Here is a 71,044-nt window from a genome sequence, read left to right as displayed (position 1 = left end):
GCTCACCTCCTGGATCAAGGAGGGAAAGGAACTAGTTTAATCAGGTGGTGTAGTGCACGGTTGCAACAAATACCTGCAGACACTGCGGCCCTCGAGGCCTGGAGTTTGACACCCCTGGGCCTTAGACTCAAGAGAGCTTTGTCTTGAGTTCAAAACAGTCAGATGTTATAAAGGTTTCATAAGCGGTTACTAATAATTCTATCAATGGTTAATAAGAAATGTATTGATTTGTTATACGCCAGTAGTAAGATGTTGCAATGCATCAGTAAAAAGAGTTTTGGGGTTGCCAGGTTGGGTGCCCACAGTCTATCAGTTTGATGCAGGCTCCATAGACATTTTCTTTGAAACCACAGAGGTTGGCAGCCTTTTGCAATGGTTTACACGGACTGCCAAGCCAAATTCTCGGTACAAAACTCTCAAATCGAAAATGTCGCGCAACAGATGCGTAAAACTTGACTTTTGCATTGTAGAAATGGCAACTACAGTTCCAGTGGTTAAGTTTAAAGTTAAGGTTAGGTAGTTTGTAAGTTTTTAGGTTAAGGTTAGCTAGGATTAGCGAGGCAGCCATACAACAGGTCAGCCATCTTTTAATCACATTTTTTCTGAGAGAATGTCTGTGTGGACTGTCCACATGGACTCCCAACCTGGCAACCCAAAAGTAATTTAATATCTCAATGATTTAGAACAATTGATAATTCATCAATGAAAAAAAAAATTTTTTTTAGGGAGTTGTTCCTTATCCGATGAGAGCGTCTAAGGACAGGATGTTGTGTTGCTGTTAAGCCCACTGAGGCAAATTTGTAATTTGTGATATTGGGCTATACAAATAAAATTGAATTGAATAAATTAGCTAGCAACCCTTGGTTAAGTAATTAGTAACCACTTATAAGCCCTTTATAAAATATGCCTTACTGTAAAGTGCCATCATTAAATATTTGAAATATATAGTTATGACGAGTCAGTTTTTAATTTTGCTGTGAGTTTGATTCCTCTGTAAATCTCTGAATATCTTATGGAAAGTATGACATAATGAGGTTGGGGAGACGAAGTTAATTAGCAGATTTATCAAATAGCAGTGATGTAACAACATTCTCCGAGGGTTGCAAGATTAACATTTCAGCAGTTTCTAAAACTGGCCTAAGTCCAGCTCTCTCCTCTCTCCCTCTCTGAGTGGGGCCTGCGTTTGTTCTGTTACATCACCTCCATCAATAACAGCGTGTCTGCTGGTGAGCCGAACACAGCTGGGTCAGAACTGCTCGGAATGAGAAACGACAGAGAAACTAGTTTGAATCCATGACAGAGGCAAGACAGACGACTTCACAAAATAACCAACAAGTTTTACATCTCTGTGGGCGTGTTAGATATAGTTGGAGATTGATTTTTTTCTAGCGTGCATAAAAGTGACAGCCACAGAGCCAGAGGAACAAGAGGCACAGATGACCCCGGTGATGATAATGATGATGATGATGATGATGAAGAGTGTTGCTGTTATTGTGCTGCTTGGTCTTCTCTCAGTGGGACTTCCTGCCCCCCTGAGCGACTGTGAGGATTTGATAAAACCAATACAAATAGGCAATGAAGGGGTAAGTGGAAAATGACTTTTGTCCTCCGGCTCCAGTGAAACTGAATATTTTTTTAAAAATTGGTTTTCAGGAATAAACAACATTAAGCAAAATAACATGACATAAGAATAAAATGAACTAAAAATAACATACAAATAAAACAAAGAAGGGCAAGGATAATTGTGGTGATGTGAAGCATAACAGATGTAACAAAGGCAATAAGGGTAAAATGAACATCCATGTGAGACAGAAGAGCCTATTAAAAAAACAATCATTAATATAGGGCTCTATTTACATCATGTAATTGGAAGAACTGATATTTACGATGCAGTTGTCTCCTGTTTTCAAGTGCATCGAGAAGAAAAACGTTACTAAGTAGTAACGTTCCCCTGCTCCTCCACAGCAGCTTCGAGTGACAGCAGCCTCCCAAGAAACGTGAGCTGTCTAAGGTGCATGGAGTTTGTCACGTCGGATTGCTTGAGCTCATTTCCCCTCATTTTGTGGGAGAGGACTGCTTACACGTGTCTCCGGGGAGAAAACGTTTTTTTTTTGTTTTTGTCGAACGAGTCCTCAACTGAAGTTGTTTTAGCATAGTTGTGTGCTCCGTTTACCTTATCCGGAGATTTAGCCAGCGCCATATCTCAGCAGCAGAGGACTGATGCACGTCAGCCTTCACTCGTGTAACCGGTTATTTTTTCGCCCGACGCGGGATTCGATACGGAGTGTACTGCACCACAAGGCGACATCACTAACCGCTCGCCTAAAGGGTCAGACCCGTTAGCTAGGGGCTAACGTGTCTTATTAGTAGTTTACACTAGCAAGCGCGTGTTAGCAAAGCGTGGTAGCAAACGTAAAAGTATTTAAAATGAAGACGAAACGTGTCTATACTTTTCAAAACTCAAAACACAGCTGACGGTGTGTCCCCCCCCCCCCCAGGCAGTTAGAAACAACCCATAACTTTGTGTAAGGGGTAAATAAAACTATACTTTGCACAAATTGAAGCCCCGGCTCTTAAAAAAAAGAAGAAGCATATTACAAGATGGCGACCGCCACGTAGCCCGCTAGTTAGCTTAGCTTAGCTAGCCACGGGTGCAGCCGTCGTCTTTTTTTCCCCCCAGTCGCCAACAAGTGAACCCGGCTCCGTGTCTCTCCCACTTTCGTCCGCAGTTGCCCAATAGTGATCTGATGCGAACCGACGTCTTTCAGTGCAAAAGCAGTCTTTCTTGGTGTCAGGAAAGAAAATAAATCAGGTCTGGCAGCTTGCAAAAAGGATAGACAAGTCACTCCGCCATTCGGAAACGAGATATTCCTGTTGATAAAATGTAGTGTTTTGCTGTGCTGTGCTCACAGTCCATATCCGCATTGTGGTTCAGATGCTGGGGAGGTGGCTATACGTTGGAGGGAGCTCCGACCTGCCGGGGAGCCGCTCCCTGGGCCACCTGCTGACGAGCGCCTGGCTGGACGTCACATCGACCCCCGAGAGCAACGTCCTCAACCTCATCCAGACCCAGAGAGTGTAAGACAACACGCCTTATGAGGACGGCGGTGGCTCGGAGGTAGAGCAGGTCATCTGCTAACTGGAGGGTTGCTGGTTCCATCCTCGGCTCCTCCTTGCAAAGCCGTTGAGGTGTCCCTGAGCAAGACACCTAACCCTTTACTGCCCCCGATGAGCTGGTTGTTATCTTGCATGGTTGACACCGCCATCGGTGTGTGTGTGTGTGTGTGTGTGTGTGTGTGTGTGTGTGTGTGTGTGTGTGTGTGTGTGTGTGTGATGCGTTAACTAATTGTAAAATACTGTAACGTGCATGGATAAGAAGACACGCTGGCCGCTGGCTGGCGGGTCTGACCCTTTAATCTAGCGGTTAGCGATGTCTCCTGCGGTGCGGGCGATACAGGTTCGCTTCCCGGCCGCGGCAGTTCCTGTGGTTGCGTTGTCCCCCGAATTCGCTACAATACAAAAGTCTCACTGGCCGATCGGCTGTGTGGTGGGGGTGGGTCGGGTCGGCGGCCCCGTTAGTCGAGCGGTCAGCGTTGTCGCCTTGTAGTGGGATTTCAGCCGGATCGAATCCTGCAGCGAGCGGAAGTTTGCTCGGGTACGTAACTGTTGCAGCTAGAAAAGTGCTACATAAAATGTAGTCCATTTAATATGACGACAGATTATAGAGCAGAAACGGATGACCAGTCGTATTGGCCTATATCAGTAGGCAATGGATTTAACCATGAACAAGTCCGGGGGGGGGGGTCTATTCCGTTGCCTCCCAACGTGTTACCTCCGGGACGGACGTCCCTACAAACAGCCATATTGCGGGTGGGAAGCCGAATGTGGATGTGTCCTGATCGGTTAGTGATGTCGCCTTGTGGTGCAGTACACTTCGTATCGAATCCCGCACCGGGCAAAAAAAATAACCGGTTACATTGGTGGCAGCGGTGGGATCCGGAAGTGTGCAGATCCTCAGAAGTCTCTTCGGAGCGCGGGAAGAACAAGCGCGAGGGCGCGCTTCCGGGGAGGGTGACGACTGTAAACTACTAATAAGCCACATTAGTCCCTAGCTAACGGGTCTGACCCTTTAGCCGAGCGGTTAGTGACGCCGCCTAGTGGTGCAGTACACCCCGTATCGAATCCCGCACCGGGCAAGAAAATAACCGATTACAGTAACCCACCAGGAACCGTTAATGAGTTTTAAGTTTATTTGAATCCGCCGCCGTCAAGTCCGGAACGATCTTATGCAGGGGTTGAATTTGTGGGGGATGCGTGTCGCCTCCCCCGTTAAACAAATTGACAAAGATCATCCCCTTTAGTTTAATGATGCTATGAGATATGTCGTTATCGAGGAACGTCGGTACGTATAAATCTAGTGTAACGTGCATGGATAAGTAAACACGTTGGTCCTTGACTAAAGGGTCGGACCCTCTAGTCAAGTGGTTAACGTTGACGCTTGCGTAGCGGGAAACACGGGTTCGCGTCCCGGCTGTGGCGGTTCCCGGGCTGCGCCCCTAATCCGCTATCCTATTATTAAAATCTAGCCATATTAGACATTTGCCTGCTAGCTCACGAATAGTTTTTAAATACAGTTGATGCAAGAAGATCTGTCATTGTTAAATATGTAGGCCTGTGGCTACAGACTTAGATGGCGATTGTGGGGTTTCGTTTAACCCTTCGCCCACCAACCCAGCAGACCCCGTACCATCCTCCTCTGAGTTTTTTTTTTTTTAACAAATTAACCACTATTGGAGCCAACACCGTAGATGGCTTTTTTCAGAATTTGGAGCCCCCTTGCTGTGCTCTCTAAACGCATCACGCCATTTCAAATGTTTGCAACTATTGCTTTTTGCCCTCTTTGTCACAGATACGGCCAGTGTTCGAGTTTGACTTACAATTTGACTTTTGAAGACAGCGTTCTGATAATTGGTGAGTGGGGAGAAGCTATGACTTATCAATGAGATGACACCTGGGGAAAATCCACCTCGAAATATTTACTAAATCGCCCCGTCTATATATTTTACAGAACAGCCGTTCTTTCTGAAGGATGTCTTCTTGAGAAGTGACTGCCTTGACTGTGTGGTGGTCCATGAAGAGATCAAGACTAACCAAACCACCGTCACCAGTCTTCTGCTTTTCAGTAAGAACAACTTTTATCTTCTAATGTGCAGTTTGCGTCCCTTTGGTGTCATGGTGAGAAAACAATGTTTTAATTTTCCGTTGTCAGAAACCTCAATTTAAACCTCATTATACTGACATGAATAGTGTCTGGGTAGTGTAGGTCTACTCCGTGGCCTACCAACATGGGCATCGCCGGTTCGAATCCCCGTGTTACTTCCGGCTTGGTTGGGCGTCCCAACAGACACAATTGGCCATGTCTGTGGGTGGGAAGCCGGATGTGGGTATGTGTCCTGGTCACTGCACTAGCACCTCCTCTGGTCAGTCAGGGCGCCTGTTCGTGGTGGAGAGGGAACTGGGGGGGGGGGGAATAGTGTGATCCCCCCACGCGCTACATCCCCCTGGTGAAACTCCTCACTGTCAGGTGAAAAGAAGCGACTGGCGACACCACATGTATCGGAGGAGGCATGTGGTAGTCTGCAGCCCTCGGTAGAGTGGGGTAATTGGCCGGATACTATTGGAGAGAAAAGAGGAAAAAAATAGCGTATAGGTTTTTTTTAAACAGATTTTACAGTGCATAGCATTTGCATAGGATTTCAGTAAGAAGTCTGACGGTGAAAACATCATTTAGAAAAACCTCACTGTAATGATAACAAGACTGCATAGGATTTTAATAGGGTGTTCAGCTCTTACACATACACTCACTGAGGGCGTGGAGCCGGACCCTTCATCTAGAGATACATGAGCGAAAAGGTATTTAGATTTCATTTCCAAAAGAATGCACTGTATGTAAACATGAAAAAAAAATTCTGCCCTGGACTTTTGTGATTTGTCATAAACTTCTTGAACTACAAGCAGTAATTTTGTACGCGTAGACGTTGGACGTCTCCTTTTCAAACGTGTTATAATGCGCATGACTGACTGTGTCATTTCAACTTTCAGGTAAGAGAAGAAATGTCTCGTCCCCTAATCTGGAGATGTTTAAAAGGCAGGCCGAGTGTCTCAAAATGCCACCGCCAATGATGATAAACACAGACTATGGTGAGAATGTCACTTCACTTTCCCTTTCCCTCCTCAGCGTGCCTCCAGATATTAAAGAAAGGTGCAGCATCTAAGTGGATGTACTCCTTATCTGCCCGTTCAGTTTGCATCCACCCAAACTGAACGGGCAGATAAGGCATACATTCCCATGTGGGACATTGGTTGGATTCAGACCACAAACCAATGGATTTTGTAGGGTCGTCAAATTTTTTAAAACAATGATGGCTAATTTTTATTTTCAGGTTAGTTTATTGATTATTTGACAGGGACAACGCACAATTTTACAATTGCACCAGAGTTAGCCAGCAGCTAAGTTGCATCTGCAGTCCCTGGGCAGGCAAACAAACAATACAGAAGTAAAACATAACAATACATAAGAAAACTATTGGACAGGCAGACAAAGAACAATCAAGACAAAATAAAAACATGACATCAGAAAATCAGTCTCGAAAGTTATAAATACAATCTCATCTATTTAAAACAGTGGAGATAAATAGCAATCTGGCCTATATGACAACATAATATGGATTTCATCTATTCAGCAACAATAAACATAATTAGTAAACTGACCTGAAACACCAATAAATAATCTGACCTAAACTATGACAACAGCTATAAAAATCAATCTGACCTATTCAATGGCAGGAAATATAAATTACACACAAGTCTACGGTCAGGTTGCACCTGGGCTGGTTCCAGCCAGAACCCTAGGCTGCTCCTGACTAAGAAAAGTATAGTAACTAATCTGAATAAAAACTACAACAAAAACCCTGAGTGAAATCTAAAATATGTGTGTTACGACCCTCGGTCTGGAGAGGGTGCAACAATTAGTGTACTGGGTAACAGTGAGGTGAGGGTGCAACACAGACATAAACGCTTAAATATAACAAAAATATTTATTGACACCATGAGAGGACAAGGGAACCGAGCGGTTGCCAAAACAAACTACTAACACAAGTAACCCACACCTGACAGTGCTGAAAAGCACCAAACCTAAAGACAGAAGGTGGCAACCACTCCTAACCTAGTGTGTCTAACAGAGGTAAGCTACGTGATGGGGTGTTTGCCCATGGGCATCTTACCTTAAAGAACTTAACATAACTCAAAATGGTCAAAATGCAAACTTAACCAAAAACAGGCCAGACATTACAAACACAAAGTAGCTACAACACACTAACTAAACTAGCTGGCCGGGGAAGTGAAGACATGTGGGGGTTTAAATGGGAGACTGCACAGCTGATGAAAATTGGATGATTCGTTGACCGGTTGATTAGGTGATGAGGAGCACCTGGTGGATACCTGAATGTAGAGTCAGAGTGAGGGTTAGATACAGGAGGCAACAAAAAACTATACGGACACACCCGTGGCCGTAACACCCCCACCCATAAAAACAAGCTCGTTAACAACCCCCACACACACAAGAACCCAAAACCTGACAATGTGCTACATAACAGTAACATGTGACATGGAGCACCTCAGCCTCAACACAAAGGGTCACCACAAGTAGCTCCGCTACATCCAAAAATTGGCCAGCACCTTCCCACCAACACATGGTCACCTACCACCAAGTGGCCCTCAACCACAACAAGTTACTGACACAGCACAAGGTAGCACACACACACACCACGGTCACGACCCACGCCAAATGACGTAGCTGCGTTCGACCCGCAGGTGAACCAGCTACAACTCGTGACCAAACAGTTAACACCAGGTGTGCCAGCACGGACCAGCTGGTGGTGGAGGTTGAGAGCGCAGCGCGCCCCGCACTCACAGCTCTAAAGGTCTACCGTCCGCAACTCCCCTCCCGTCTCTCTCTGCCACAAATCCCGCCCCCCAAATCTCCCACCGGAGACTTGACTCAGCCTGCCTCTCAGGCGGGCGTCAGCACCCACGACGAGTGCAACACAGGGGACCAGGGATCGAACCACAACAGCCTGGCCGGCAGCTCCGCCCTAGCATCGGACCTCGTCCACTTCGGCACGAAGCTCCGCCACCAGGACCACTAAGTCCAACACCACGGCAGAGGATGAAAGGAAGTGGACCAGCAGCCACAGCCGTACCCACCACCAAACCAAGAACACACCAACACCACCTGTTAACACCAAACACAATAATGAACACTGTGCTTAACACCACCCAACACCAAACGTTAACACAGCGCATGGAAAATGACAACTAACCAGACCCAAGCCGTTAAGATCCCGGACGAGCCCCCATTTGTTACGACCCTCGGTCTGGAGAGGGTGCAACAATTAGTGTACTGGGTAACAGTGAAGTGAGGGTGCAACTCGGTGAGACATAAACGCTTAAATATAACAAAAATATTTATTAACACAATGACAGGACAAGGGAACCGAACGGTTGCCAAAACAAACGACTAACAAAAGTGTAAACTACTAATAAGACACGTTAGTCCCTAGCTAACGGGTCTGACCCTTTAGCCGAGCGGTTAGTGATGTCGCCTTGTGGTGCAGTACACTCCGTATCGAATCCCGCACCGGGCAAAAAAATAACCGGTTGCAGAAGTAACCCACCCCTGACAGTGCTGAAAAGCACCAAACCTAAAAACAAAAAAAGTGGCAACCGCTCCTAACCTGTGTGTCTAACAGAGGTAAGCTACGTGATGGGGTGTTTGCCCATGGGCATCTTACCTTGATCCCCTTACCTAAAAGAACTAAACATAACTCTCAAAATAGTCAAAATGCAAACTTTTCCAAAAATGGGGCAGACATTACAAACACATAGTAGCTACAACACACAAACTAAACTAGCTGGCCTCTGAATTGAAGGCACGTGGGGGTTTAAATGGGCGACTGCACAGCTGATGAAGACCGGATTCGTTGACCGGTTGATTAGGTGATCAGGAGCACCTGGCGGATGCCTGGATGTAGAGTCAGAGTGAGGGTTCGATACAGGAGGCAACAAAAAACTATACGGACACACTCGTGGCCGTATCAATATGCAAAATATTAAAGCAAGGACATTTATTTGCGATTACACGTTTGTGCTGATTTTAACCAAAGCTTAAGACGCGTTGTAAACCCCACAAAGCTGGCTGACTCTCTGACATTAGGGGGAAGGGAATTCCACCTTCCCACCACTTTTACCGGAAACGCTGACTGACCAAAAGTAGTCTCCCTAAACCGTGGTACCCAAACTCCCCTTGAAGATGCTCTGGTCCTGACCCTTACAGCTCTGTCGCTGTCGGGAGAGGCCAGGCCTGCTCCCTCGGGGGGCACGTGCATGAATAATCTTGAACATCAGGCATACATCTGAATAAAACAAAAAATTATCAAAATTAAGAAAGTTATATTTTTTCAGGATATGGCAGTGGTGAAATTCCCTTGGGTTTTTTTTTTAATCCAATATTTAAAAAATCTGTTTATATAGAGAATATACTGGCTTGAGGGTGGTCACTCCTGCTTGGGGCCAAGGGGTTATACAATATGACAAATGAGGGGAAACTCATGGCGTGTAGAAAAAGATTTGCGGCAGATGAAGACATTTGATGCCCCATGCTCTTAAAATTATTCAAATTGAACTTAACGTTCCTGGTTACCTTACTGACATGTAAGGTAAAGCAATGCTTTGATTTTCACATTCATAAGCTTCCCGTTATGTGTTATTTTCTATTTAATTGTTCGCCCAAGTAGATAAACTTCAATATTTGGCCTTTAATGCTCAGCATAAATGGCCTGTTGTCTGATTTGCTGGCTAATAGTCTCTCTTTTCTCTGTGCAGAAATCTGCCCTGACCCCACGTCGCCCACACCAGGGTTAGATGGCCTGAAATCCCTCCTAGAAGCTCTGCAGGTTGGGCAACGAGTTGCCAGGCTATTGGATGCTTTATTCGATACGTTTGTGAACTGACAAGAGGAAATAAACCAGCCTACTAGTCGACACCCGGCCCTGACCGTTTACGCTTTACTTTTGTGTCACTGTTCATATTTTGATGGCGGATATCTAAGTTAAAAAAAAAAGAAAAAGTGGATAAATTCAATATGATTGTAATACAAGTTAAAATAGGTGTACAGTTCTGTATGTAAACAAAATCGTCAGATGCTTCGTTAAAACACACCGTCTTCTCTCTCTTTCTCTGTGTTCTCACTGCAGCCCAGCTATTCTGGTGACCTTCTGTGTACTTCTGTGTCACTGCAAAATAAAGTTTATCTACCGAAAGGGTGTCATTCAAATGGCTGGTTGTGTCTTTAATCTGCAACTTCTGCACTTACATGACTATGGCGTAACACATGTAAACAGCATAGTCAACTTGTGTTTCTCTCTCTCCCCCCTCTCCCCCCCCCTCTCCCCCCCCCCCCTCTCCCTCCCTCCCTCTCTCTCTCTGCAGTCTTTCACTCTGAACTGAAAGAGCTGGATAAAGCTGAGGTAGAAGCAGTCAGTGCACCACAGGCGAGGTGTGCGGTGGATGTAAAAAGAACATTCGGGCTTCTTTTATCCAGTCTTGTCTTGTCACAGGCGTGTGTGTTGAGCCATGGCGGCGGTCGCTTGTGTCGTTGTCGGCATCGTGCTCAGTCTTCTCTCTGTTGGACAGTCAGTTCCTCTCCCCACCTGCGAAAGACTGATCCAACCTCTGGAAAACCCAAGCAGGGACATGGTAAGACATCCTTTTCCTTCACACCCCCCCCCCCCAGCTCTGAACTTCTCACTGCAAGTTATCATTCCCATCAGGAAGCTTCAAGAAGTATTCTGACACATACTTTTACAACAAAAGCCACCACTGGCAAATCCAACAATATTTCTACCGTTCAGTCAAAGACAGAGGCGGATGATAGAAAGAAAGAAATGTCCTTTAAGTGGTGGGCATCCGGCGTTTACATATGAAACACTTCCCGTTGGACTGGGACCTCTTGTAATACCGGGTCTGTAATGTCTAATCCATGAGGATGTGAGGTTTCGGAGGACAGCCGATATCTGCTGTATGTTTCAGGTTCTTGGTAAATGGAGATCCGTGGCAGAGAGTTATGGGATTGCCGTGGACAGAGAGCTGTTGCAGAGTTTAGCTGAAAGTGCTCGGATAGACGTCACTCCTGGCTCCCAGAGCAATACCCTCACTGTTGTCCAGGTTCAGAAAATGTACTAATCTAAATCTTTCTTCAACACGGTTTTATTTCCTGTGCGCTCATTTTTTTTGAGGGGGGGGGGGTATTGTTAACGTGACACCTGCACCAACATTTTTACACAACAGTGTCAGCTTATATATCCCTCAGTAGGAAGCAACATGTGACAAAGACCAATAGTTGCACTAATAGTTCATTGCAAAATGTACTTTTAAACCAGCATTCACTATGTAGGGATAGCTATTCTATTTTCCAGTGACAGGATATTTTATTCTGAAATGAAGCTACATTTGCTGATTAATGGATGTATTTTTTATTTTTGCCAAATCTTCACTGCCGAGGAATATAACTTTAGCTTTCATTTGTGAAAGGTTTGGCGTTTGCACTACTTTAACATCGGGCATGACTTTTGATAACAACTCTTACCATGCGGGTGAGTAGGTACAAGTGTACTTATTGACTTTAAGCAACAGATTTGGACTCTGTCGCAATAATAACAGACTTTGTGTGTGTGTGTGTGTGTGTGTGTGTGTGTGTGTGTACTCCACAGTCCATCCTATCCCTACTACTGACGTCCTATTGAACACCAGCTGTTCCGACTGTCTCCTGTTCCACCAAAAAAGCGCCGCTGGAACAGCTCAATTTACTACGCTTCAACTTCTAAGTATGAGGAGGCATTTTGAATCAAATAACACTTGGTGATGTTCAGTCTAACAGCCTAACAAGAACTTGCACACAGTACAAGTGTCTACTATTACTTTCGGCTGCTCCCGTTAGGGGTCGCCACAGCGGATCATCCGTTTCCATTTCTTCCTGTCTTCTGCATCTTCCTCGGTCACACCAGCCACCTGCATGTCTTCCCTCACCACATCCATAAACCTCCTCTTTGGCCTTCCTCTTCTTCTCTTCCCTGGCAGCTCCATATTCAGCATCCTTCTCCCAATATACTCAGCATCTCTCCTCCACACATGTCCAAGCCATCTCAATCTTGCCTCTCTTGCTTTGTCTCCAAACCGTCCAACCTGAGCAGTCCCTCTAATATAATCGTTCCTAATCCTGTCCTTCTTCGTTACTCCCAGTGAAAATCTTATCATCTTCAACTCTGCCACCTCCAGCTCCGCCTCCTGTCTTTACGTCAGTGCCACTGTCTCCAAACCATATAACATAGCTGGTCTCACAACCATCTTGTAAACTTTCCCTTTAACTCTTGCTGGTACCCTTCTGTCGCAAATCACTCCTGACACACTTCTCCACCCACTCCACCCTGCCTGCACTCTCTTTTTCACCTCTCTACTGCACTCCCCGTTACTTTGGACGGTTGACCCCAAGTATTTAAACTCAAATGCCTTTGTCACCTCCACTCCTTGCATCCTGACCATTCCACTGTCCTCCCTCTCATTCACGCATAGATATTCCGTCTTGCTCCTACTGACTTTCATTCCTCTTCTCTCCAGTGCATACCTCCACCTCTCCAGGCTCTCCTCAACCTGCACCCTACTCTCACTACAGATCACAATGTCATCCGCGAACATCATCGTCCATGGACACTCCTGCCTGATCTCGTCCATCAACCTGTCCATCACCATTGCAAACAAGAAAGGGCTAAGAGCCGATCCTTGATGTAATCCCACCTCCACCTTTGAACCCATCTGTCATTCTGACCGCACACCTCACCATTGTCACACTTCCCTCATACATATCCTGCACCACTCCTACATACTTCTCTACAACTCCTGACTTCCTCATACAATACCACACCTCCTCTCTCGGCACTCTGTCATAAGCTTTCTCTAAATCTACAAAGACACAATGCTACTCTTTCTGGCCTTCTCTATACTTCTCAATCAACATTCTCAAAGCAAACATCGCATCTGTGGTGCTCTTTCGTAGCATGAAACCATACTGCTGCTCGCTGATCGTCACCTCTCCTCTTAACCTAGCTTCTATTACTCTTTCCCAAATTTTCATGCTGTGGCTGATCAGCTTTATACCTCTGTAGTTGTTACAGTTCAGCACATCGCCCTTGTTCTTGAAAATCAGTACCAGTATGCTTCTTCTCCACTCCTCAGGCATCCTCTCACTTTCCAGGATGTGTTAAACAATCTAGTTAAAAACTCCACTGCCATCTCTCTTAAACATCTCCATGCCTCCACATGTATGTCATCAGGACCAACTGCCTTTCCACTCTTCATTCTCTTCGTAGCTGCCCTCACTTCCTCCTTGTTAATCCACTGAACTTCCTGATTCACTATCCCTACATCATCCAACCTTCTCTCTCTCTCATTTTCTTCATTCATCAGCCCCTCAAAGTACTCCTTCCACCTTCTTAGCACACTCTCCTCGCTTGTCAGCACATTTCCATCTCTATCCTCGATCACCCTAACTTGCTGCACATCCTTTGCAACTTGGTCTCTCTGTCTAGCCAATCGGTACAAGTCCTTTTCTCCTTCCTTAGTGTCTAACCTGTCATACAACTCACCATACGCCTTTTCCTTTGCCTTTACCACCACTCTCTTTGCTTTACGCTGCATCTCCTTGTACTCCTGTCTACTTTCTTCATCTCTCTTACTATCCCACTTCTTCTTTGCCAACGTCTTCCTCTGTGTAATTTGCTGTACTTCCTCATTCCACCACCAAGTCTCCTTGTCTTCCTTCCTCTGTCCTGATGACACACCAAGTACCTTCCTAGCTGTCTCCCTCACTATTTCTGCAGTGGTTGTCCAGCCATCTGGCAACTCTTCACTACCACCCAGTGCCTGTCTTAACTCCTGCCTGAACTCCACACAACAGTCTTCCTTCTTCAACTTCCACCATTTGATCTTCGGCTGTGTCTTCACTCGCTTCCTCTTCTTGGTCTCCAAAGTCATCCTACAGACCACCATCCGATGCTGCCTAGCTACCTTCTCCCCTGTCACCACCTTGCAGTCTCCAATCCCTTTTAGATGGCGCCTTCTGCATAAGATATAGTCCACCTGTGTGCACTTTCCTCCACTCTTGTATGTCACCCTGTGTTCCTCCCTCTTCTTGAAATATGTATTCACCACAGCCATTTCCATCCTTTTCGCAAAATCGACCACCATCTGTCCTTCCACATTTCTCTTCTTGACTCCATACCTTCCCATCACCTCCTCATCACCTCTGTTCCCTTCACCAACATGTCCATTGAAGTCCGCTCCAATCACCACTCTCTCCTCCTTGGGTACCCTCTCCACCATGTCATCCAACTCACTCCAGAATTCTTCTTTTTCATCCATCTCACACCCAACTTGCGGGGTATATGCGCTGATAACATTCAGCAATACATCTTCAATTTCCAGCTTCATACTCATCACTCTGTCTGACACTCTCTTCACCTCCAGCACGCTCTTGACATACTCTTCCTTCAGAATTACCCCTACCCCATTTCTCCTCCCATTCACACCATGGTAAAAGAGTTTGAACCCACCTCCGATACTCCTGGCCTTACTCCCCTTCCACCTGGTCTCTTGCATACACATACTTTCTTCTTTCCATCATGTCAGCCAGCTCTCTCCCTTTACCAGTCATAGTGCCAACATTCAAAGTTCCAACTCTCACCTCCACATGTCTACCCTTCCTCCTCTCTAGCTGCCTCTGGACATGCTTTCCCCCTCTCCTTCTCCTTCGCCCAACAGTAGCATAGTTTCCACCGACACCCTGCTGGTTAACAGTACCGGTGGCGGTCGTTGGTAACCCGGGCCTCGACCGATCCGGTATGTAAGTCTTATTTATGATCCACGTATTTGATTTGGCAAAGATTTTACGCCGGATGCCCTTGCTGACGCAACCCTCCCCATTTGTCCGGGTTTGGGACCGGCGCTAAGGATGCACTGGCTTGTGCATCCTCAGTGGCTGGGTTGCACACAGTACAAGTGTATTAATAATAAAAGTAATAATAATAAATCAATCTTATATAGCGCTTTTCTAATACTCAAAGTGGCTTTACAATAAACGGGGTGAAACAAGACTACAGATAAACTTAACACAGACCTACAGGGGTGGATGGGAAGGGGAGCTATGAGAGGGAGAAGCGGCAGCCACACACAACGCTAGCAGTACTCTCCAACTTGGACAGATACAAAAGGGCAAGAAAAACAAACATCACAAATCACAGATGAAGTCTGAAGAGGTGAGTCCCGACCAATGACCTGAATGTGGGCAGCCCGTGGCAGTGTCCGATGCGCTTGGGGAGGGAGTTGGGAGGGAGTTGAGGAAGAGGGCAGGTCGAGCGCTCAGTCCCCAGCCTGCCCCAGACCAGGGGTGGATGAGCGGACGAGGGGCACGAGAAGGCAATGGAGAAAAGGAGTAGCTTGAGACGGGACTGGAAGAGTGGGAGGGATTCCGAGTCTCTAATGATTTGGGGAAGTGAGTTTCAGAGCCTGGGAGCTGCCCTGGAGAAGGCTCGGTCACCAAAGCCGTGGCGGTTGGACCTGGGGGTAGAGAGATGGGAGGCTGAGGTGGATCTGAGGGACCGAGAGGGTTGGTTGGGGGAGAGGAATTCGGTGAGGTATGGGGGAGCCAGTTTGTGAAGGGCTTTATAAGTAAGAACCAGGATTTTGTAATTGATCCGGTGGGAGATGGGTAGCCAGTGGAGGTCTTTTAGGACTGGGGTGATGTGGTGCCAGGATTTGGTGAAAGTCAAAAGTCGGGCAGATGCGTTCTGGACCAGTTGGAGTCTCTTGAAAGAGCTAGCACTGATGCCATAGAGGAGTGAGTTGCAGTAATCAAGGCAGGAGAAGATGAAGGCACGGATCAGTATCTCAGCAGCAGGGCATGTGAGAGAGGATCTTATTAGCTTTATATTTTAGATAAATTGTTTGCAACTGAATTCAAAATTGGACTTTGTGCAGCCAATGCTACTTACTATATCAAAAATCTATATTTCAGTCAACATCTTTATGGGATAAACCGACCAAGAAAGCACATTTAGTATAGGAGATGTATACCAAATCCTTATATATCTGGTAATAGATGATTTGTGGTTTGGTTTCAAATTGTAACTACTTTACAAAATGCCTGAACTACAGTGCAAATGCGAATGCAATAAGATTGATTGATTGAATTAGGTGGGGATGTTTCAATGAATTCATTAAAATAACTGTGACCTGGGCGGCACGGTGACGCAGTGGTTAGCGTGGTCGCCCTCACAGCAAGAAGGTCCTGGGTTCGAGCCCCAGGGTAGTCAAACCTTCGGGAGTCATCCTGGGTCATCTTCTGTGTGGAGTTTGCATGTTCTCCTGAAGTCTGCGTGGGTTTCCTCCCACAGTCCCAAGACATGTAGGTCAGGTGAATCGGCCGTACTAAATTGCCCCTAGGTATGAATGTGTGTATATGTCGACCCTCTGTGAAGACCTGGAGGCCTGTCCAGGCTGTCTTCCTGCCTGCCGCCCAATGACTGCTGGGATAGGCTCTAGCATCCCGCGACCCGACTTTGGATAAGCGGCTTGGATAATGAATAGATGGATGGAAAATCTTTTCTGTTGATTGTATATACCATGCAGTATGAATGCTTGTTCCTCCTCCCCCAGGTAGGAGCGGGAGGGTGACTGCTTCTGAGTTAGAAGAGTTCGAGGAACAGGTTAAATGTCTCAAGCTGCCACCTCCTATAGTCATGGACCCAGAGAAAGGTATGACCTTTGAACCCAGTTGTCAGTCTTGTAGCCAAACCCTATACCCCCGTGTGTAATCATGTTAATGTGCTTTGCACCATGAGGCAGCAAAGGGTTTGCTCAGTTTTGTAATGTCGGCCACGGTACTGACACAGAATTTGATTTTGAGTTTTTAAACAATGAAAGAAATTCCGTCCACAGTGAATTCTCAAGGAAATATGAGCATATGCTACAAAACCAGTCAAGCTTATCAAGGGATTATCTTGTTTTGAGTTTCATGATGTATACTTCAACATAATGCTTGTATATAAAAAAATACCCCATTGGCAGATATTGCTTGTTTCAATTTAGTGCACTTGTCTCATGAGAACAGGACTTGCTTCCAGACATTTACTCTAAAAAAGAAAGATTACCTCAAATCAGATTTCTTGTTTTAAGATTAATTTGAATGTATAGTGAAAATTCCTTATGGCAAGTCTTACCATCATGAAACAAAACCACATCCGGCTTCCCACTCGCAGACATGGCCGCCTGACCAAGCCGGAGGTAACGTGGGGATTCCACCCCCGTGTTGGTAGGCAACGGAACCACTACGCTACCCGGACGCCCCTATACTTGCAATATCTTGAAATAGGCATTATGAGAATTAATACCCGATAAGCTTGCCTTTTTTGCAGTTTACTTTTTTACAATTAAGTGATATGCGGATCTGACAACCTGAATTTTAAGACCAGAATTTTAGCAACCTGAATTTGTGCAACAACCGAATATTTTAGAACTTTATTTTTGGAAGGTGAATATTTATGTTTTGAATTTCTAATGCTGGAATTCTGTTCTCAATCAAAATATAAGTTGCAACAATTATGAATGTAGCACAGAAAAAAAAATCAAGCATTATTATTGCTGCCCCCCCCCCCCCCCCCCAAGAAGTGTCAAAATGCAGTGCAAAAAAAAAAAAAAAAAAAAATCAGGCATCGTAAATGCTGTGGGATTTATGTCGAATTGTGTCAAATTGCAATGCAAAATAATTCAAGCATTGTTATCGCCACATGTTTTCATTCAGCTCATGCGATTCAATATGCCATTTTGCTTTGAGGACTTCTGGCACTGTTTTACTTCCACACTGTAGCTGCATGTTCATAACTAGGGTGTAAAAGAGTAAATTACACACGATATGTGCTCAGTTAAATCGCCAGTGGGCTTTCTTTTGTCAGTGTCCAACTAATCAAATATGGCCACAGAATAATGAGTAGAGAGCACTCGAATAATAGGTGATCTCGAGTATAGAAAAAGTGGGAGATGGACACAGCGGGGTTGATTATTGATGAGTTCAAGAAATCGAGTTAAATCAGGTTGCCAGACCCATCTCAGATTGAACGGTGCAGGGGTCACACGGTTATGAAAAAAAATTAACGAATCTCCAAGAGGTAAATTCATAAATGCTTTTTGCTTGTTTAGCGGCGAAGTGTCGAATCTGTTTGTACAGGAATCTGCATACACAGGATATACTACTCTCTATACAGTGATAACAATCTAACACACTTGAATGTATTTCTTTTGCACAGAGCCTTGCCCAGACCCTGAGTCTTCATCCTCAAACACACACTTCCTGGACTTGACCAATAAATGGCATAGGATTTTCAGTGTGTTGGTCACAGCAAATTTGCTCCAAGTATTAAATGAAACCTGGACCGAAATAAGAGAGAAGGTCTGTGGTACTTGGGCGGACTGTGTCGGACCATCTAGTGTAGACATTGCCTTTCTGTGAATAAAGCATCACGATGTGCCAAATGGGCCTGACTGATATAAATGGAGATGCATGAGTCTGCATTGCAAAATTTCTACATCTTTTTTTTTTTTTACTTGGTTTTTTTATGCAATGTGGGAAGCGATACATAATCAAAAGTACATTTAGTTCTACTTCACAGCACGGACTTTGCCATGGTTGTCTTTCAAAGTTTCTTTTTTTTAAACATGATCGACAGCTGATAAAATTTTCTGTAGTAGAGGGGAATATTTTTATGATCATAGTTCAGATGAAAATTTGCCAAAAAAAGAAGCACGCATGCCCAGTGGTGAATCAATCGGTCGCAATAGATGTGTACTGCATTGATTCATACAGACTAAAATATTACACTGACCTACCGTGAATAAACGAGTTAGACCAGTGAGCAGTTTATCGTGCACAATACACATTTTGAATTAAAAATGGACGTTAAGGTCAGCTTTCTGTGTAGTTGGGTGTCACGATGAGAAGACCCAGGTGCAGACGGTGGATGCAAACCGGTTCAGACAACTCTTTTATTACACGAAATTAACAAACAGCAGGTACAGACAGCGGGGAGAGCTCACAACAGACGAGGCCCTCTGGCGACTAAGAGGCTCTGTGTGTCTCAAGTGAGAGCGTGAGTCCAGAGCCCTAGAAAGAGAGAGTTACGTCAACTCCGTAGACGTCAATGGGCCAATTATTCAACAGCAATGGCGGATGATGGGAGCCCCGGATAGTTCCAAACAGTGCGACCCAGGGCAATAGGATTTGTATGGCGAAGGTGTTTCTCGCATTAATCAAAGGTTAATTTACAGGTAAGAAGCTACAGTTGACATTTTAATGATGACCATTTCACAAGCACGTTTGAATCAAAATAACGATATAATTTAAAGCGTGACAGCTCGTCAATTCCTACACATGCGCATAGAATGTGTGTCACGTTGGAATATATCTATATCTATATATAAATGTAAAAATCTGAAAATATTGGTTGGTAGTTACCAGAAATCGCGGCTAAGCAGTTCATTTAAATGACCCGCCAAGCTTCGTTTGGAACTGTTCGGTGGCTACGTGAACCACGTGACCCTCTCGCGTTCTGACCCCTCATACGCCCATTTCACGTCGCGGCCATCTTGGATTAAAAAAAAACAAGTGGTGGGAATTTAGCCACGCCCCCTTCTTACTCAATCGGAAATCAATGCAGCCGGGGCCAGCGGCAAACATGGTTTGGACTACCAACCTCGAGCACCTACCGTCATTTACCACAAATGACATCGAAAATGGGCAGAGAAGGGGCGTCGGATCCCAAGGGATGGGAGAATATGAAAACTAAGCTGGATCTTTTCTTTTTCGAGTACTTTCTGCCTCTCCTGTGCCAGTGAGGAGAGACACATACACACAGGGCTGTATTCAAAGAAGCTGTTTAATCACAATAAAATAAAAAATAAGATACATTTAATTTTTATACTGTACATTCAATATTTATACATTAGATTGTCCCATCTAAAATATTTTCATTCTTTGTCCTTTAACTTTAACAAAACTTGGTTCATTTTAAACTAAAATATGTTGGGTCAACTGTCATTCTGTTGTAGCAATAAACTGGAACTCGCTACCAACTCAAATCATCAATTGTTTACTAAACTAAGATAGTGATTGCTCATCTCAAGGTGTGGGCTAAAAAAATGGGACTGTACTGAAATGAAGTTAAATATGTTTCAATCTATCTAAGGTTTGTGTGCACTATTTTCTTGTCAGCTGAATTTAACAAAGGTTTAAAACAGTGGTCCCTGAAAATGTGTTAAGACAGCACACACAGTCCACAGTTGGTTGACTGTTCCACTTAGTGAAAGGAGTATGACTCCATCAAAAATGTGGTACTCCTTTATGCGTCTTATTGACCATTCGACATGTATTCTCAAGCCAGCAATACTCTGTGTCTGTGAGCTCATCACAGCTAAACTGTCCACTTGGGCCTAAAAATGCAGGGATGACAAGTTTTACATCTATTTCATCGAGCAGATCTTTGATAAGGAAGCCCTTATCGGCCATGACCTCATCACCTGACTAAGAGGTCCAGAACACCTGACCTCTTAGTTATCTCCTTATCAGAAATACATCCTGTGTATAGATTACTTACCAGGCTAACTGACCCTGAGGGAGTGATCCCAATTAGGGATTTCAGTGTAGTGTTACTTTTATAATGGGAGTATGTCATGGTGCTCAAAACCTTCGAACTAGCTGTCTCGATGCGGATCTCTGTGCAGTCTAGTATCACTCTTGTGTTTGGGTAGAATTCCCTGAATACTGGTGGCATTAGCTCGTCTACTGCTGCTCTACTAGGCCATATTGGGAGGGTCCCTAACATAAAGAGCAAATAGTTGGCCCACGTCGTACAGTTCCTGCTGACTGTGGCCGGCGACACATTGAATCGTACAGATAAATCCAGAGCAAAAAAGCCCTGCCTCACACGGCACAAGAACAGGAAAAACTGATCAATCAGCGATAAATGCTCTGCATGGAAGCCAGACACAGAAATGTGTTCTAGGTTATGGCTGTTCCTTTGCATTTGAGTCCATCGCACCATGGACTCTGCAGTAGGCTGTAAAGCTAGGAAGAGTGCTTTGAGGGCGTGGTAATCTTTAAAACCAGTGTAAAACCTGATCAGATTGGGCGCACACTGGAGGCGTTCTAGACCAAAACGCTCACCTTTCAGCTTTTTATCTTCGTCCTCCAGGAAAGCGATGCATTTCTTTACTGCGTCAAGCTGGTCTTCCACAGAAAGGGGCTTCACGTCGTCGTCATGATCAGGTAGAGTCGCCCAAACCTCACTGGACACATGAGGATATGTCATACACGTGGGACGCAATATAAAGCCACACATTTTCCTGTTATCAAGATGATGTGTTTGTAAATCCCCCCAAGGCGCGGCGAACACGAGTAGCTTTCTTGAACAGGTTTAATGAAGTCTCCAAATCTCCACCAACACCGTGAAAACTGTATACATGAAACAATACAATTAGCACAATTAACATAAAATCATACCGCACATAACGTGGGCTACACATAGCATACATAACGTACCTCGTTGGCTGCATGCCAGAATGAGGGAATTGTCCGTGAAACTTGCAATGATTGTCTTTGATGTCCTTATGGCTTCCGTGACAAACATTAACCCATGATGCTCGCGAACAACGAGAAAAGACCGCGGGCCACCCGCAAGGCCATGCATCATCCCGCTAGGAAGCAGGCGGAAGCGCGCGACCGGAAAAGTAGGCGAAAGCGCGTCTCCCAAACAACGCGAGACCACACCCAAATGCACACATGGAAACAATCACAAACAAATCAAACCATGCGTCACCCAACAACCAACGAACAAACAACGTACTAACCAACCATGGAATCAACCATTAATACGACTTGTAAATAACTATATATAAACTGTATATCAACCAAGCATCAATGAAACGTATGCACCATTATGGCTACATTTACAGTGTCAGAACAGAGCTATCCACTGTTGAAAGATTAGTGAATATATATATATATATATATATATATATATATGTTTGAAAAATTATATTGTACTGACAGTAACAACTCACCTATCTCCCTCATGGTCCTCTTCATGTTCCTCTTCATCTTCTTCTGCTATTAAGTCACCAATGCGACTACAAACAGGAGCAAACGTTTTTGAAACGTCGAGGATTTATCTCTTTCCCTTCTTTGATAGGAGTTGCAGGATGGTGGTACACAGCAGCACGACATGTTGCTTCCAGCAGTGTTTTCAATGAAGTAATAAGGGGGCGTGGCTAAGTTCCCACCGCTTGGTTTTTTTCTAAATCCAAAATGGCCGCGGCGTGAAATGGGCGTATTGACGTAACTCTGTCTTTCTAGGGCTCTGTGTGAGACGAACCAACAAGGAGCCAGAGCAACCGAGGGGTATATATACCCAGGGAGGCCAATCAGGGAGGTTGGGCGCAGGACCCGTACAGCCAATCGGAGAAAGGGGAGGGAGATTGGCCGCAGGTTCGCTGGAACCGGACAGCCAATCGGAGAAAGGGGAGGTGCGTGGAATCCGGGAAATCAGGGTAACTCAGGTACACGCGGGCGCAGGTGAACTAAAACACCAATCGGGGGATGGGAGAGTCCCGATGACCCAGATCACACACACCCATGAGTGTTTAATTAAACCTGCGGATTAAATGTGTCTTATTTGAGAGTAAAATGACATATTAAATAATGTATTTTAGGTATTTCAAATACAAGCTCTTAACGTATTTTGCTACAAATTACATCTTTTTTGTTGTTGTTTTGTTTGTTTGTCTAGCAAAATACAAATTACAAAATACTCAAAAGTAGGCATTTTAAATACATTTAATTGAATTAGAACCCATCTCTGGTTGGAGGTTATTGATCTTGGCGCTGACGATGGCAGACCCCATCGATATATGTACAGTGACTTGTTGCCACACCCTAATTTTACATACTGAGCTGGAATGTTTGATACTCTTGTGGCTTTAATTCTGTCTTCTGTGCAATGCAACAGTAAGCCCAAAGTACACCTTAACTCTCCAGCTAACAGATTTACAGGGCAATATTTAGAAAAGAGGAAAGAAAGAGTGTTTTGTTCTGTCACCGTCGTCTGCGACAACTGACAATGGTGTGGCATATAATTCTCTCACTACAGCGCCTGATGATCACCAACTGTTAATGTCTACGACCCAATTTTGGGGAGTATTTTGGAACTTATTTGTTTTATTACTGAAACCTCAAAATATCAACATTTTTGTCATGTGGAATGCGTCTTGTCTGTCATGTGTTGGAGTGTGTATGTGTGTGTGTGTGTTTAATGTCAGGGGTGCATTCACTAGACTCCAGAATCTCCCCCCTCCCCCCTCCCCACTGCCAGTCACGCTTCATCCACCCTTTACACCCCGCGTGTGCGCCTAATGGGTCCACGTCTTTCTTGGTTTGGTACAATCTTTTGCCCAACGGCCAGGGGCTCCCCAGCACCCCTTATTTCGGGGGGCCTGCATTGCGGGGTCCTCTACCTGAAGCTCGAACTCGGCTTTGAGGGGTGCCACCACGCCCTCTGCTTCTTTTTCACCCCGCTCTGCTGAGTCTGGAGCTGTGCCTGCTGCGCCATTTGAAGATTGTCTGTCAACCAAGCTTTGACCGCGTCATATTCTTTTCAACATGGATGACATACTCTTGAACAGCTGGCAAACGTCCTCTGTCCCAGCCCACACAGTGTTTGCATACCTGGAGGCCGATTTCTTGAGTTCTTGAGCTGCTGGTCATGCGAACAGCCATTTTGTTCGTTTGGTGGTGCCGGTGGTGCGAGACCGCTGTTTTCTCCGAAAACGTTGGTCATTCTGACTAAAAGGTCAGCCACAGTCTCTCCAGGCTGCTGTTCGCAGTCCTTTATTGTCGCCTATCTCATGGTGGCTGTGAAATTGTCTCTCATTCTGCCACAGAGTTCTCCAGACGGCACCGATAATAGGCATTGTTTGCCTAGTTATAAGGGCCACCTTCTTCTGGCTAGCCTCCTTGCACTCTGTCCCATTTCAGTTTCATCCTTGGCTGTACCTGGTATGGATGTGGGCTCCACATGACGGGCTCTGCTGCTGCAACCAGCTGTTCTTGGGCCTCTTGAGATAGACGGGCAGTCTGCTGTCAGTCTGCAGCAGGTTGCTGCTGGTCTGTGGGTCCCCGATGAATGGCTGCGATGGGACAGTAATTAATTGTCCCCCGTATCTATTCTCGCTGTTCTTTTGCCTATTTGTTTTCTCTGCCTCCTATTTCCACATCATAAATGCTTTCCCATCTACTTTACCTTTCTCTTTTTCTCTTTCATGTTTTTCCATTTTATCCTGCAGTTTTGCATGCTGACTTACACTAAAACTACCATTTTTAGACGATCCAAATTTATTTTCCACATTCGAAGCTGTTCACAGGAGTCATCTCCATGTTTTTTTCACGAGTAATTTTTGCACATCCTGTCAGACTTCTCATTTAAAAGTTTGCCTTGTTTTTCCCCCCATTCTGATGTCATGCAGTCACTCGCCCCCTGATGACATAATAGAAAACTATTTATGCCGATTCACTTTGAAAGAGTTACTGAAATCTTACTGTGGATAACACTTATTCTATATATTCTGAACTGCAGCCCAAAAACCAGAACAAGTGGTGGCCCGGTACAAAAAACGTTCTTAGGCGGTTCAGTCGAGGAGGGACCTGCTGCTTTCAAGCACGTCGGGGTGGACCGGAACACGGTGGTGGTCGGTGCTCTAATCGCGGAGCTGTTCATTGCTGCGCCTGGCAAATATAAGGAACTCTTTGAAAACCACAGCAGTCAGGTGAAAGTCGATGTGTTTGCCACATAGTGTACCACTGCAGCTCAGCAGGACCCAGCGATAGAGGACAGAATCAACGCCTGTAAGGCTTCCGGAAAGCTGCTGCCCCTAAAAAAAAATGTAAAAAAAAATGTGATGCTGGGGTAGGAGAGCAGAAAAGCTGACCTAGGATCTCAGAAAGTTTTCACACCTACTGTTATGTTGTAGAACTAGGGGAAAACTAAATCCTGGCCTAGATCAGCGTTGACACCATAGGCGTTTCTAGCCCATTTTTGGGGGTGCTGCAGCACCCCTAAATTGAACCCCAGCACCCCTAAAATTGAAGATTTTTTATTTTTTACCGTATGTCCATTTTTAATAAGCTGAAGAAATGTCAAAACCATATCTAGTATATGGTTTAAACGTAATATTTTAACAACAAAAATACAGCACCCCCCCATGCTTCGAAAATGGTTTGATCCACCCCCCCAAATTTATCTTGCCCGGCCGGCCAGCACTCTGGGTGCTCAGCACCCCTAAAGCTCTGATCCTAGAATCGCCCCTGGTTGACACTCTCAAAATGTTTGTTGAATGTTTGTTGAATTTTGACACTGCGAAAAATGTTATGATATTATATATTTAAAAAAAATTATTTCTAGTTTTTCCCCTTATCCCACCCGATTAACCCAATGGCATATGGCTCACGTTTCCACAGGAAGGAGATAGTCGTAACACCAGCTTCCTTCAAACTCGTGTCGGCTGCTCTCGCTATTTCACACGCTGAAGCCTCGCGTGGATTGCATCAGCTTCAGGCCGCGAAGGAGGCGTAGGGAGGGAGAACGCTTTCGGTTGTTTGGCTGCATGCGCCCGGGTGGGCCAGAGGGGTCGCTGGAGAACGACGAGTCCCCGAACACTACACCGATCTACCCCCGCTATCCCTCGGGTAAGGGTGGCCTAATGAATGCCTTACCCCGTGGACGATCTAGCCGTGAGCGGTTACGGCGAGTCCGGGATACGAACCTCCCAGCCACATGACGAGCGGGTGGCAGGAACGGCGGTTTATTCCGCTCGGCCACCAGAGCGGCACGATATTATACTCGTTGTATTTAGACACTTATCTGTGATCCATTGTTGGCGTTGGGGAGTTTTTGTTTAGCCATGTTTTTTTACACCTGACGGAAATGTATTTTGATATGAGATTGCAGAGGTTTATTTTCATTTTACAGTGCAGTTGTACAGCTGAATGTTTTCTGAAGGCTTACAGGGAATTGCAGCGAGAGTTTGCTTGCAATAAATATTTATGTGTTCTGTATCACTTTATGTTGTGTCTGTTTCCTTTTCTGTTGAGAGAATAACAGACTTGTGAGTGTCAAGGTACTGCTGACCTTTCAATGTCATTTGTAAATGCTTTGTAAGACATAGATAGTCCTCATTTTAGATGAGGTCATACAAAATACTTAACTAGTAACTACCGGAATTAATCATGAATTGTAGTACTAATAAGTTTATAAAACATATATTAACATAACATCTAACAAAACATCTATTACCATATTAATAACTGGTTTGTAATTGATATACTTAGTTTTGAAATGGTGAGTCCATCATTTACAAAGTATGAAAATACAAGTATTAAACACATTATAGATGCTTCTTCGTCAAGAATAAAACGTTTATAACTCTATTTATGAATCGTGTATTAATGTGGGAACAATGCTTTATAGATGAATTCAGTAGTTACTAATACTTAATTAATACTTATCTAATGCTTTATAGTGTGTAGTTATTATAAAGTGTTACCGGCTGAGTCTAGCATGACAACCGAGTTATCTGAGCGAGCAGTTTATCGTGCACAATACACATTTTCAAGCAAAAATGGCCATTAAGGCCAGCTTTCTATGCAGCTGGGTTACTAAACGGAAACTTTGTGGAAGAAAAGGCTACAGTCTTGTTTATAGGTAGTTTATTACTGTACATACACCTGCTCATGAATCATACACACATATATTACATCTCTCTCTCTCTCTCGCTCTCTCTTGCACACACACGCACACAAATTCCAGAATAATCTACAGATTCTATCAAAAAGGGACAGATTTGTTTGTTGGGCAGGGTTAAATGACAGACCGATATATACGGAGAACACTGCATCCCTGTACACAGAAGTGAACACGTGTGCGTACATATACACAAATATCTGCATATGGTCTTACACCTTTATTTTACAGAGAACCGACAACCGATCAGAGATATAGAAAAATGACGTGAACCAAAAGGCAACCTAGTGATAAAAAGATCAATATAGGCCTAGGTGTTGAACAAATAAACCTAATTAATGTCTCGAGCATCAAGGGGATTGTGGAATAGGGACTTCCTTTAACAACCGGGCGTATTTTAGGTCTAGCTTCAAAACAAGGTAAAAAATAACTCCTTCAAATAATCCTGTTTACAATTATTCAAGTAATGCTGCGTCTTTATATTTTACCTCCATGTAAATTTGAACATACCTGAAAGTGAAATTTTCTAATGCTACATGTGTTGTTGTTTTTAATCATCAACCCTGAGTGTGACTCGTACAATCACCAGAGCTGAGTGGCCCGAACCGCGCTGGCTCTCTTATTCTTATGACTAATATAATGTCATGTGTCTTTATTATCGATCAAACCTACGTTGCTGCAGTTGAAAAACATTACAACCAAAAGTGTACAGAGATACCCAAATTCACATAACATCGAAACATCACTCCTTCCGTGTTCCCCTTCCCCATTGCAAAAAGCCGGCTAGGGTCTTATGCTGTGCGTCTCTCGAGCAAAAGCGGTGCCCTTCAGTGTGCACTTTACAACACCTTTCTACTTCCTGGAGCAGATCTGGTAGAGCCTGATGAAACCAACCTCTTAAGACTGAGTTATTACACATCTCACGAGTACTTTCTGCAGTGGGACACACCCTTGCCCAAACACAAGCAGAAGCCAAGATCAGCAGACACGTGAGTGGGGGACATACAAGAATGGAAGGACACAACCAAGTTTGTGTGCTTTTGTGTTGACACGGGACCCGCGACACATCGGAGGCCAAAGAAAACAGCAATAACATATTTTGTGCAAAAATGTAGGCTGAGTCTCATGAACGAAGATGTTACATGTGCACATACAACTTGTAAATCATAACAAGGGTAACAAAGTTGTTCATGGTAAAGCAATACTCAACGATAGCACCCTGCTTTAGATTCAGAGTATCGTATCATGTCTGATTTGTCTCTTTTTGCAACAGTTTTTCTCAAACATACATTCTCAGACACATGCCAACACAGTGAACGTTTTATGCACACACCCATCGCCCCACTTTCACACGAACAGGTAAACAAAACTAAAGATACTAAAAAAAAAAAGGAAAACGAAACTTTTGCTCTGCATCATCAATAGGTTAGTCTTTTGCTTCAATAGTCCACTGGCACCTGGCAAACATTGTTAGGCAGCCAGAAAAGACAGCTCATCACCTGGATAATGATACTGAAAATACACTGTTCCAGATACAGGTGTAACACAGAGGTCCATTCAGCTTATGGGGAATACGGTCAGAGTTTGATTGTCTCTGGGTGTGGGTGATGCACAGTCAAAAACTTGCAGATATATGGAGAGGGGAGAGAGAAATGAGTCCAGTAGTTCATAAGAAGAGTGACAATATTGACTTTAGCTATTTTGGCCGGTAGCCTAAGCTGTTCCCTAAAGGCTACTCAACTTGCTATGAAGCTGATATTAATCAAGTTTCCTCAGATTTTCTGATTAAGTTCCTTGTGAGTTCCACAGAGTGATGCCTCTACGTTTTTATGAGGATCCACAACACCTTATCAATTTTTTCAAGTCACTGGTGCAGGTGACTTGATAGAAAATAGTATATGAAAGTATTTCAAAAGATTTATCACGTTCTTATTGAGCCTTACGGTTGTACAACAGAAGTGTGAAAAGATTCCAGTTGTAGCACATAGAACCAAATTCAGTTGTCCAATCTCCAGTTCCAAGTTCCTTCACGCTGCCCAGGCCTGGAAATTGCCTGAAAGCTAACAAGCCAGTGTGAATCAACATGGCTTGAGATTATCTGAGGGTCACAACTCCTCCAGAAGGTCAAGGATCAAAGGTCAGTTCACTCCAAATAATAAAATAAAAGCTATGGGTATGCTAGGTTTGTAAACAATTACAGGGACTGGTAGATCGGGAACTGGATTAGTGAGGAAGGCAAGAGGACAGATGATACCCTGTAAACATGACTTGGTATTGTACTTGGGGAAGGATGGTTTGGGGAGCAGGACAACCATTAGGGGTCACTGACAGACCCTGGCAGCAGACAAGATCTCAGCTCAGTTGCAGTATGGCTAGTCTGGTCTGAAGATGGGGATCTTGGGTAGGAACTCTATTAGGATAACCTGAAGTGGAAAGAGAGATGCTCATTAGAAGTGATTAAGTAAGTAGGGGTGGGCAAGGATGGGTAAGTTTGCTTGTGCTACCGAGTCTAGAAGCCCTGATTCGACACAAATACTTACGTATTCCATCATGTTGTTGGTTTCACACTTCCTTTTGCTCAGTCTCCAATGCAAACACAGCTAAGTGACAGAAATAGAGGGAAATCAGCAAGGCATTCTTTCATTTCCTTTAGATTTCTCTGATACATAAATGTAAATTTGCATGTCTCTCCTACTCACCTTGTGGTAGAGTCTGCTGTTCTCCCACTCCAGTAGCTTTTCAATGGATCTTCTTGTCTGTAGAGTAAAATAGTGCAACAAGGCCATCGATCAGTATTCCACATTAATCATTAATATTGTCCCAAAAACTGTTGTGGTGGAATTGCAAATACACCTTAGTGGCATGTATGATACTGAATGCACGAGACAGAAGGAGTAGAGAAAAAGAAAGACCCTCTTACCCTCTTGCTGAGGCAGATGACAGGCCACAGGCTAAAGCCCAATGTGCAGCAGCAGCATAGGCAACCACACAGCAGCCAGCGCACGTTCACCGGCAATGTCTTTTTCAGGCAGCTGTTAACACGGTTGATACTGGCCTTGAACTCCTCTGGCGCCACCTAACGACATAGACAGCAGTGCAATCAAAATACACATTTATGCAAACAGAAACAACACTAGATTTTTAACTATTTATTACTTTCAGTTGATGTGATGTTTTATTCCATTATGAAATGCACAAAGCTTTATTTACTGCATCCTTTATGCAAACAGAGGACTGAATAGATACATTTTGCTATTTTAAAAGAACAATTGAAAACCCCCAAATTTGTTTGAAAGAATAGACAAGATTGTCTGCTTAATGGCCTTTAATATACCTGTCACTGAAAGTCAATAATATTTCAAATACCACCTCTAATCCAAAGCTGTCAACTCTGAAGTTATTGCCAAGCCTGTCCTACCAAACCTCAGTTGATTTAAGGTTTAATTACAGCTTTTAACATGTACAAAGGCTACAGAGCTACAGGGCTGAGACACAAGTTGAGCTAATTTAAGATAGAGCAACCAAATCACTCTAGAGCTAAGGATCCACGATTGACCATAATGGAACTATGCAGGGTAAAATGCATTTTACTGGTGAATATGTGAGCGTCTTGTTTTCCTTTTAGCATAGGATAATCACCTTTCCTGTGAGTGCTGAAGGAAATTCAGACTCAAATCTGTTGCTGAGTCCAAACCTAGGAGGTGGGGGTGGGGTGGGGGGACAAGATGATTATACAAATTACCAAATGTACCCTAAATGTGAGAAATCGTCAAAATAACTTTTTTTTTTTTTTACAAGACAACAGATTCTGATTAAAAGCTGCTTAAATAAGTGATTAAATGAAGTTAGCCATCCAGTATCACGTATGGCATTACACAACACCATCTCTAGATTTGATCATGTGCTGAGAATAGGAAAAAGTTTTTCAAGAGTGTCAGAACTGCTTTAACATGACATGACTATTTCACATACCATGAGGTAAACAGACACACACGCACGCACAAGCAAACAATCAATCAAACAAACAAACAAACAAACAGAGACATGCACACATTAACATGGCCTTGTATGTCGGCTTTGCTAAAATGGGGCGCTAGTATTGGCTACAGTGTTAGCCAGAGAAGCAGTTGGCTAGCAGCCATTCGCCAGCTAGTGTAAGTTAGCAGATAACGTTAGCCAAAGCTAACAGCTAACTAGCCAAGTCTCAATCTAACAAGTCAACCCCGTTAGCCGACCTAGCTACAAGGAAGGTAAACGCTAAACATAAAACGCAGACGGCAAATCGTTTTCACGTTGACGGTAATCATCGACCCCCCCCCCCTCTCCATTGAGCCCACCGACTGCCGCTTACACAGTGACGTGGCCGGACCCTCGCACCACCACCGGGTCCGGAGCGTACTTGAGGAGCTGCTCCTCCGCGGCCCTGTCCTCGTCCTCCTCCTCCTCCTCCTCTTCCTCCTCGTAGATCTCGTCAAAGTCCTCCATCATCGCACGGCTCGGCGTCGCGCCCCCCGGGACAGAGGCCGGGACAGACACGATGTCGGACGAATGGTTGAGACTTTATCGAGAAACGATGACCGGGGGAAGGAGGGGGGGAGGGAGACAAGTACAGCAAAGACGAACAGAAAGTGATCCGTCCCAGCCACGACGGCTCACATCCTCCAGCACTGTGGGCTCCGGAGCAAAAACATCAACATCCGCCGCAATCCACGGACGACACCGGAAAGGGGACGGGCGTGCTTGCGTCAGGAAACAGGAAACGGGAATGAACCCCGGACCGGAGAGGCGGGCGTCCGCGCGTCAAAACCACCGTAGCGGTAGAGCTGAAATGCTGCTGTCACACACGTTTAGTGAGTATTTGTAAACGATTAACTAACCACTGTAACCACTAAAGCTCAAAAACACGAGTCCGGAGTAGAAACATTTCTGCGCATGACTGGCACGCGGAAGTGTTTTCCCCCAGTGCCGGAAGTGGCTGCGTTTGAAAGACTGGGTGGTAAACCGCCGCCGCCTCCTGTCAGCTGCGGGATCGGAACTACGCAGAACTTCTCCGCCGCGCTGACGCGAAGTCCGAGGATGCTTGCGCCAACTGCCTTCAGAGATTTAGCTCCTGGTTTCACAAGTGGAACTCTTGCGGCGATCTCGCTGTCATGTATCTCATTTGCTATCAAGGTGCATTTCGACGTGACCCAGGCCGCCTTTAGTGTCGGTGCCGGCGTTTTTCAACGCGGACATGTACACACGCTCATCATTTACCCGTATTTCCACAACACCTCTATCCAGCTCTTTCTCAACGTCGCTGCTCTGCTGCTCCTCTGTGGCCGTTTTGAAAAGAGCGTCGGCACTGTCCGTTTCCTTTTTTTGTTTCTGCTGCTTTCGACCTGCACGGGATTGTGCTATGCCTTTTTGGACCTTCTGCTGAGCGATACACAAATCCACGTTGAAGGGTTGGTCCCCACAGCCCTCGCCCTTTTGGCTGTGACTACTGTGCACACTCAAATGACCAAAGCATACCTTTTGGGAGTCAATGTGCCTGCACTGGCCCTCCCATGGATATTTCTCATAATAATAACTGTCTTCATCCCACAAACCGTGCTTCCCTGCAATATCATTGCGATTCTGGTTGGATGGCTGTATGGTAAAGGATGGTTCTCCTTTGTGGATATGTCTGAGAACAGGGCCACATTTCTGGAGAAGATGGTGCTTTTCAGGTTGTTGAGGAGCATCTGTGGTTCTTGCTTTATCCCTGCTTCCACCGAGGAGCGAAGGAAGGCCCTCCTCCCCCAAATCAGCCCAGCCCCTGGGTCCTACCCAGTCCAGGCCTATGCTCCATTATCCAGCATCAATACCTCTGAGACCACACCCACGATGACTGAAGGCTGGCCAAATTCTGCAAGTGGCTCGTCTAGACCCATGCCACCTTTCCCTCCCCATGGACATGATCCAGCACATAGCTTTTGGCCAAGTCACGGACACAGTTTAGAGCAAACGTTTAGTCAGCTGCCACCACAGGCCTTGTCCTAGCCACACCCAGCTGTAGCTGTGTGGTCCATTTTGTCTGCTTCACAACGGGTGGCACTGGTTTGTCCAAAATGTCCTTGCCTGGAACTGATTTATGCATTCTGGTGATTACCTGCATCTTCCTTTTGTCTGTTTTTACATCAAGCATGACAGTGTATGGTGGCTGGTCAAGGTGTGTTTTTAGCATTAATGCCACAGACTTGTTTTATTGGGAGTTCATTGGCCACACTGACATTACTTAAATGTGTATGACAGATATTGAATGTTGAACATTCTTAATAAAGGTTTTTTTTAATATCGCTTGCATTTGTTTGTATTTTCATATTTGAATGGATATGCTATTACATAAAATTAAAATTTCTCTGTGGAAAACAATGCTCTCACATCTCTTTTCTATCCGTTTCACCAACAAATAACGGCTCTATTTCCAAATTATTTGGTCCTACAATTAAAATAGCATAGAAAACTACACTCACTGGCCACTTTATTAGGTACACCTTGCTAGTACCGGGTTGGACCCCCTTTTGCCTTCAGAACTGCCTTAATCCTTCATGGCATAGATTCAACAAGGTACTGGAAACATTCCTCAGAGAGTTTGGTCCATATTGACATGATAGCATCACGCAGTTGCTGCAGATTTGTCGGCTGCACATCCATGATGCGAATCTCCCGGTCCACCACATCCCAAAGGTGCTCTATTGGATTGAGATCTGGTGACTGTGGAGGCCATTTGAGTACAGTGAACTCATTGTCATGTTCAAGAAACCAGTCTGAGATGATTCGAGCTTTATGACATGGCGCATTATCCTGCTGGAAGTAGCCATCAGAAGATGGGAACACTGTGGTCATAAAGGGATGGACATGGTCAGCAACAATACTCAGGTAGGCTGTGGCATTGACACGATGCTCAATTGGTACTAAGGGGCCCAAAGTGTGCCAAGAAAATATCCCCCACACCATTGCACCACCACCACCAGCCTGAACCGTTGATACAAGGCAGGATGGATCCATGCTTTCATGTTGTTGACGCCAAATTCTGACCCTTCCATCCGAATGTCGCAGCAGAAATCGAGACTCATCAGACCAGGCAACGTTTTTCCAATCTTCTATTGTCCAATTTTGGTGAGCCTGTGAGAATTGTAGCCTCAGTTTCCTGTTCTTAGCTGACAGGAGTGGCACCCGGTGTGGTCTTCTGCTGCTGTAGCCCATCTGCCTCAAGGTTCGACGTGTTGTGCGTTCAGAGATGCTCTTCTGCATACCTCGGTTGTAATGAGTGGTTATTTGAGTTTCTGTTGCCTTTCTATCAGCTCGAACCAGTCTGGCCATTCTCCTCTGACCTCTGGCATCAACAAGGCATTTTCGCCCACAGAACTGCCGCTCACTGGATATTTTCTCTTTTTCGGACCATTCTCTGTAAACCCTAGAGATGGTTGTGCGTGAAAATCCCAGTAGATCGGCAGTTTCTGAAATACTCAGACCAGCCTGTCTGGCACCAACAACCATGCCACGTTCAAAGTCACTTAAATCACCTTTCTTCCCCATTCTGATGCTCGGTTTGAACTGCAGCAGATCGTCTTGACCATGTCTACATGCCTAAATGCATCGAGTTGCTGCCATGTGATTGGCTGATTAGAAATTTGCGTTAACGAGCAGTTGGACAGGTGTGCCTAATAAAGTGGCCGGTGAGTGCATATCAACAACCAAATCAACATTTTAAACAGAAAGTAAAATATATTCACAGTAACAGCCAAATGACTTTTTATTTTTTTTTAATTGAAGCCAACATGAACTCACCTTTTCATTGGCTTTATTGGATCATTGGCCTAAGACATTTTATGTCTTTTTAGTTTTGTTAAATTGAATAATGTATGAATAAATGAACGAGGTTCCTTGCCTTGCATAGCCAGACTACACATTTTGCTTTTTTATTAAGGTCTGGTAAAGCTCAATAGGAATTTGTCTGGGTGGCTTCAATCATGTGAACTATGGAGATGGTTATAGATGATGACATCCAGTGAGCGGTGCTGCATTTGGAAAACAACAACACAACAAAGGCCAACCTGCTCACTGGCCATCGTCATCAAAACCCTCCCTGTAGCTCACTGATTGGTCCGTCTTCTAGCTGCCGGGTTCAACAATGGATGCTTTTCAGACTGGGTTACACAGTTTCATAAACAAGCATTTAATTTCAATTCAAGACATACTTTGTCTCGTGGAAACTACCACTTTAAATGTGATCATAAATAAATGTCATCTAGCCATTGTTTTTTATTAAGTCAAGCTAGCTTAAGAGGCTTTTTAAGATGTCACTGTTCATTTGTATTAACGTTTGTCCTAAGGCTTTTCAAGTAAGTTACAACTGAAAACAAATTATTTGTCAAGCGTGTCACTAACATTTTAAACTCTACTGCTTGTGAACAAAACATACTATGAATATGCAGTTAGATGTGATATATTTTGACCTGGATATGAAATTCCTTTGTCTTCACCATTAAGCATTAAGCTAGAGTGAGAATGTATATATAACATCCAAAGAAAGACTAATTTAGATGTCAAGTAATTTGGTTTAATTAACTCACTTGCTGAGACATATTCATGAAAAATACATACAATTTCACAATATGGAGCCAAATAGCCAATGAGCAGCCAAGGCTATATAATGTGGATAGAGATCCCAGAGTGGATACTACATATAGGTAGCTCAAATAAAGGTTCATTCTTCCCAGGTGTCTCCATAGACGTTCTTCTTAACTAGAGAGAGAAAGAAAGAAAGAGAGAGAGAGAGAGAGAGAGAGAGAGAGAGAGAGAGAGAGAGAGAGAGAGAGAGAGAGAGAGAGAGAGAGAGAGAGAGAGAGAGCGAGAGAGAGAGATTGATTAGCATCTTTACAGACTGGATGAATTGCAACATACCTAAGCTCCCCTCTAAACTTTTCCTTAACCTGGAAGGCAAAGTTTCTGAAGAAGTAATAGTAATGACAGGAACATCTGTTCTTATTTACAGAATCTCATCTAAGGTCAACCAGACTAATGCGGAGTTGGCATTGAACTAAGACGTGGTAGCTCACAGTCTTTATTTGGTGGAGTCCTGGTCGTCTCCCTCTCAGGTGTTTTGAGCAGGGTCTCTGCCTTCTGGGTTAGTGTGACTTCATAGTTTTCTCGGTTCTTGATCCTCAGGTCCTCATAGAGAATGGGCTTCTTCCTGGGCTCCTCCTCTTCCACGTATGCTTGGACTGGGTGAGATGAAGACAGAGTGAGACATAGGTCATCTTGTAACAGCTGCTGATGAAGGCAAAGGGTGAATGGATCGACAGTCTTCCTTCAGCTACCTTCAAGCGAGTTTACCAACAATGAGCATAGTGTTTATGAATGTTAACATCATTGCTAGCTCTACTGATGAATTTTCCATTATTTCCTATGATTATCTATAGGGATGCGGAGTCCTTCTCATTATTTCCAGCAAGTTGACTGTGGTCTATGCTAACATATTAGAGATGTCCTTATATGCAAATTACAAACCGAATGTTTGCAATATGTTCTTCCTCAACCTGATTTGGATGCAATGTAATAGGAACAACTTTAAATTTAGCATTGTTTACCACACTACACTTTCCATTCAATACAAACAAGACACAACTTTCTAGTATGGAGTTTTTTCACATTTGTCATGACGAATTTTGCCGTCAAAAAGGAAAATGTTAGAACAACAGTTCATGATAAGTATTCCTTTGGTAATTACTCAAACAACATTAACCATGGTTAAAATAATTTTACTGGTAATTTAACTGCAGAGGTATTTACAACCTTTGACCACCCATCACATAAAAATATCAAACAGTTCTGGTCTATGCCTTATGTTGATAAAAGGCCAAGGTAGCATTTAGAGAATAAAACTGCATTAGTCACTTGTCAACAAGAGATAAGTCTTGGGTTACACTTTAGGTTCAGTTCCCTATAAAAATTTATTCTTTTAAATTAACCACATCATTACTGGCCAAACACAGACTTCCTGACACCTATAGGAGGCACTAAACAACCTTATACAATATGTAGGGATCCAAACAACACTGAAAACAATTTAAAGAGTAAATTTTCAATTCCGGATGTTTAGAATTGGGAGAATGTTAAGATAAATAGTGGAGTCCATGTCCACAGTCGACATTTCCTGACAGTGAGGATGTGACTGCTAAAAATAAAACTGATTTTCCAAAGTGGAATATTGTTTCAAGCAGGACGTCACTGCAAGCTGAAAGGTTACCACATGTTAAATATTTCAAAAACAAATGTCTTTTTATTCAAGCCTTTCAACAGAAAAAGCTAACTGAAAGTTTTACTGAATAGCAATCAAAGTTAGACTTAAAGTGTTAAGTGTTAGTTAAGAGTAAGTAAATTGATTTTACTCTGAGTGGTTAGCGAGATAGATATTTTTGACTTTCAATGTAGTTTTACAACCAGAGGTGATCTGAGTAGTTGGGCGATTAGTTGCTATAATCCTGGATACCTGGTGGGTTGAAGTCATCTCCACCTATCTGCTGGGGTGGCTCTGCATTGAACCCATAGCCTCTACTCTGCATGTTCATCTGGTCTGAGGAACCTGCTGGTATGAACATGGGATCAAATGACTGGGTGTCTGGGTCACTAAGCTCTGACCGGGGACCTTGAGATCTGGGGGACAGAACAAACAGGAATTATTTGGTGAATGGAAAGGAGGGGAGAAGAGTGAAATCAAATGAGAGGTGAAACTAACAATACAGTGATGCGTAAATATCTAAACATAATGGATTTCACCCGTGAGCAATACAGTGTTTAATTCATCTGATATGTGGTACTGACTGTTGAACAAGTCCTGTCCTCTTTCTAAGGGCCTCTCCTAATGGTGAGTTCTCCAGTCTCTTGAACTTCTCCTGGCACGTCTTCATGTACGACATCTTTCCAGCCAGGTAACCACAGAAGCCAGCAACTGTGAAGACAAAAAAAAAAATCAGACACACACTCTTAAAAAGATATTCAAACTATTGCTAAACAAATACTTATCATACAGAGGTTCTGAGTGAACTTACAGGCCACTTTGGGTAGGGATCCAAACCTTGCAGAAGCAGCAAGAGTTCCTACAAACAGAACACATGGCTTCTTTAGATTTAAAACTTGATTTTGTTTCTTCATAATAGAACTTTGTAATGGTGATTTGATAAAGTTAATTAGGAAACATCATTATCCATGCTTACTGGAGAAATTTCAATCCCACTAACTCGCTTACATATTTTCAGTTTCTTCTGACGTTATATGTTCTTAGGCGCTGTTACCTTTAGCAACGAGGGCTTGAGTGATAGCCATACTGACCACCGAGAAGGGCACAGCTGTCAGAAAAAGGGGATATTTCACATTTATAGGTCTAGACTCTGGATAGATTTGCCCGAGAAACACATTTTTGTCTCTTAACATATTAAACACTTGGCTTAGGAAGGTAATTGATTTGTTGGTGTCCCAAACATGTCAGGTTTTTCTGAGTGTGTGTATATGTGGGAGTTGTAGAGAAGTGAAGCTTACATCTGTACCAAAAACTCTCCTGGTTGCACTCTCTAAAGACTCTCCTCTCCTCATCTGTTGGAATATATCCCACATCCAATGGCACCTATGAACACACACACACACACACACACACACACACACACACACACACACACACACACACACACACACACACACACACACACACACACACACACACACACACACACACACACACACACATTTTGTTGCCAAGAGAAAGATGAATTCAGAGTGAGTACAGATAATACTGATAATTCTGTTGTTCTGACATATGAGAATAGCCACTGCTACTTCAGCTAGAGCTAACTTGAAAATATTTCAAGACGCAATGCACAATTATAAAAAAAAAAAAAAACTAAAACATACCCAGCTGACAAACAACTCTGATACACAACAAAATTCAAAATAATTTGGAAAACATTGGGTGATGGTAATCTTGCTGCCGGGGTAAATCGATTTTGTCCATAGGCCCATAGAGTAAGTACACTATAAAAATGTCCCAGTGGAATAGTGATAAATTGATTTTGTCCATATGCCCATAGAGTAAATACACTATAAAAATGTCCCAGTGGAATAGTGATGTTAATATTGCATTAGACACTAATAAACAGCTTGCACAGGGAGAAAGATAACACTGGACAACCAAGATTTTGCTTCCTGAACACTTTTGGCTTTATTTTATGGATTCTGGGCTGCTGATCACGAAAATCACCTTAAAAATTTCCTATCGCATACTGTTTTGTAGCTACAACCTGTTTTTGTGATGTCTCGTCATATTTTAAGTCTACTAGTATATTGCCCACAAAGCAAGCTGTTTTGGTCAATCCAAGCATGCCTAGGCATGCACTCAGTGTAGGTGCTATGCAAATGTTGTCTTAGGCATGCCTGGTAATGCTCAGTCAGGTTAGATACTGGCAGACAGGCTATAAAAGCTGCCCACATTTACAGATGCTGTTTGGAGGCATGTTGACACATATGTTCTTCAGGCAACAGCAAAGTGAGTAGGGCTATGCGATATGATGATATGTGACGATAGAAAACGTCTGTCGTTTCAATTAAACTCGTTTATTTCGTTGTGTTGCAAATCAAAAAAATGTCTTTGCGACAATATTTTTTTTTGTCATTTGGATGACCCTTTCCGCTCTTTGCACAGCACGGATGCAGGTAGGAAATTTGCATGAAGGCAATACAAACACACATGGAGGAGAGTGAACGTAACGCAGAACGGGTAATTCGGAAACAGAAGGACTCCAACCAGCCAGGACAAAACAAGGAGCTTGTACCTAAAATCATCAATAAGACATGCATGTTAGGGTTTAATACTCCTGTCTGTGCCCCTGACTGAGGCAACGGGAAAAGAACTGGAGTTGGTCCCCGGGCGCTGGACAGCAGCTGCCCACTGCTCCTACCCACACAGCTAGGATGGGCTAAATGCAGAGAAAGAATTTCCCTTCGGGGATTAATTAAAAAAAAAAAGTAGTAAAAGAGGGGCTATTTCTATGGACCAGAAAACCATACTTTGCAAAATATGCCACACGCCGGTCCCCACAACAGACCCATACACCACTAGCCTCTTTTACCACCTACGCAACTATAATTGAAAAGTGTTTTCTATTTACCTTTTTATATTTTATACATTATTTTATATTTTGTTACATGTTTAATTGAAAATTTGCACAAAAGTTCTAAATAAAAGGAGAAAAATGATCAAATATGAGTAAGTACCTTTTATTTGTCGAGTATATAATTCAAAATGTAATAAGAAATAGGCCTTTCCATGTGGTCATTTTATATAAACTATTTATTCATAGAATTTACAGAAAATGTGCTATATCGTGATATGTACCATTATCATGATATGAATGTGCTATATATATGAGATTTTGTTCATATCGCACAGCCCTAATAGTGAGTATACTTAACAATAGGATTTATTGTCTTCAGGAAGATTTAATACAGCAGAAATGTCTCATCAATGTTGCAGCAGCTGCCAGACGCACCATGACTGCACTTAATAAGAAAGCCTATGAGCTCCATTTTGGATCTAAAATTGGTGACTGAGAGAAACCTGGGCTCCTCACAAGTGTTGTGCAACACGTGCAGTCAACCTGACAGCTTGGCTGAGAGGTACTCGGGAAGTCAATGCCTTTTGCAGTCCCAATGAAATGGTGAGAACAGAAGGATCACGTGACAGACTGTTACTTCTTCTGACCCATCTATCTGGCTTCTCAACTAAAAATAAAGAAATCTATTGAATATCCCAATCTGCCTTCAGCCATGAGACCAGTGCCACATGACAGTTTGCCAGAACTGAAGCCATCAAGAGACACGGAGCCTAGATGAGGCAGACGAAGATGCAACAATATATGAACCAGATGGGGAAAACGACACTGATCCAGATGTTGAACCCCATTATGCCTGGTTATCCTCATCTGATAACACAGCCAGAATTAAATGATGGGGTCAGGGATTTTTGTTTTGTCAAAAGCTAAAGCAGAACTACTTGGTTCAAGATTTCAAGGATGGGGTTTGCTGTCACCAGGTACAAAAACGTCAATCTTTCGGAACTGTCAAGAACATTTGACAAACTTATTTACGCAGGTTGACAACCTCGGTTTCTGCACTGACATTGATGGATTGTTCATGGCTTTGGGTTGTGTGCATGACCCACAACAATGGCATCTTTTTTATAGCTTCATCAATGTTAAGCCTGAAAGCTGTCCTGTTACACAATGGCAATGTCCACCGTTCAGTACCCATGCAGTACACATGGGTACAATAACATGGAACTGTTGTTGAAACACATACAGTACAACAATTACGACTGGAACATCTGTGGGGATCTAAAAGTATTAGCACTGCTATTAGGAATGCAGCTCGGATATACAAAGTACTTTTGTTTCCTTTGTGAATGGAATAGCCTTGCTAAAGAGTGACATTGTTTTAAAAAAGAACTGGCTGCTCCGTAAGCATTTCGTTCCAGGGCAGAAAATTGTGGCGTATAAACCACTTGTCGACCCAGCAAAGATTATTTCTGCCTCCTCTTCATATAAAACTCAGACTGATGAAACATTTTGTGAAAGTAATGAACAAAGAAGGTGATGGATTTCGCTATTTGAGACAGGTGTTTCGAAGAATAACTGATACCAAGATTAAGGAAGGCATTTTTGTTGGTAGATGTGTGATTAACTTTTTTTTTTTTTTTTTACATGGTGATGCTAATCGTGTGGCTTGGGTCCTGGGCTGTTCCAGTGGTGTCTGGACACTGCTTGGCATCCTCTTCATCATATTCTTCATATATTTTTATAATTCCATTATAATTCTGTTATCCTCTTTCAATGTTATATTCTGTGAATTGTGTAAACACAACATCCATTGCACATTGTCCGTTTTGGGAGAGAGATCCCTCCTCTGTTGCTCTCCCTGAGGTTTCTTCCTATTTTTTCTCCCAGCTAAAGGTTTTCTTTTAGGGAGTTGTTCCTTATCCGATACGAGGGTCTAAGGACAGGACGTTGTGTTGCTGTAAAGCCCCTTGAGACACTTGTAATTTGTGATATTGGGCTATACAAATAAAATTGACTTGACTTAGTCCACAAATCAGACAGGTCATCAATGACAGGGAGATAGAAGATCTGCTAGTGGGGCCAGAGAGAATAGCATGGAAGACATTTACGGATGTTGAAAATTTTCTTGGCAACTACAGAGCACCAAACTACATTGAGCTGCTTGACAACGAGCTTAAAGCATGCAAAACCATGACGTGCAACATGTCACTGAAAATTAATTTTCTGCATTCACACTTGGACTTCTTCCCTACTGATCTTGGTGCAGTCATTGATGAAAATGGTGAAAGGTTTCACCAGGACATTGCTACCATGGAAAAGAGGTATCAGGGCAACTGGAATCCATCAATGCTGGCCGACTATTGTTGGACAATGACACAAGAGGCACCAGACGCTGAGTCCAAACGAAAATCAGCTGCAAAACATTTTAAGCTCAGCTGAACTAACACAATGTGTCAGTATCATTATGCGATTAAAAAAGTTAAATTCAAAAGTTATTTTAATGTTTCTCAAAATTCCCACACGATACAGCAAATCTGAAACTATTTTTGTGTTCAGCTTGACATTTTCTATCATAATCTCTAACTTTTTTCAGGAAGCCAAATGTTTGTAAGGGGGAGGGGGATTGTTGTCCAGTGTTCATCCCACTCATCTTTATCTTTCGTAGCCTGTAATTGAAGTCATATATATCCTTTTTGTATAGCAGCTTTATCTTGATTGATGAGCAAGTCCGCTATGGACAAGCTATACTGCACATACTGCATATTAACAGTTGATGCAGTGTGAACTTTTTATGGGTATAATGCCTTTGTTGGCCCGCCCACCCACCCAATATCACCACCAGCAGTCACCGATTCTACGTTCAGTTGTGTAGGATGCCTACACCACAAAACGCTACGAGGTGTGTGTGTGTAAAGTATGTATGAGGGGTGGGGTGCATTGATTGAAGCAACCTTATGAACCTATTTGATCTCTGCAGATTAATAGTGAATTTCAATGCACTTAACAGACACCACCGCTGCCATTTCCCCAGGCTTCATTAACCCATACTAGGAATATCATTACAGATGCGTTTTATTGTGTTCTCATAGTTAAAGATAACCTCGCCGCTCGAAGCAAAAGTCAGCGGGACATTTTCTCATATAGTCACGGTTCGCCCCTGTTCTGCACTATGGTATCCTGAAGGTTAGCTAACAACAGCTAATGGGTCAGTTATTACCTGGGCTCCCCGTTGCTGTTCCTCCGTATAATCGGTGGAAATTGGCGACATGTTGTAAACACCGTCGGAACTAATTCAAGATTTCAAAGTATATAAGACGACAAAGTGAGGGTCAGGAGCCGGATCGACTTCATTCATGTTTGAAACAATGTCATCGCTTAAACCAACATTGACGTGACCCGGAAGTAAACAAACGGAACGAACTCAATGAGACGAGGCGAGGAGAGCCTTTGTTTTACCATGAGATAAAAAAAACAGTACTCACACTGTATTTAATCGGACCCGTTTCTAGCGTCAATACATCAACTCTTAATCATGGCTGATTTTTGTTTTGTTTACCATGCCAGTAAAATTGGATTCTTTATTTTGAAACTACAACGCTATCCGGAAGTAATTCGTCCAGGTTCTTTTTTTGTTGTTGTATGTTACGGTCATAGAAATTATAAGGTTACAATCAATGCAAGCATAGAATGTGTAATGACAGTTTTTTTTTCATAAGTTTTTTTCTTCTCCCTCTCAAAAGTGAAGTTTTCACACCCCAGCGCCATTTTAATAGTTCGGTATTCGTTTTGATAGGGCAGAAGAAGAGGGAATGGGGAGGGCACCTGTGAAGTGCTCTATGTAGCGCTCTCTGCCGGTTGCATAAAAATGAATGAACTCCCCCAGCCAGTCGCCCGTTGTAACCGTGCTTGAAATAGCAAATAACGTGATAGATAATAATAATAATGACAATGGAAGATCGATTGTAAAATTAAAAAAAAAAGAAAAGATAATGGGTTGGTTATTACCTCGGTAACTCCATGCCAGACCTACTAGCTGAATAGTCTAACCGGTTTGATCAATACGTGAGTTAATTTTCTCCAATTCTCCAGTTGAGATTTGATAGGGCCAATGAAAAAATGCATTGCAAGATGAAATGCATAGTTAATTTATCAAAAGCCCTTGCCAAGCTGCAAACCATCTTGATTGGTAACGAAATCCCAGTAATTTGGAGGACACTGGATAGTTTCATTTACGCTGCCCAGGGAAGTTAATTTTGTCCATAGGCCTCTGTATGAGTCCTTCTCGGTGTCTAAATATTTTGCTCCTCTACAACCCACCCACGTCCCCCTCTTTTTCTTTCCTTTTATTTTTCACATTGAGTGGTCACTGTCCAGCCTGCACCCTATGTAGCTCAATGAGCAGTATCACAACCATGGCACTCAAGCTCTGGTCTCCCTAATCTACTCCTCTCGCTCCATCGTGTCCTAGTCCACATGGTCTAATTTACCACTTCAATACTTGCTCCTGTGCAAGCGACCACTCTGTCTGAGATGTGCTGATAGACCAGCCTTAGTGTTGTTGTTCTTCGACCACCTTGGAGGAAACTTTCCTCCATTTACTAGTGAGGAGGAACTCATAAGATGCTCTTCAAAGCTCTTCAGGTTGATCAGGAATTTATTTTTCATTTCACTTAATGTACTTGCGTACATGAAATTAAACGAAATATAGTTTTCCCCAGCCCACAGCAGTGCAAGCTGTGCAACACAAAGACAAAAACACATATCCAAACTAAGAGCACATGTATCCAAACTAAGAACACATGTATCCAAATTAAGAGCACATATATCCAAACTAAGAACACATGTATCCAAATTAAGAGCACATATATCCAGACTAAACACGTATTGTGACAGGATGAGGAAAAACGCAGGAGACGAAGGCGAGTTTGAACTTTATTCCTCAGCTTCAAAACCAAACTGAAACAGGAACAACCTTGCACCAGAAAGCCACCACGCCCCCAGCTCACAGCCCTGCTGGGTGAGAGGCATAACCCCTAATGTCCGCCACAGAATATCAAAACTAAACACATATATCCAAACTAGGCAACAAAAAAAAAAAATCACTGTCCGAGAGAACGAACGCCAACCAGGATGACTGTTGGAACTGCCGGTCAGCATGGGCTAGCAGTTAGCTTAGCCTTCACCGCTTCCGCGTCCTGTCAGACCGCCCTCTGTGTTTCCTCTTCGGGCGCAGCTCCGAGCAGGCCGTGGTCCTTGGGCCCACCGGATGCAGCGGACCAGGCTCCCTCAGCCGATCCAGCGCTAGCTCTCCTAGCCAGAAACTCTTGACACACCTCCCCGTACTCCACAAGACGACACCAAAAACACAGTCAACGCTAGGCGAGGCCGCCGCCAGACCGCCCTCGGTGTTACCGGAACTGCCGGTCTGCATGGGTTAGCAGTTAGCTTAGCCTGCCCCACTTCCGGGTGCTGTCAGACCGCCCTCGGTGTTACCGGAACTGCCGGTCTGCGTGAGTTAGCAGTTAGCTTAGCCTGCCCCACTTCCGCGCGCGGCCTCTGGGCAGGGCCGTGGTCCCTGGGCCAGCAGGACGCAGCAGACCAAACTCTTCCAGCCATCAAACGAAGACACAAATGTAGATGCAGATGTGGAAAAAGACTACTGGGTGAGGCAGCCGCAAATGTAAGTTCGTGCCGCCATCTTCCCACACCGGAAGCGGAAATAATTATATATAATAATAAAATAAATGATAAAATAATGATGATTAACGTTAAGGTCAGTCTCAGGGATGACGACTAGATTTCTTCCTCCATAGCTGCGGCGGTGATAGTGTGCACAGACAGTACATTAGTCATGTCTGGAGGTCAGTGAAGGAAGCAAATGGAAAAGGGGTCAAAGTGGATCAAATTCTATAAGGTGCCATTGTCTCATGACACATAAAGTCCCGTCCCGCTGGCCATAGTAGATCCATCTGAAGTCTGAACCTGATCTGGTAGACAAAATTTCTGTAACCATTTTTCCTAAATACCATGTAATAATATTCCCAGACAAATTAGGAGTCTCTTTTTGCATCACCACCAAAACTCATTTAGTTAAAAGTAAAATGGTACAATGTTGTAATGACGCCATATAGACAGGAGGTAATGCTATTGCACCAGCAGACTGTTGGACCATAAACACATTGGTCACCTTTTAAAGGGTTAACTTTTACAGTATCCTGTTTTACTGTATTTGTGGTTTGAAAAACAGTGTCCAAAGCTTGTTTATCTTTCAGAAAGATTGCTGATAAATCTTTTTTATTTGCAAGCTTTCGGTCAGAGAACTTCTTCAAGGCATGAAAAGATAGCAAGTGAATGCAGCAGTATGAAGGGCTGAGAGAACATCACTTGATTATCCTTAATGCAGAACACTTGTCTCAGTTGGACTTGTGTGACTAAACACCAAGGGAATGGTCGTCATGCAGTGGACAAGAAACAGTGTCTATAAAACCTGTCAAGAAACAATAAGCACATCACATTTACATAATTTATAATATGTAATTCACTGTAATGGCTTGGCAACCTGTCCAGGGTGTCTCCCCACCTGCTGCCCAATGACTACTGGGATAGGCTCCAGCATCCCAGCGACCCTGAGGGCAAGATAAGCGGTTTGGATAATGGATGGATGGATAATATATAATTCACAATAGTTATAATTTATAATATTTATAATTTATAGTTTATGATATTTGTTAGCATAATGGTGGCACAGTGGTTAGCGCGGTCACCTCACAAGCAAGAAGGTCCTGGGTTTGAGCCCCGGGGTAGTCCAACCTTGGGGGTCGTCCTCTGAGTGGAGTTTGCATGTTCTCCCCGTGTCTGCGTGGGTTTCCCCCCACAGTCCAAAGACAACATGTAGGTCAGGTGAATTGGCCATAGTAAATTGTCCCTAGGTGTGAATGTGTGTGTGTGTGTGTGTGTGTGTGTGTGTGTGTGTGTGTGTGTGTGTGTGTGTGTGTGTGTGTGTGTGTGTGTGTGTGTGTGTGTGTGTGTGTGTGTGTGAGGGCCCTGTGGTGGCTTCACGGCCTGTTGAGGGTGTCTCCCCACTTGCTGCCCAATGACTGCTGGGATAGGCTCCAGCATCCCCGTGACCCTGAAGGCAGGATAAACGGTTTGGATAGTGAATGGATGGATGTTGGCATAATTTACAATGTCCACAGCACAATCATTCTCTCAGCCCTTTACACTGCTGCATTCACTTGCTATCTGTTCATGCTTTGAAGAAGCTCTCTGACCGAAGGCTCGCAAAAAAAAAAGATTCTTGCACAGATTTGAGTGTGCAGGTGCTCTTTTCATTCAGTTGGATTTTTAAACTCCAGCACCTCAGCTAAGTCTGTTACCGGGCGATTTTCTCTAAAAAAAATTACTGATAAATACACATTGTGTGTGTGTGTGTGTGTGTGTGTGTGTGTGTGTGTGTGTGTGTGTGTGTGTGTGTGTGTGTGTGTGTGTGTATGTGTGTGTGTGTGTGTTCATGTCTTTCAATGTGTGAGGACAAGAGAGGATGGGAATTGGGGGATAACAGTCAATAGGCTGACATTTATTGATGGTCTAAAAATAGAGGCGTGCTGTTTCTTTTCTTGTTCCATTTACTGTCTATTGCCTGTCACTGGTCACATGACAGCTGTACCAGCAGAAGAGGGACAGGTCAGGCCATTTCAAACACCAGATTGGGCTTTTTGCCTGCTTGTGCATGTGTCTGTTGCAGAGAGAGAAACAGAGAGCTGTTCGCCTGTGCGGGTCAGTGCATGTGAAAGACCACAGAGAGAGAAAGAGAAAGAGAAAGAGAACGTGGATGGTGAAAAGGACGTCTTGTTTTCCCCGGTGTCATCAAAAACAACTGGGGCAAACTGAAAACATTTCGACGAGCTCGCACTAAGCTGTTGCGGCACGGACCGAAATTTCTTTCCAAAATTCTCCTCTCGCACCGAAATCCAGCGACTGTTTTGTATTTTACACTTTGGTTGGTCATAATTAGTTTAGAGTTAGGCGGCCTTGTTCCAAAATCCAGCTGACCGGCCTCTCAGAATAGGACGTATTCACACATGTGACATGCCTTGCGCATACTTTCACACGTTCTCACTGGCACATTCATAATGTACCCGCTCAGATAGGTACTGATCTACACAGCCAAACTGCACAGCCTATCAAGCCCTGCCATCTCTACAGTATCCGTTCATGGTAGGGTAACCCTTGGCCTGAGGGGAAATTGTGCCTGCCACTCCTCCCCAACTATAAACCACAGGGTCCCACCACAGAAGTGTGGGCAAGGCGATTAGGGCCGTTATCTTCCTAATTGCTGGATAAGGCTGATGGAGCAGGGTGTTGGTCAACAGGTACAAGTATCTAAAGGCTTTTCCACCAGACTTTGTTCAACCCACGGATGGACGGATTAATAATTCATTCAAATCAGCGGATTAGCGGCGCCGTTAGGGGGAAGACGTAACATTAATGAGTGTCTGTGCAATTAAACTTCCGGTAAAGTTTGTGCACCGGTTTCCCAACAGCTAAGAGGAAGGATTGCAGCTTTTTTTTTTTTAAAGTTGCAGACAGAGCCAGGCTGGCGGTGTAACCGCAGCAGAGAGGCCCACAGTAGAGATGCGGGCGTACGAGGAGGTCAAACATTTATCGGATAGAATCTGAATCCTCTCACGCAAACTCACATCCTCACGGACGGAGAGACTGCCACAGTTTCGGCCAACGTAGGTGACTAAGATTTGCAGGGTCCACTTTTCCTCAACACGTGACACTAAAGTGCTACTGAAGATTTGACTGCAACACACCCCAGCCCCTCCTTCTCAACCCCCCCCCCGGCTTCACTGGACTTAAGGTGGGAGCTGCTGAGACACAGGCAGGCTTCTTCTTGGATGTACCTGTGAACACGACACGATACCTCTCCCACAGGTGAGCACAGACATGGCTTTCCCCCCCCCCTTTTTCTTTACATGCTGATATCATTGCTGTCAACTGGAAACTTCTTGTCTCAGTTTTCATCACAAATGTCCTTCTTTTACCGAATTGGAAATTAGATGGTTATTCCCATCTAATTTGCCATCTCAACCTATTAAAAAAAAAACCAAATCAAAATCAAAATCAAAAATCAAAAAACATAACCGCATCAATAATTTAACATATTCCAAATTTGAAACCGCTATACGCTTAAAAATTTTATGTTGTCAAAAAATTGCTTTCTTTGTGATGCAACAAAAATTGAATTAAAAAAGAAAAAAAAAGATATTTCATTCCACTGCTGTGATTTTATGGCAATGATCTAAAAAGGCATTTCGTATCCCTTTTATTTTAATTTAATTTACTTTTTTTAAAAATTGGTTTTATTTTGTATTGTGTCACGATACATTATAGTTGTATGAATAAGAATATGGTGGGGGTTTTTTTTGGGTGTAATTTATGCAGTGTCATGCTTTAAAAAAAAACCCTCACGAGTACATATTGTGATGAACGAAACAGTTAGCCTGTAGTGTCTTTCAGGTAAGTTTTATGGTGCCCAGATTGTGCCTGTGCCAAAGTGTTGAACTCTAAGCTCAATTAACAACAGTGATATGCACTTTGGATTGGATTTCCTTATCACAGAGAAAGCCAGGACCAATGACAGATTACAAGAGGCCATTATTACTCCTAAATTAAAAAGACATTTCTTCATGATAGCAGCACTCAGCCAATGATGCAGTAAATTAATTCTACCATCCACCGCGAGATAAGAAAAATTCCAACATCAAAGAAATTCAATTTCATTTCATTCGTTGTTAAGTAACATTGATTGATTCATTAACTATGTTCAATTACAAATATTTGTAATCAGTGGAACAGATCATATCATAAAGAGAACAATAATGTTCAAAGTGAGATATGTTGCAGTTGGCCCCATTGATGGGATACTACTGTGTGAATGGAAATTTCCCACAGATGAGCCATGTGGGCATAGAGGAATATCAATACCCTGACACAAGAGTGGAAGGAAGTGTGTGTGTGTATGTGTGTGTGTGTATGTGTGTGTGTGTGTGTGTGTGTGTGTGTGTGTGTGTGTGTGTGTGTGTGTGTATCCTGTATTAATGAGACAGATGCATTCACTCATAATATATTCAATGTGATATAATATACACATCAAAAAGTTTGCGTAATCTGTTTATTACTCAGTCCTGTGTGCTGCTCTGTCACTCTCTTAAGGCAACAACTAATCCCAATTTAAAATTTCTTTAAAAGATTAATTAGCTCTATAAATGAACAATTTTGTCATCTTCTTGGTTCAAATTCATTGCGAAGAAGCGCGTGACTGTTCGAATGTTGAAGTAGCAGGGCTGTTAGGCTGATACATTTGTGCATCTCTATACCAAGCTGTTATTTTTTTTTTGTTCTCAGACAATGACTCCTACACCGGACCCCAAGAAGGACCAGAAGGAGGCACATAAAAGTGAATGCAATGGTAGTATTCCTAATCTGTGAGGTGTAAAATGATGACTATGAATTCAGTGTGTGTGTGGGTGTGGGTGTGTGGGTGTCAGCAAAGAGAACTAAGTGCTGCTGTTACATCCAATCAAGCCAATACTTAATCAGAATCAGATTTGTTGCCAAGTACAAGAATATCCAAAGATCAAAGAAGGTTGAATCAGTTCACCTGGATACAACGTTTATTGACAGATACTACATTTCATCACTCTGAGATACGTTTCATCACTCTGGGTGATGACACATATCTGTCAATAAAGGTTGTATCCAGATGAACTGATTCAACCTTCTTTGATTTTCTCCCCTGGATTATTGAGTATGCATCAAGACACTATACAAAGATCTTGTTATGTTGGTGCAAGGGGGGGAAATTAACAGTAAATAGTACAGATAAAAGTTAAAAGAATAATGAATAAAATACATATACACACAAGATAAAATATATATGTGTCTATATGGAGCAGAGGAGACAGTGAAATTGTCTGAAGTGGTCTAATCTCTCCCAGGGAATAAAGGGAGGCCTGCTTCCATGGCAGCAGCACATTCCACTGTGGCTCTGATCGAGGGGGAGGTCCAGCAGGACGACCCATGGAACCTAACAGAGCTCCAGGACACGGGGGTGCCATGGAAAGGTAATGACCTTCAACATTTATTATCACAAGTACGCTTGATCTCCCGGCTTGTAAAAGTATGCGTTTCTCGATGAGATGAGCTGTTTTTCCCCCAGTTTATAGATAATCCAATTCAAACAGGGACAAATTAGGAATCAGGAATCAGGAACATCGTTTCCCCCAGCCCACAGCAGTGCAACACAAAGACAAAAACACATATCCAAACTACAAAAACTACAAAAACTACAAAACTACAAAAACACATATATTCAACATATATTCAACATATATATATATATATATATATATATATATATATATATATATATATATATATATATATATATATATATCCACTGTCCAAGAGAGCGAACACCAGCCAGGATGACTGTCAGAACTGCCGGTCTGCATGGGCTAGCAGTTAGCTTAGCCTGCCCCGCTTCCACGTCCTGTCAGACCGCCCTCGGTGCTTCCTCTTCAGGTGCAGCTCTGGGCAGGGCTGTGGTCCTTGGGTCCACCAGATGCAGAAGACCAGGCTCCCCCAGCCGATCCAACGCCAGCTGTCCCAACCAGACACCTTCAACACACCTCCCCGCACTCAACACGACAACACCAAGAACACAGTCACACAGGAGTCTCTACTCCGGCCTTACAAACCCACATTGTGTTTAACTGATGAATAAGATGGCCCTCGGCTCTTGTTATTGGTTTGCAGCGCGTGATACCTTCATAGTATCCAAAGGATTTGAATCGGATATGTACCAAGTCCAGTTGCACTCGATTTGATTCCTTTGGATAACCATGACCTGGATGAATGAGAACATTCACAGACACCTTCATAGTAATATTAATATGTGTTCTTTTTTCCTGAATGGAAAATGAAACTAGGAGCCCCTCTCTCCCTGTTTGATTGCCTTATTTGATGGAAAATAAATCAAAATTGAATTAAATATTGGGGTGTGATCCAGACCAGTAACACACGTGGCATGACATAAACTGCACAGCATAGTTACAGCTTGGTTAGTCAGATTTATACATAGTGAATGAAAAGTGTGTGACATCTATAAAAGCTATCAAATCCAATCAATGTCTTGAGGCTTTATAGGACACCAGTGCAGCTTGCCTCAAGAACGAGGACAGAAAGGCGTCCGGGTAGCGTAGTGGTCTGTTCCGTTGTCTACCAACACGGGGATCGCCAGTTCGAATTCCTGTTTTACCTCCGGCTTGGTTGGCCATCCCTAAAGACCATGGATGTAATTGGCCGTGTCTGTGGGTGGGAAGCCGGATGTGGGTATGTGTGCTGGTTGCTGCACTAGCGCCTCCTCTGGTCGGTCAGGGCACCTGTTCAGGGGGAAGGCGGAACTGGGGGGGGGGGTAGCGTGATCCTCCCATTCACGACGTCCCCCTGGCGAAACTCCTCACTGTCAGGTGAAAAGAAGTGGCTGGCGACTCCACATGTATCGGAGGAGGCATGTGGTAGTCTGCAGCCCTCCCCGGATCGGCAGAGAGGGTGGAGCAGTGACCTGGACGGCTCAGAAGAGTGGGGTAATTGGCCGGCTGGGTACAATTGGGGAGACAAAAGGGGGGGGGGGATTTTAAAAAAAAGAATGGGGACAGGCAATTCTTGACCATTAAAATACATTATTGGTAGGCTATATGATTAAACAGCAGTAATTAAAATATCCAATAATTGTTTTTGTGTTCTATTCTATTGTATTTTATTCTATTGTATCTTAGTCTAATTATTTGATAACACCCACATTTTCCCCTCTCTCTCTCTCTCTCTCTCTCTCTGTCATCTCAGCTCTGGATACCAAAGGAAAGGTGCTGAGGGTGTTGTTGGTGGTGGGGAAGATGGTCTCGCTGCTGGCTTTGCTCTACATGTTCATCTGTTCCCTCGACATCCTCAGCTCAGCCTTCCAGCTAGTTGGAGGTAGATACACCAGTCCAGGCGCAGGCGTCATGGAGTTGTGTCGCTGGAGGAATGGATGGATACAGATACACTAATCTGACAGACACATACAGTACATGGCAGGGTATAGCCTGCATATGTAAATATGCACAACTTACATGAACACATACAAGTACATACGCTCAGGTGAACCCAGATAGGATTTTGTGCATGTGCACACATTATCGTAAAGTTAACACAATATGTAAAGCCATAAAATTCAGTACAATTTTGTGTTTATGGTATCCATAAAATCAAAAGCTCTATCATAGAGTTTCTCCACCTTTTTTTTTTATTGCCTGTTCCTGTTGGCAAACATGAACATGCAGGATGATATTGGCTGCATTCATCTTTTTTTCAAGTTTGCTTTTAAGGTTATCGTGCTTTAGTCATTTCTTCAAGACAGTCCATAGAGACCATAAAGGATAATTCTGATGTTGTACATTCAAAAAAGTGCATTGTTTCTCATTTACCAAATTAATCAATGGTCCTCCAAATAATAACAACAATAATAATAATAATAATAGTAATACTAATAGATTACATTTATATAGCGCTTTATATTGATACCCAAAGCGCTTCACATTGAAGGACGGAAACTCACCTCAACCACCACCACTGTGTAGCACCCACCTGGGTGTTGCACGGCAGTCATCTTGTGACAAACTAGAGGGGTAGGCGTCTGGGTAGCATAGCGGTCTCTTCCGCTGCCTACCAACACGGGGATCACCGGTTCGAATCCCCGTGTTACCTCTGGCTTGGTTGGGCGTCCCTACAGACACAATTGGCCATGTCTGCAGGTGGGAAACCGGATGTGGGTGTGTGTCCTGGTCGCTGCACTAGCGCCTCCTCTGGTCAGTCGGGGCACCTATAAAGGGGGGAGGGGGAACTTGGGGGAATAGCGTGATCCTCCTACGTGCTACATCCCCCTGGTGAAACTCCTCACTGTCAGGTGAAAAGAAGCGGCTGGCAACTCCACATGTATCGGAGGAGGGATGTGGTAGTCTGCAGCCCTCCCTGGATTGGTAGAGGGGGTGGAGCAGAGACCAGGATGGCTTGGAAGAGTGGGGTCGTTGGCTAAGTACAATTGGGGGAAAAGAAAAAAAAAGGGTAGGGGGGGATCCAGGTTACAGGCACAAACATGGTGGTTTGTGTGACAAAATCACCTCAAGAGATAATTTGTGAGATTATGTCTTCCCTTTTTTCCCCCCACCCTGTCCAGGTAAGGCGGCCGGGGACATCTTTCAGGATAACTCTGTGCTATCCAACCCTTTGGCCGGTTTGGTTATCGGTGTACTGGTCACCCTGTTGGTCCAGAGCTCCTCTACATCCTCCTCCATAGTTGTCAGCATGGTCTCCTCTGGACGTGAGTACTAGGCAACACATATCTCTATGTGCACAGATGCACACATACATATATATGCATGCACTGGTTGGGGGGCTGGCAAGAGAAAGATGATTGGTGTGACGGAGGACCCCTGTGTGTGTGTTGGCAGTGCTTACCGTGCAGCTGGCTGTTCCTATCATCATGGGCACCAACATCGGAACCTCAGTCACCAACACACTGGTGGCCATGACGCAGGCTGGCGATCGCAACACCTTTCGACGGTAGTAACTTTCTGACAAATGATGAACTTTTCCTGTTGTTCAGTGGAGAACAGTGTCCTTGTCACTGCCTGTGCTTCAAGCTCTTCCTGCTTGAAGAACGAGCTGTAGTAGGGTACAATCTCATTAACAAGAAAAGACACGTTAAAAAAGGTCACGTATCAGTGACACCGGAGAAGTAATTGTCATGCTTTCGTAATTGTGGAAATTCAGGTTCATGACGTGCTCCGCAGTCTACCGGGGAAAAAATAGCAAATCAAAAGTCCAACAAAATATCTAAAAGAAAGCATGGTGTCAAACCTGACAAAGTTATAAAGAAGTAATGAAATAGATACAGCGCTAGCCCATTGGTTAGCACTGTCGCCTCACAGCAAGAAGGTCCTGGGTTTGAACCCCGGGGTTGTCCAACCTTGGAGGTCATCCCAGGTCATCCTCTGTGTGGCATTTGCATGTTCTCCCTTTGTCTGTGGTGGGTTTCCTCCGGGTGCTCCGGTTTCCCCCACCATCAAAAAGACATGCATGTTAGGGTTAATACTCCTGTCTGTGCCCCTGACCGAGGGAGGCATGGCAAGACGAACTGGAGTTGGTCCCCGGGCGCTGCACGGCGGCTGCCCACTGCTCCTAGCTACACAGCTAGGATGGGTTAAATGCAGAGAAAGAATTGCCCCAAGGGGATTAATAAAGTCGTTAAAAAGAAGAAGAAAAGAAGCAGGCTAGAGGAGACAATTATGCTTTAGAGAATTCTTATTTAAACGGAAAGGTATCTTCATGTACCTGCATTGCAATGAGTCACCAGAGCACACCTACATTCATTTGGTTTTTTTTCTTCTGTCAAATGAAATACAAAACACTGATGACGGAAGACAAAGTAAAAGTTATTTGCCAAAGTAAAAGTATAAATGTCCAACAACATCCAAGTACACCGTACATATCCACTGTGCTATACTTAAATCAACAAGTTACACTGCCATTACGATGAGTAGTATCCATTAAAAATAACTAGCACCTCCTCTGGACTCAGGGCGTTTGCGGGGGCCACGGTACATGATTTCTTCAACTGGCTGTCTGTACTGGTGCTGCTGCCTCTTGAAGTGGCTTCTGGTTACTTGTACCGAATCACCAAGCTCATCACCAACTCCTTCAATATCCAGAGTGGAGATGCCCCCGACCTGCTCAATGTCATCACAGACCCCCTCACTGAGGCAATCATACAAGTAAGAGCCTATTGTCATAAAGTTATAAACAGAAAACATTCACAGGGATGTTCTTAGGCGGTGAAGACTAACCTAACCCTAGACTAATGACACTAATAACATGAATAATGTCTCTGCTGGATTATCAGCGCTGACAGGCAGCGAGACAGACAGACAGACAGACAGACAGACAGACAGACAGACAGACAGACAGACAGACAGGCAGACCGGTGGACAGAAGGATGGACAGGCTGACAGACAGGCAGACAGGTGGACGAATGGACAGACAGACAGACGGATGGACAGACAGGCAGACAGACAGACAGGTGGAGGGACGGAGAAACGGACAGGCAGGCAGACAGACAGAGGTACACCTACATCCAACAGATCCATTATTAATGTTATTAGCTGCAGCTGTGTTTATCCTGCTATGCTTACATCACAGAGTACCAAGACCAGCCTGCCATGTTTTTAACATTTACATGGTTTTTAACCTGTAGATGTCAACAAGCTCACTAAAATGGTCAAGGATTTAGTTATTCTGTTACAAATCACGAATACAGTGTTAAAGTCCTTTTCCGTGCCCTTTGTCTTTATGTTTATCTATCTCTTTGACTTCATGATGCTACCGTAATATAATAGTCTTTGTTGGCTGAAATCTCAGACACAATTAACATGTCGTTAAGATATCGTAATAAAACATCCTCTCATTAAGATGAAAGGATTTTTATCTTTACAGTTTTGATGATGTTAAGGGATTCTTTTCAACTCTGCCACATTGGTGGGGCATCTTTAAAACTACCAAGCAAGGTGCTGAGTGTCAATTGTGATCCAAATGCTTTTTCGGCTGGTAACACAACGTGGCTTTTAAATTGTTAGGCAGGCCACGTGAGGCCAAACGCCTCCGCCATCATCTCCCTTAGTGTCATAGGCTAAATTCAATGAAACCTCTGTGATGGGAGCTGCCCAGGGGATTACTTACCAGCTCCCACCCACCTCCGTTCCCGTAACTGTCATGTCAGGATTCTTTGGAAGTACAGGAAAAGCACAATCAGAGCATGTGTGTTGATATGTGTCCCAAATATTCCGGCTGTCATTGTTTTTTGTTTTGTTTTGTTTTTTATTTCCCCCCTTTTCCCCCCCAATTGAATTTGCCCAATTACCCCACTCTTCCGAGCCATCCCGGTCACTGCTCCACCCCCTCTGCCAATCCGGGGAGGGCTGCAGACTACTGCATGCCTCCTCCGATACATGTGGAGTCACCAGCCACTTCTTTTCACCTGACAGTGAGGAGTTTCACCAGGGGGACGTAGCGCGTGGGAGGATCATGCTATTCCCCCCAGTTCCCCCTCCCCCATGAACAGGCGCCCCGACCAACCAGAGGAGGCGCTAGTGCAGTGACCAGGACACATACCCACATCTGGCTTCCCACCCACAGACACGGCCATTTGTGTCTGTAGGGACGGCCGACCAAGCCGGAGATAACACGGGGATTCGAACCAGCGATCCTCGTGTTGGTAGGCAACGGAATAGACCGCTATGCTACCCATTACTGTTACAGACAAACACCCTGTTCGTGGTTTATACCTTTCTTTTTACAACCTCTCTACCCACTACCTCACTCCCTACAGGTGTAAGACACGCACAGGTCACAACACAACTTACTGGGTGTCTCATACAATAAGCCTCATTATTCAACTATCACAGATTTACAATCACACAAAACGTTCCGTTCAGAAATGCCCCAAACACCTGGGAAAATGTTGGCCAGAGAGTTTAATGAGCAATTAACTCTATTATCTACTTACTTCTCAGATGACAATTAGCATGACCTTTTAAGTACACACACACACACAGAGTTTAACCGAGCTGATCCCTGGCTGGCAGTAGAAAAGTGGGGGTTCACCGGACAGTTTACGGTTCTGACTGTGTGGAGCTGTTTGAATATGAGAGAGGTGTTGTGGATAAGAGGCATGCTTTCCAAACGACCTTTACCAGAGAAATGGAGGTTGTTAAAACATCTGTTTATCATATCCCTTATCACCAATATCCAATATATCAGATGCAAGATGCCACAACACAACATCGTAATCTGTATCATAGTATCTCTCTCTCTCTCTCTCTCTCTCTCTTTCTCTCTCTCATTCGCACAAACCCATGTACCTTAGCTGGATGAATCTGTGATCAGCGGCATTGCAACTGGAGACCCTGCTGCCAGGAACAAGAGCCTCATCAAAAACTGGTGCAAAACCTTCACCAACACAGTAAGAGCACAACTTGGTCGTTACGAATATTCAGCATCTTCGTTCCCGAAACTCTTTCCTTACTGTCACAGAAGGTGGCAGCAAGTGAATAAGGCTCAGACTTAGGTGTTTTGTCAATGCTAATATTTCTGGCAACACTATGACATGCTTATGGGATGTGTATGTGTTTATGTGTTTAGACCTTAATGAACGTGACAGTTCCTGGACCAGAGAATTGCACCTCTCCATCTCTGTGTTGGGTCGACGGCAACCTCACCTTCACACTGAAGAACGTGTCCGAGACATACAACATCCAGAAATGTATGCCTAATAAACAACAGCTTTTCTCCTCTTGTAATGATTGTAGAAAAAGTGCTTTTTACCAGCGTGGCAAATACACGACTGATTAGTTTTTACGTTGTTGGGTCATGCCATCACATTTCTTATGGGATGAGGATGGCATTTAAACAGGCTAAACAAAACTGTGTGAACATTTTTGCCACATTCAGCATGAATGTTTGCAACAGATAAGGGGGACTGATGGGCAGCACGCTGGCGCAGTGGTTAGCACGGTGGCTATAAGGTCCTGGGTTCGAGCCCCGGAGTAGTCCAACCTTGGGGGTCATCCCGGGTTGTGTGTGTGTGGGCCCTGTGATGGCCTGGCGGCCTGTGCAGGGTGTCTCCCCCCTGCCGCCCAATGACTGCTGGGATAGGCTCCAGCATCCCAGAGAGCAGGATAAGCAGTTCAGATAATGGATGGATGGATGGAAGGGGGATTGATGACATGGCTTTTCGTTACTGTTGTTTAATTTTAGTTGATTTTAGAAACGTTAGTATTACAGTGTACCTCTCTGTGTGTGTTCCCAGGCAAGCACCTGTTTGTAGACGTGAATCTGTCCGACCTAGCGGTGGGTCTGATCCTGCTGGCTCTCTCCCTGTTGGTGCTCTGCTCCTGCCTGATTCTCATCGTCAAGCTGCTCAACTCCATGCTGAAGGGACAGGTGGCAATGGTCATTAAAGCCATCCTTAACACTGGTGAGGGGCTGTTTTGTTTACCTGTTTATATTTTGACGTCCAGTGAGTTAGATGCATTTGAATGAAATGTGTTGTTCAAATGTAATGAAGTGTCTATGAAAGAATACATACATGTGTGCCTGTTTCTGCTATATGTGTATATTGATGTGTAAATATGTTTCTGAGCTTGCTTGTGTGTATATATGTGGTTCTGTGCGTGTGTGTGTGTGTGTGTGTGTGTGTTCTTTCAGACTTCCCATTTCCTTTTGGCTGGGTTACTGGTTACATTGCCATCTTTGTTGGAGCTGGGATGACTTTCATTGTCCAGAGCAGTTCTGTCTTCACCTCTGCCATAACACCACTTGTTGGTGAGTCCGTTCTCCCATCTTATTCATCCATCATTTGTCCATGCAATTGTCCATCTGCCTGTTGGTCCGCCCGTCCTTCCACTTGTCCATCCATCCATCCGTCCATCCATCCATCCACCCATTCATGCATGCATATCTCATTGCAGAATGTGTTCTTTTCTTTTTAATGCGCACTCTCATTCCTTGTGAAGGTATTGGTGTCATCAGCATAGAGAGAGCCTACCCGTTGTCATTGGGTTCAAATATTGGTACAACCACCACTGCCATACTGGCAGCCATGGCTAGTCCTGGAGACACACTGGCTAATGCTTTACAGGTCAGCTCTCACACACACACACACACACACACACACACACACACACACACACACACACACACACACACACACACACACACACACCCTCCATGCACACTTTTTATTCATTCACAACATTACATCTCACCATGCCCTCTCATTGCAGATTGCCCTGGTCCACTTCCTGTTCAACATCTCAGGCATCATACTATGGTACCCAATTCCCATCACCAGGATTCCCATCCGGCTGGCTAAAGGGCTGGGCAACATCACTGCCTCCTACCGCTGGTTTGCTGCTGTCTACATCATCTGCTGTTTCTTTTTCCTTCCCCTCTTCATCTTTAGCCTGTCGCTGGCTGGTTGGCAGGTTTTGGTGTGTGTAAGTGTGCCTCTGGTCATCATACTGGTCACCATTGTGGTGATCAATGTGTTGCAGAAGCAGCGACCCAAGTGCCTGCCAAAAGCCCTGCAATCCTGGAGCTTCCTCCCTCTCTGGGCTCACTCCCTGGAGCCATGGGACCAAGTGGTCACTAACATTATGGCCAAATGCTGCTGCTGCTGCAAATGCTGCCAGGCTGCCACCAATGAGCAAGAACAGAGAGAAGGAGACAAGGAGAAAGAGCATGTGGTGGAGATGTATGACAACCCTGCAATAAATGGAGAGAAAGAACTGAAAGATGACACAAAGATTTTGAAATCAACCCATCTGTGAGAATATTTTTTACAAACCTTTGTTACTGTGCCATGGTCCTACCGTATGAAGCTAGTGTGACTAGACTAAGATGTGCTGGTCCTCCGACAACAGAAACATAATCAGACGAACAATCAGTCAAATTTGTTTGTGTAATACATTTTGTATTCAAATGCAATGTGATGCATTTTAGATTTGAGGAAGTTAAAAGTCCACGGCAAACAAACGTAGGTCTAATGATTGCATCTTACAGTAAAATAAAATGACTAAGACTAGCAAATTTTAGTGCATAATAACAATAATAATAATAATACCAATGATAATATAATAATAATAATATGAGTGGTACCCAGAAACACAATATATTAAAATCAATCAAATAATAAACTACTCAAACGAGACACTTTGGTCTTGTTTTAGTAATAGATAAGAAAAAAGCAGTTTGAAGACATGAAGTTTCTACCAGGATCATACTTTGGTAGCATATACATCATAAATCTCTGGAGGGATTTAGAAAACAGTAAGAATCCACTCTAAACTGATGGTAACCAGTGCAAAGACTTGGAGACTGGTGTAATGTAAGACCAGTTCTGTCCAAAAATGAGCAATGTTATGTTTATGTTGCAATTTACCTATTGCATTTCTTAGAAATTTCTGAGAGCGACGTATTATAGTAGTCCAGTTTGCAGGTAATGACATACTTGAATTTTTCTGTGTGGGGCCCAAAACTAAACCTTGCGGAGTACCGCTTGTATTTTCTCTTTGTGACAATAATTGACGAAGACAGAGTCGTGAGGGTGACAATTAAAAGAAATCACCATTTATTACATCGGCCAGAGCCTTATTTACTATGGTATCATACAGGCCAGGCCAATTTTCCACATGAAAAAAAAAACAAACTCATTAATAGATATCACATTTGCACAAGTCCTGCTGAGCGGGTTCAGAAGTTTGTTTCGCAACAACGCACACAGAATTGAACCTTTAGTGGAATTCATAATAATTAAGTTCATTATGAACTTTTCTCCCCAGTTTTTTATCACGGTAGTAGTTCTTATGTGACTACTTAATTAATAATTGTATACTGTGTCTCAAAGAGACACAGACACCCTCAAGACATCGTTTTATGGTGTAACACTGGAACAGATTATTTTGTAAATGACGAGGATAATTGTATTCAGAGAATATGTAGATGGCCAGATGAATCTGACCTAATTTATTATTTGATTTATTGAAATGTGATGTTTATTTTGACATTGAAAACTTTCTATTCTATTTGTAATATATGAAAAAAAGAGGTTTGGTAGTTAAGCAATTGATTTTTTTTTATCCGTAATTATTTTCAAACTTAACTATAGGGTCTACGACCCTCATCTTTCACACATCCTGACTAGTATTATTAGTCAGAGAGTGCTGGACCTTTCTCTTGTAAATTATTTCCATCGTTCTTCGTTTCTCTATCTCTCTTTCTCACTAAAAAATATTGTTCGGATCTGTTATCCATTGCTGTGTGCATATACTGTACTCACAGATAAAAACTCCCTATTTGTGGGCGTTGGGGTGACATAGCGGTCTATTCCGTTGCCTACCGGCTACCCTACAGACATAACTGGCCGTGTCTGCGGGTGGGAAGCCGGATGTGTATATGTGTCCTGGTCGCTGCACTGGCGCCTCCTCTGGTCGGTCGAGGCGCCTGTTCGAGTGGGGTGGAACTAGGGGGAATAGCGTGATCCTCCCACGCGCTACGTCCGCCTGGGGAAACTCCTCAGTGTGAGGTGAAAAGAAGCGGCTGGCGACTCCACGTGTATCGGAGGAGACGTGGTCTGCAGCCCTCTCCGGATGGGCGGTGGGGGGTGGAGCAGCGACCGGGATGGCTCGGGAGAGCGGGGGTAATTGGCCAAGTACAATTGGGGGGGGGGCCTCGCTATTTATTTTCTTCTCTCTCTCTATGTAACACGCAGACAGATGTTTTTATGGCTATGTTTCCATTGTTACATCAGCTTTCAACCACTGTCCTGACTGATGGTAGAACGAGAATCCAGCGGTCTATTGTGCTCCTTCTACTCAATAAAAATGTGCCATACTTCACAAGTGAATATACTGCATTTTATATGAAGTGTCTCAGTCATTGCCGCCCGGGTCCAGTAAACTTCCACTGTTTGACCGACCGATATAGACCACCGCATGACGTAATAATAAAAAAAAACAACAAAAAAAACAAAACGGAACATGAGACCAATACGTCAATATGAGGAGAACCAAGTTTTCCAAACGCTTATGTCATCACCACGAGACACCGTTCACATGGTCAGTGAGCTTCCATTACCTCCAAGCTGACGCATATACAACAGGAAGGGGCGCTCGGACTCAAACAAATGGGGAAAATGAGGGGGGGGGGGAGAGAGAGGGGGAGGAATCGAGAATGTGCTGATGTACCAGCCAATTGAACTTGCAGACGCATACACACACACACACACACACAGATAGGATAGGACAGGATAGGACGGATAAAAACCTCCATTAAGAATACAACGATTTCAGCAGTAATACAGCACTGTTCCAGTGATATATTTTACAACCAATCTTATCTCTCCTCCATTAGCCCATCGCCCACTGTTTGTACAGAGCAAATGATGATGACACAGAGCACTATCGGTCAACTTATATGTTTTTATTCACCTTTCTCTGTCACTGATTAAGCACCTCGTAAGTGAACACATCCATAGTCTACATGGTGGTCCACAATGTACCATGTGCTGCAAGTTTCAGCCATTCCCACTGAGTATTAAACCTGATGTCAATGTGGCGGCTGTGTGCAAGCTCCCATCTAGCTCAGGAAGTGTCCGGCTAAATGTAGACCAAACTGTTTAATCTACCATTACATTATTATGTATCGCCCCAGCAACTTACACTGTCTAAGATACACAACCCAAGTCCATATATATTTCCAGAGTACTTTAAATTGTTTTTGTTTTGGCTGACATATCAATGGTTACAAGACTTTCACCTTTCGACCAAATGTATTAGCCATGTTGAAATTCAGTCCAGACAACCTCTCTGCACACCTGTTGTCAGGTATGTGACTAACAGAGTGAGTAAATGGTTGCCTATGGATATTTTTATCTTATCAGCCTAAGGACAACTGTAAAAACTCAAATGCTGAACCTTAAATGGGAAAGGTGAGACTATTTGCACAGTGGTCATGCTCGATCCTTTTACAGATCCCATCACCTTGGGCCACCATAATGTTTACATAACTGCTATTGGAAATAAAATGATCTACGTGGGCCATACTATGGAACACAGTGCCGCCAGATTTCAAAGCCCTGACGGGAGGAATTACAAAGGCCAAACTGTTGCTGTTGAATAGTTGTCTTCCTTCGGGCTTGAATTGCCAGGGGGCGCGAAAATGTTATATTTGAAACAGTCTATTTGCTGCTTTAATCAGAGGCTAACTTAATTATTACTAGTCCAATACCAAGGGAAAAAACATTCTCTGTTTGAATTTTACAGAAAATAATAAAAAGAATTAAACAAACCAAACCTAACCTAAACCTGCCCAGTTTAAATGAACTTAACTTAGCTTTACTTAACTTAATTTAACTTAACTTAGGTTAGCTTAGCTTAGTTTAAGTCTTAGTCTTAACTCCTGCCTGAACTCCACACAACAATCTTCCTTCTTCAAATTTCACCATTTGATCTTCGGCTGTGTCTTCACTCACTTCCTCTTCTTGGTCTCCAAAGTCATCCTACAGACCACCATCTGATGCTGCCTAGCTACGTTCTCCCCTGTCACCACCTTGCAGTCTCCAATCCCTTTTAGAGCGCGCCTTCTACATGAGATATATTCCACCTGTGTGCACTTTCTTCCACTCTTGTACGTCACCCTGTGTTCCTCCCTCTTCTTGAAATATGTATTCACCACAGCCATTTCCATCCTTTTCGCAAAATCGACCACCATCTGTCCTTCCACATTCCTCTCCTTGACTCCATACCTTCCCATCACCTCCTCATCACCCCTGTTCCCTTCACCAACATGTCCATTGAAGTCCGCTCCAATCACCACTCTCTCCTCCTTGGGTACCCTCTCCACCACGTCGTCCAACTCACTCCAGAATTATTCTTGCTCTTCCATCTCACACCCAACTTGCGGGGCATACGCGCTGATAACATTCAGCAATACATCTTCAATTTCCAGCTTCATACTCATCACTCTGTCTGACACTCTCTTCACCTCCAGCATGCTCTTGACATACTCTTCCTTCAGAATTACCTCTACCCCATTTCTCCTCCCATTCACACCATGGTAGAAGAGTTTGAACCCACCTCCGATACTCCTGGCCTTACTCCCCTTCCACCTGGTCTCTTGCACACACAGTATGCCTACCTTTCTTCTTTCCATCATATCAGCCAGCTCTCTCCCTTTACCAGTCATAGTGCCAACATTCAAAGTTCCGATTCTCACCTCCACATGCCTACCCTTCCTCCTCTCTAGCTGCCTCTGGACATGCTTTCCCCCTCTCCTTCTCCTTCGCCCAACAGTAGCATAGTTTCCACCAGCACCCTGCTGGTTAACAGTACTGGTGGTGGTCGTTGGTAACCCGGGCCTCGACCGATCCGGTATGAAAATCTTATTTATGATCCGCATATTTGATTTGGCAAAGATTTTACGCCGGATGCTTTTCCTGACGCAACCCTCCCCATTTGTCCGGGCTCTGGACTGGCACTAAGAATGCACTGGCTTGTGCATCCTCAGTGGCTGGGTTGTGCATCCTCAGTGGCTGGGTTTGTGCATTCTTAGTGGCTGGGTTGTGCCTGCTCAGTGGCTGGGTTCCATGTGTGTATATGTAGCGCTACCTATCCCATTTAACTGTCAAGGACAACGCTCCTGAGTTCTCTATACAACTCGGTATCCAATAAACTATTGAAGTATGTTAACTTCGCTTCTTATGTGTTTAAAGTATGTTCTAAAGGCTCTAAATGTCTTACAGTGTCATCTGGTAACTCCAACTAAAAAAGTTGACTACCCCTTTAAGGCGCTCAAATATGGCATATGACCCCTTTAAGGATATCTAACATGGTCTAGACACCTCAATGTGTCACCGAGTAACTTATAGTAAAATGGTGGACTAGCCCTTTAAGGTTGTCTCAACAGGTCACTTACCATAGCCTAGACACCACAGGAATAAACACACATGAATAATCCACACTCACACAGGTACATAGAATTATATATACAAATGTATTATGAGTAATAATTATTAGAATGAAAGAAAGTGATAAACCTCAATGGCTAACAAGCATCTGCATTCAGATATACACAAATTAATCAGACTAACACATTAGCATACAGCTCAACAACCCTATAACTAAGCCGGCAATAAAATAAAAGAAAGTCAACCCCCAGTTGCGGCCTGTTTCTTTATCGGGTACGTTGGGACCCTAAACAGCCCTCTTTGCTCCCCTTGGAAGCCCGCACATCCGGCTTGTACTCACAATGAATGCTCGTCTTCGTCTCAGTGCAGCAGCGAACGTCAGGCCGGCAGCCATCCTAGCTAACTGGCTAGTTAGCCGTTAGCACCATCTCACGGTCGAACCGTGCGCTCGCCTCAGCAGCACAACACGGCAACAAACGACTCCTTCTGCGTTCCTCGATGGTCGAATGAACCCAACACTACACTGTAACTGATAACGTTACTTCGCTAAACTAGAAGACGGCCCGACTCACTGTGGGGAGAGCCCCTTACCGCATCCAGTCCATTCGCCCGTCTTGCTGTGCTAACAACGGACACCGACTGGCTAGCTCGCTCCGTAACGTCGCTGGGTCCACATATGGGACTGACGAGTAGTCAGTTTGTCTCCCAAATCCACACAAACAGTTCCCGGGATGGGTCTCGGTCAGACACCCGCACACATCACTGTTCACTAAACTTCAATTACATTCCTCTCACCACAAAATAGCATATAACAACTCGACATCAAACTGCTCCGTTGCTCACACCAGGGACGAGAGACCTCTCTCTCCCCGTCCAGTCTGCTCGTGCTGACGTTTTCCGCTGCCCTCTCAACCAATCACATTCAAGGTAAGGTATTCTCTCCACAGCCAACCAATCACAACAATGGTAAGTTTCAACACTAAAGCAAATGCATTTCACATTGGTAAACAACTATTTTGCAGAACAATATCAACAATATAATATATTCATATTCAAAAGGTATACAAAATAACAAACATAGGCCAAACTCTTATCTAATAGTGCAATGTAATATATCTAAGGCCTATAATTTAACCACAGGGTTACATATATATATATACACAGTAGCGAATTCAGGGAGCAGTCCTGGAACCGCCACAGCCAGGACGCGAACCCGGATCTCCAGCATCACGGGCGACAACGTTAACCAGTCGACGAAAGGGTCCGACCCATTCGCCAAAGGCTATCGAGTCTATTTATCCGTGCACGTTACACTACCCCCCCCCCCTTCCGCGAAGCGCGTCCCCGTGCTTCAGCATACCAGTTCCCTCACGCCTTGGCACACGCACTTCCGATGGCCTCACGGTCTCACCATCCCACTTATGACACGAATGTAGTGAATTCAGGGGGGGCAGCCGGGAACCGCTGCATTCGGGACGCGAACTCTGGTCTCCCGCACCACGGGCGCTATATATAAAATCCAGCGAGTCAGGTAAATTCTTTATGAGACCAGGGGTGTGGCCAACGGGGGGGGCACCCCTAGAAACTAAGTGGCCACCCCAGGTGCCACCCCCACCAGAGTCGGAATGTAATAGGTCATTGGGCTTGTCAGTATTATTGTCCATGAGTAGTACATAGTAGTTTTCTCAACCAAAACTAAAATTTTGCAGTGCTTTAATGATGGACGAAATATTTATATTAAATTTTATACATGCACATCTTCATTCATCCCTCTGCGTGTTGTGGTTATGGAGCGCCTGACGTTATACTCCTCACTGGGGAGGAACCAATGTACCAGCGACATGTTGTTACCGGAGTAAATAGGGGCGCCCACACAGTCCACCCCCCCCCCCCTTTGACACGACTTTTATTCCATCCAACTATCCATTATCCAAACCGCTTATTCTGCTCTCAGGGTCACGGGGATGCGGGGACGTTTTTTTGTGACATGTTTAAATTACACACATGACACCCAAAGTTAGCAAGACGGTGGACGGACCGAGATGCCTTCGCCCAATTCTAATTTAGACGATTTTCGGTGCAGGAAATGTGAACAAACGTATGGGTAAGTAAACTGAAGTTTGGTATGTGTGGCGTTGAATGCGGAATGTAAAGCCCCACTGTAACTCGCTTACATTGCCCAGGAGGAGACGGTCCTGGGGCAGCGAAAGAAGCTAACGCTAGCAGTTAAGTCAAAAAAGTGGCATGTTAGCGGCACCAAGCCGGGCTGGTTAGTTGAGAAAACAATGTTTGAAAGGAAGTTTTCCTAATGAACCGACCGCGAACGCAACACACCATGCAGTGCCTTCATGTTTATTATGTTTCAGTAGGCTATCTTATAAAGAATGACACACACACGAGTTGCTCAGTGCAGCCAAGTATATTCAAAGTGCTGTAACATGTTCCTGAGCGCGGGTCATGTGTATCTAAGGTAAACTAGTGGATAGCCGATGGCATCGATCTATCTAGACCCGTAACATCCTCCTTTTCCAAGTATAAACACATACACATGAAGTTAGTGCAAAATAAAATTACTTTCATATACGAACAACCAATAACAGTGCAACAGCAGTAAATCTCTTCATATCCCATACCAGTGTAATAACCACAGTAGCGTATGATAACATTTCTCCTCTTTTCCCCCTCTCTCCCACATAGCAACCATCAACATTATTCAGATTACATAGTGAGTTTCAGTTGAGGTTTAGACAGCCGTCCAACCCTTGTGTAAGTGTGTCCATCCGAACGCGGAGCGCCAACAGGAGTAGATGGCGCCTTGGGCATGGACCTGATGGGGCTCGGCTCGAACACAGCCTGAGGGGTCTCAATGACAGTTTCTGTAGCTGGATCCCCGTCCGGTGTGTGTGCCGCAGCGGGTTCAACAGGATCGTGCGCGGCTCGTGCAGCTGGCTCAGCCACTCTGAGATCGATCCTGTTACGACGGTACAGGGAGCCATCAATGTCCACAAGATAAGACCTCGGCGCAACCCTGCGGAGACAAGTTCCGACTCTCCAGCGGCCAGTGTTATCACCTGGCAGGGGCTTCATCCGTACGACTTCCCCAATTTCAAGTGCCGGCAATTCACGGGCAGATCTGTCATAGAAGGATTTGGCGAGTTGCTTCCTGTGGCGCAGCTTTTCAGTGACGCCCACGACAACAGCTGGTTCCAGGAGCTTGCTTGCCGCCGGGATGGACGTCTTCAACCGGCGGGACATGAGGCGTTGTGCTGGGCTGCTGCCCATGTTTTCCGTAGGTGTATTCCTCCAGTGAAGCACGGCTTTCCAGGGGTCTTCACCATCATGCGCGGCCTTACGCAGAAGATTTTTTACAATCTTCACGGCCGACTCGGCCTTGCCATTCGCTTTCGGGTGTCTGGGAGAGGAGGTCACGTGCTCAAATTCCCACTCAGAAGCGAACCGTGTGAACTGAGCTGTGAACTGAGGGCCGTTGTCTGTAATAACCTTCTCTGGCTGACCATGTCGGGCGAACTGTGCCTTACATCGCTTGATGACTGTCTCTGCAGACATGTCGGGTAGAAGCTCAATCTCCCAAAAATCGGAATAGTGGTCGACTATTAGGAGATAGTCTTTCTGTCTGAAGCTGAATAGGTCCATGCTCAAGACCTGCCATGGCCTGGTTGGTACTTCGTGAGAGAGCATGGTCTCCTTTTGCTGATTGTGGGCGTACACATTGCAGGTCGAGCAGCTGCTTACAAAGTCCTTTATCTCTGACTGCATGTTGGGCCAGTACAATGTCTCTTGAGCGTGTCGGTAGCATGCATCACCCCCTATGTGACTTGAATGTATGCGCGTCAACATTTCTGGGCGGAGTGACTTTGGGATGATGACTTTTTGCCCCCGGAACAGAACTCCGTTCATCCTTCATCCCTGAAGGGCCAGTACTCCCTAGCGATGAGGGGCGCTTCCTCCTTTACATCTGGCCAGCCCACGAGAACAGTGTTCTTCAGTGCCTGTAAGCATTCATCTCTGTCGGTGTGTCGTCTGATCTGTTCCAGCCGCTGGTTAGTCACATTCAGGTACTCTGCCTGGTTCACGTGCTGTATGTCTTCCTGCTCTTGTTGCAGAGAGCAGATAGCGTGTCGCTGATATGCAGTCCCTCTGCCGTAGCATCCAGCCGTAGCTCTGCTGAGCGTGTCGCTTATGAACATCTCTGGGCCTGGTTTGTAGATTACCCTCAGGTCGTAGTTCTGCAGAGTCATGAGCATGCTCTGGAGTCTCTTGGGCGCATTGAGAAGTGGCTTGCTGAAAATAGAGATCAGAGGCTTATGGTCCGTCTCTGCTGTGATTGGGTCGCGGCCATATAGGTAATGGTGAAACCTCTGGCAGGCGAAGACGATACTGAGACACTCCTTCTCAATTTGTGCATAGTTTTTTTCGGTGGGGGTAAGAGCCCTCGAGGCAAATGCGATGGGCTGACCTTCCTGCATGAGACAACAACCGAGACCGCTCTGGCTGGCGTTGCTCTGGATTGCGATTGGCTTAGTTACATCATAGTAGCGCAGGACGGGCATGGCTGTCGCCAGCGCCTTAAGCTCATGAACCGCCGCCTCGTGCTTAGGCAGCCAGTGCCAGGGTGTGTCCTTGTCCAACAGGCGTCGCAACGGCTCGCAGACAGTAGATAGATGAGGCATGAACTTGGCTAAATAGTTAGCGAAGCCAATGAGACGCTGCACGCCCTTGGCATCTGTTGGGTTCGGCATGTCAATAATGGCTCTCACCTTCTCTGGATCGGGCTTCAGTCCAGCAGATGAGAGAATGTGGCCATGAAACTGCACCTCAGCCACCTTGAACTGCAACTTCTTCAGGCCGAGGCGAAGCTTGACCTCGCGGCAGCGTTCCATCAACGCCGCAAGCTTGACGTCGTGGTCGTCCCCAGCCTCCTTGTCTGTGTCCCCGCAGCCGACGACCAGGATATCGTCTGCAATGGGCTCAACGCCCTTCAGACCGGCGAGGAGCTCGTGCTGCTTGCGCTGATATACCTCGGGCGCCACCGATACTCCAAATGGTAGCTTGAGCCACCGCTTCCTCCCCCAGGGGGTCCAGAACGTGGTCATGAGGCTACTCTCATAGTCCAGTTTGCATTGCAGGAATGCATCCCGAGCGTCCACTAACGTGAAGACTCTGGCCTTGGGCAATTTATACAAAATGTCCTCCAAGGTAGGCATGATGTAGTGAGAGCGCTTTAGGGCTTTGTTCAATGGTTTAGGGTCAATGCA

General features: G+C 44.3%; 5 protein-coding genes and 1 long non-coding RNA gene across 6 annotated transcripts; 4 read left to right on the top strand and 2 right to left on the bottom strand.

The window, feature by feature from the left end:
• The first annotated feature begins 3,049 nt into the window (after positions 1-3,049).
• On the top strand, positions 3,050-6,120 carry LOC130112328 (uncharacterized). The gene is made up of 4 exons (XR_008810233.1): positions 3,050-3,078; positions 4,910-4,971; positions 5,069-5,182; positions 6,103-6,120. It is a non-coding gene; the product is annotated as an uncharacterized LOC130112328 (long non-coding RNA).
• Positions 6,121-10,554: 4,434 nt separating this feature from the next.
• LOC130113424 (uncharacterized) lies at positions 10,555-18,719 on the top strand. The gene is made up of 6 exons (XM_056281026.1): positions 10,555-10,815; positions 11,149-11,294; positions 11,650-11,711; positions 11,829-11,942; positions 16,825-16,923; positions 18,471-18,719. The coding sequence occupies exons 1-6, from the start codon at positions 10,693-10,695 to the stop codon at positions 18,671-18,673; spliced, it is 747 nt and encodes a 248-aa protein (XP_056137001.1). The 5' UTR covers positions 10,555-10,692; the 3' UTR covers positions 18,674-18,719.
• An 8,494-nt stretch (positions 18,720-27,213) lies between these two features.
• chic2 (cysteine-rich hydrophobic domain 2) lies at positions 27,214-31,704 on the bottom strand. The gene is made up of 6 exons (XM_056280102.1): positions 31,360-31,704; positions 30,648-30,702; positions 29,929-30,084; positions 29,708-29,764; positions 29,549-29,608; positions 27,214-29,431 (listed from the first exon to the last, which is right to left on the bottom strand). The coding sequence occupies exons 1-6, from the start codon at positions 31,494-31,496 to the stop codon at positions 29,381-29,383; spliced, it is 516 nt and encodes a 171-aa protein (XP_056136077.1). The 5' UTR covers positions 31,497-31,704; the 3' UTR covers positions 27,214-29,380.
• Positions 31,705-31,764: 60 nt separating this feature from the next.
• On the top strand, positions 31,765-33,328 carry rhbdd2 (rhomboid domain containing 2). Its single transcript, XM_056280256.1, has one exon. It carries the CDS (start codon positions 31,941-31,943, stop codon positions 33,030-33,032), a length of 1,092 nt encoding a protein of 363 aa, XP_056136231.1. The 5' UTR covers positions 31,765-31,940; the 3' UTR covers positions 33,033-33,328.
• A 1,695-nt stretch (positions 33,329-35,023) lies between these two features.
• On the bottom strand, positions 35,024-43,581 carry LOC130112774 (OCIA domain-containing protein 1). Its single transcript, XM_056280257.1, has 8 exons — positions 43,359-43,581; positions 38,574-38,658; positions 38,330-38,383; positions 38,087-38,134; positions 37,860-37,986; positions 37,528-37,691; positions 36,095-36,259; positions 35,024-35,780 (listed from the first exon to the last, which is right to left on the bottom strand). Exons 1-8 carry the CDS (start codon positions 43,407-43,409, stop codon positions 35,743-35,745), a joined length of 732 nt encoding a protein of 243 aa, XP_056136232.1. The 5' UTR covers positions 43,410-43,581; the 3' UTR covers positions 35,024-35,742.
• Positions 43,582-50,557: 6,976 nt separating this feature from the next.
• slc34a2a (solute carrier family 34 member 2a) lies at positions 50,558-60,975 on the top strand. The gene is made up of 12 exons (XM_056280126.1): positions 50,558-50,618; positions 51,148-51,273; positions 53,057-53,185; positions 54,426-54,569; positions 54,700-54,811; positions 55,830-56,022; positions 58,170-58,265; positions 58,445-58,565; positions 59,112-59,279; positions 59,510-59,626; positions 59,818-59,942; positions 60,088-60,975. Exons 1-12 carry the CDS (start codon positions 50,558-50,560, stop codon positions 60,631-60,633), a joined length of 1,938 nt encoding a protein of 645 aa, XP_056136101.1. The 3' UTR covers positions 60,634-60,975.
• The last annotated feature ends 10,069 nt before the right edge of the window (positions 60,976-71,044 follow it).

Source organism: Lampris incognitus, chromosome 5 (genome assembly GCF_029633865.1).
Source record: "Lampris incognitus isolate fLamInc1 chromosome 5, fLamInc1.hap2, whole genome shotgun sequence".
Lineage (NCBI taxonomy): Eukaryota > Metazoa > Chordata > Actinopteri > Lampriformes > Lampridae > Lampris > Lampris incognitus.
Note: the sequence above shows the minus strand (reverse complement) of the source record. Positions and strands in the feature narration are given on the sequence as shown.

Coding starts and splice junctions, on each gene's coding strand:
- LOC130113424 (XM_056281026.1), top strand. CDS start 10,693: ATGGCGGCGGTCGCTTGTGTCGTTGTCGGCATCGTGCTCAGTCTTCTC. Junction 11,943..16,824: donor TACTACGCTTCAACTTCTAA/GTATGAGGAGGC, acceptor CTCCTCCCCCAG/GTAGGAGCGGGAGGGTGACT. Junction 16,924..18,470: donor AGTCATGGACCCAGAGAAAG/GTATGACCTTTG, acceptor TCTTTTGCACAG/AGCCTTGCCCAGACCCTGAG.
- chic2 (XM_056280102.1), bottom strand. CDS start 31,496: ATGATGGAGGACTTTGACGAGATCTACGAGGAGGAAGAGGAGGAGGAG. Junction 30,703..31,359: donor GGGTCCGGCCACGTCACTGT/GTAAGCGGCAGT, acceptor CCCACCTCCTAG/GTTTGGACTCAGCAACAGAT. Junction 29,765..29,928: donor TCATCTGCCTCAGCAAGAGG/GTAAGAGGGTCT, acceptor TTTACTCTACAG/ACAAGAAGATCCATTGAAAA.
- rhbdd2 (XM_056280256.1), top strand. CDS start 31,941: ATGACTGGCACGCGGAAGTGTTTTCCCCCAGTGCCGGAAGTGGCTGCG.
- LOC130112774 (XM_056280257.1), bottom strand. CDS start 43,409: ATGTCGCCAATTTCCACCGATTATACGGAGGAACAGCAACGGGGAGCC. Junction 37,692..37,859: donor AGGACAGGACTTGTTCAACA/GTCAGTACCACA, acceptor TCTGTCCCCCAG/ATCTCAAGGTCCCCGGTCAG. Junction 35,781..36,094: donor GACTCCACCAAATAAAGACT/GTGAGCTACCAC, acceptor TTCTCTCTCTAG/TTAAGAAGAACGTCTATGGA.
- slc34a2a (XM_056280126.1), top strand. CDS start 50,558: ATGACTCCTACACCGGACCCCAAGAAGGACCAGAAGGAGGCACATAAA. Junction 54,812..55,829: donor GATCGCAACACCTTTCGACG/GTAGTAACTTTC, acceptor CTCTGGACTCAG/GGCGTTTGCGGGGGCCACGG. Junction 56,023..58,169: donor TCACTGAGGCAATCATACAA/GTAAGAGCCTAT, acceptor CATGTACCTTAG/CTGGATGAATCTGTGATCAG.